Source organism: Lissotriton vulgaris, chromosome 7 (assembly GCF_964263255.1).
Source record: "Lissotriton vulgaris chromosome 7, aLisVul1.2, whole genome shotgun sequence".
Classification (NCBI taxonomy): domain Eukaryota; kingdom Metazoa; phylum Chordata; class Amphibia; order Caudata; family Salamandridae; genus Lissotriton; species Lissotriton vulgaris.
Genome location: NC_141695.1, coordinates 442,751,705 through 442,823,793, shown reverse-complemented (window position 1 = coordinate 442,823,793; position 72,089 = coordinate 442,751,705). Strand labels below are relative to the sequence as shown.

Here is a 72,089-nt window from a genome sequence, read left to right as displayed (position 1 = left end):
CTTCACCCCTTCCTCCCCCCCAGCCTGGGCTGAGACAGCTTCCCGGGCACACACACACACAGCCGCACCCGAGTACTTCAAAGGTCTTTAAGAGACCATTCGCTTGTTAATGAGGCTTTGTTGGTTTTTCACCCCTTCTTATAGTCCTTGCAGCTCCACTCTGCCTTTTGCCTGAAGACTCAGCCCCCCTCGAATTTGGTTTTAGCATATAAATTTGGCTTTTGTTGCGCCTCTGATAGCTGGACAGAATTACATGTATTTATTGTCAGCGAGGTGGTCTTCGCACACTTTAAAAAAGTATTGAAGCTACCGGCGTCACGTGTATGGAAATACAGCTGCATATTAATTTGAAGTGAGTGCCTAGAGTTATATAAAGCGCTCTGATACCCATAGGGTCTTGTGACAGTGTGTACTATAGAAAACGGCAAAGATAAATAAACGTGTAACTTGAAGAAATATTCAGAATGCTAAACTTTAAACACCATGAGGCCTGCTGAGCAATGAAATCCTAAAACTGGAGCTAACAGTCAGACAGGGGGTCAGTGCATGCAGAGTCTGAGCCATAGGCTTTGATGCCAAATCTGAGGCGTGCTGCACACAGAGTTTGAGGCCTGGGCACACTGTATGGAGGCTGCAGACATCCAGCTGCATGTAGGTCGAGTCTGAGAGATGAGGCCTGAGGCATGCTATCTACAAAGGCCTGCTGCACACAGCTATACCACACAAGTCTCCTGTATGCATACAGCATCACACGGCTGCAGACTCTGCTACACACATAACTAACCTGCACAGACAGCAAGGCCTGCAGGCAAATGGCAGCGCACTAACTGCTGGACAGTTTGAGGCCTTTTGCACACAGGCCGAGATCTGATGCGTGCAGTGCTCCGAGTCAGGCAGAGATCGAGGGCACACTAAACTCAGCAGTCACTAGTCTGCCTGCAAAGTTGTGTCACTCATTTAATTTACTTTTAGAGGGCTTGTGAGTGTAATTTCTGATATTTATGTTTTTCTTGCTTTCATTGCTTGGTTTTGCTCGTGAGAAAGTGTCACTCATAGTTGTTGAATGTCACTCATAATTACACTGAAATGATGACACTGTCACTCATAGCAATCTGAAACCTTGGCAGCTATGTAGCTCCACTATCTGGGTGAAATTAACAAGGTCAAATTCAAGTCTCTGTTGATAAACTGAAGTACAGTTAGGAAGACCAAAAATGCGTCTTACTGCCGCTGACTGTATCTTTTTCAGATCTTTATGGAGTTTCGTTTCTTTCGATGGAGAACCCTATGTAATGGCACGGAGAAATCTGGATCCAGATAGTTCCTATATGGATTCTATTACAGGCCCGGAGGCTTCAGATTATGCTTCTCAATCTTTACTGTAAACTCACAGCAGCCAATGAAAATACGTATTTTTCATTATAAAACAGTAAAGAAACTACATATCCCATCATGACATGTACTTAGGCACGCCCCCTTAGTCCATAAGAGCTCCTTGCGTGCAGCCATCTTCCTCTTTCTTTGCTGCTCACAGCAAGAGATAAGTGCACTTTGTTTCCTCCCTCTGCTGTTGGCATGGATGGTTGTGTGATATTATTAATTTATATGATGAAAGTATATTGAATGTATATAACGATTGTTATAACAATTATTTAGCGTTGCTACGCTTGTGACTTTCCCTCCTAGTGTGTGTTGGGCAGTGTGACAGGTTTTGATGCACTAGTGGGAGCGCGAGTGCTTACATCGCTCTTTCCTCCCCGTTTATTGGCATTCCTGTGGCTGGTGAAAGCTCGACTGAGTTTTTACAACATTCTGGTCATTGACCGGGGGCAGACCGGCACCGTTTCTCCTCACGGAGCCTTCGTTATTACCCGGAGCGTATTTCCCTTTGTCAGAGACAGCGCGTCTATCGCGCAAGCGCAGGGCTTTCCCTAATTGCCCGATGACGCTGTAGAGACCGGGTGGCTCTCGGCAGCAGCGCGCTCCCCAACGCGCTGAAACTTGGGCTACTTTCTAGTAGGTTTTCAGTTGCGTTTGGGCAGCGCGCTGCGGCGCGAATTTCCCACTGACAGTTGCTCGAGTGCTGAGCATATTCTAGCATCGGTGGTCGCTCTGCTCCTATAAATCGCCCCAAAAGGTGGTAAAATCGAGGCCTTTCGTTTGGAGTGAGCACACACTTGTGGTATCGTTAATTGTCCTGGGTCGCTGGCCCTACTGACTACAGCTTTGCTGAGGGTCTTTTTAAAGTTGATTATTGGTGTGCAAAGCGGGCTTACCCCCCCCCCCCCCCCCCACCCTCCTTGTGGCTTGTGAAGGTCTGTCAACACAGTTTGATATAGTTCCCTAGAGTAAATATATAAGCCACCTCTATAAAGATGTCAGAAGAAGAGCATTACTATGAGGAGTATGCTGAGGAGGAGACATATGACGGACAGCAGGAGGCTGTCTTGGAGGACAATATAGTAAATGCTTTGGACGCTTCCGTCCAGTCCTCTGTAACCAGGGCTATGGAGACTACAGTCCCTCAAACTGTCCAGCAAGCCCTAGCTGCAGCCCTACGCCCCATCAGGAAGCAACTGGAGGGCTTCGCTAAGAGGCACGGCTACGACAAGCCGCAAAAGAAGAAGGTAGAGGCCTCTACATCAAGTCAGCCAGCAGCTGACTCTGCTACATGGCCACATGCGCAAGCCTTATCCACGTTGCCCGCTGAAGGGGCAGTGGACCATTCTTACTCCGAAGGCAAGGCTAAATCAAAGCGCAAATCCTATCCAGACACTGATACCGACACAAACACCACTAACACGGACAGGGACACGGACACATCGGAGGAACTTCCTCCAAAGAAAGCGAAGACATCACAACCTGCTGGAGTGACACCTGTAAATACCCCGTTCACCTTCGACCCGTCGGATATCATGCATCCCAGGTCCTCGGAATGGGTGCCCCCAGCCGCGGTCACGGCTTATCTCCATGAAAACATTCGTAAGAGTTTCCCGAGGGAGGTGCGTAATCGCCTCAGGTCCGAGTGCCCTCGACCGGATCTCCCGGATAAGGTGGCGGAAACGCCGGAGATAGACGCTAGTCTTTTGACCTTCCTCATAAAATTTTCGAAAGATCCCAAACGTGGTCTAGATTAGGCATGGAGGGGTTGCCAAGACAAGATGTTGGATGCAGTAGGCCCTTTGGCAAAAATCCTAGAAATGGCTCTAGCGGCCAAGGAATCCTCTACACCTGTGGACCCAGACGTACTGGCAGGATGGACCCAGCGGGCCATATGCCTTCTTGGCAATGCGAATTGTGCCATATCCTCGGAACGGCGCAAATCTCTCCTGATTAAAATGAACGGAAATCTAACTGAGTTGGCAGACGCGGACGGAACCGGGACCCCTTGCAGCAGGTCAGCTCTTCGGGGATACATTTGTAAAGGACGTTTCGAAATACGTTGGAACTTTCACGGTGCTAGACAAGGCACAGTTAGGCATCAAAAGAGCCCCGAGCCAGGGTGTTTTTAACAGGGCCGGACGAGGCGGGGGTCGCTCGTCAGGCCGTGGAGGTCCCTAAGGCTCCCAGAGAGGCGACTATGGTCGTGGCAGGAGTGACTATGATTCAACCAGAGGAGGGACCTTCTATCCCTCGTGCAGGAGGTTCAACAGGAATAGATTCCAGTCGAACAACAATCGAGGAAACTTCAAAAGCCAGCAGAGCACAGGTGAGAGTTGCAGATCTTTCTCTTCTTCCTTTGGGGGGTCGGATGCGACACTGCCTTCGACAGTGGCAAGAGCTTACACAGGACGCCTGGGTGTTACAGACAGTTCAGGGCTTTCACTTGGAGTTTTATTCTCGTCCTGTTTAATCAGGTTACCCGACAAGTCTCAATTTTTCCCATCTAGATCTCAGTTTTATAGAAGAGGAGATCGAGGGTTTGCTGCAAAAGCACGCAATAGCACCGGCCGATCAGAGGCCTCACGGCTTTTGCAGCAATATATTCATTGTCCAGAAGAAAGGAGGCGGACACAGGTTGGTTCTAAATCTCAGGGAATTGAATCAGTTTATCACTTACAATCATTTCAAGATGGAGGGCATCCATCTCTTGACGGACTTACTGCAGGAAGGGGACTGGATGGTCTGATTGGACCTCAAAGACGCCTATCTCTCCGTCCCTATATTACCTCCACATCGCAGGTACCTCCAGTTCAGGTGGAAGGGCCGATGGTACGAATATTTGGCTCTGCTTTTCGGGCTCTCCTCAGCTCCTTGGTGTTTCACCAAGATAATGAAGCCAGTCGTGGCTTATCTCAGAGAGAGGGGGATTCATCTCATAATATACCTGGACGACATCCTGATCATGGCACAGGATCAGAGGATCCTTCAGCAGCACCTCGAACAGACGACGACGCTGCTTCAAAACTTGGGTTTTGTCATCAACTCAAAGAAATCTGTCATGGTCCCCTCCCAGGTAATAGTTTTCCTGGGGTTCACGATAGATTCAATGGCGGCACAGCTGTGCCTTCCAAAGGAGAAACTGAAGGATCTAAAGAAAGAGATCCGGAAGTTACTGAGCAATCAGAAGGTCACTCTCTGAGCAATTGCCAGAGTAGTGGGAATCTTGGCCTAATCGGTTCAAGCGATATTCCTGGGCCCTCTGCACTACAGGGCCCTGCAACAGCTAAAGATCAGGCACCTGCAGAAGGGACTGTCATACTCGGATGTCGTCCCTCTCTCGCAGGAGGTAAGGACCGAACTACAATGGTGGCTAGGCCATGTAGACGCCTGGAACGGCCGGGCAATATTCGGCTCGCAGCCGGAGATCATAATCGAATCTGACGCCAGCCGCTGGGGCTGGGGGGCACGCTGCGGAGACATTTCCACAGGCGGCAGGTGGTCTCCACAGGAGCTTGCGCTACATATAAATTGCTTAGAGCTACTAGCAGGGTCGTTCGCCGTGCGGACTTTGTCCTCGAGGCAGACCTCTTGTATCCTCCTTCGCATGGACAATGTGTCAGCGGTGAGGTACATCAACAAGTTGGGCGGCACGAGGTCGTCACTACTTGTACAGATAGCCAAAGATTTTTGGCACTATTGCCTGGCGATTCAAATATCCATAATAGCAGAATATCTTCCGGGCCAGGCCAATCAAGTGGCAGATTGGAATTCGAGATACCTCAGGGACTACAGCGACTGGAAGTTGCTCCCGGAGGTCTTTCAATGGCTACAGAACATTTGGGGTCCATTCCAGACTGATCTCTTCGCCTCCAGACTGACCTATCAAATACCCCAGTTCTTCAGTTGGAGGCCGGACCCTTTGGCAAAGGCGACCGATGCTTTTCTCCAGGACTGATTGAAGGGAATTCAGTATGCCTTTCCCCCCTTCATGTTGATACCCAGAGTAATGTCACAGGTGATCAGACAGAGGGCGGAGATAGTCATGGTGACGCCGTGGTGGACGTCCCAGTCGTGGTTTCCCAAGTTATTACAATGGAGTTGCGATCTCCCCAGACTTCTGCCGGAGTCGGACCTGCTGTTGCAGGGCCCTCATCAAGAGCAACACCCATTGATAATGGAAGGCAGACTGCAGCTGATGGCCTGGAGGCTTTCAGGGAGCAGTGGCAGTTGCCAGGTGTTTCGAGCAGGACTTCCGAATTTATCAGGCAGGCTTCGGCACCATCCACAAGGAAAGGGTACTCCTCAGCCTGGAAAAACTGGGAGGATTGGTGCGTGGAACGACACCTGGATCCCGTGGGGGCAGAACTTCCTCATGTGTTAAACTTCCTGTCGGATAAGGCAGCGGACGGTTTGGCTTATAGATCGGTAAATAACTTCCGGTCCGCCATATCAGCGGGGCATGCTCAAATAGACGGGAAACCGGTGGGCATGCACCCGGTAGTTTGCAAGTTGCTCAAAGGCATTAGAGTGTCTAATCCCCCAAAGCCCAAATACACAGGGTTATGGGATGTGTCTATAGTTCTGGCACTACTCGACAAATGGCCAGTCAATTCACTGTTAACCAGGAAGCAACTATCGGCCAAGCTAGCCATGTTACTTTGCCTCTCAGCATGTAGGCGGTCGTCGGACGTACGAGCTCTCAACGTAACAGGTAGAGTATTTACTCCGGAGGGAGTTTCCTTTACAATTACAGGACGCACAAAGACAATGTCACGTCATATTACTTACAATGCATTTCATGATAATGAAAAGTTGTGTGTAGTTCAATGTTTAAAGACGTATGAGGAATGCATGAAGGCCATTAGGCCTCAGGGCTGTTCACAATTGTTAATTGCTTTGCAAAAACCTTTTAAAGCTGTGGCAGCCATTGCCAGATGGCTTCGTTATATCATGAAAGAAGCTGGCATTGACATTACCATATTTGGTGCTCATTCTGTTAGAGGCGCTATGGCCTCAAAGTCATTCATGTTGGGTTCCAGCATCCAGGACATTATGCATAGTGCAGATTGGTCCTCAGAGTCCACTTTTAGGACATACTACTATAGGCCGGTGGGGGATATTACCTCTGTTGTTTTCAATAAGCGTTAAACTAGCATAATCTGAAGCCTCCGGTCCTGTAATAGAATCAAAAATTTGCTAACATTCGTGCCAAGAATTTTCAATTCTATTAAGGACACGGAGGCGAGGATTATCCCACCCGGCAAGGTTATGTGTATACCTGCTTGCCACCCAGTTGATTTCGGTGGTTCCGGTTTCATTTCCTTTATTTCAGGATCAGGCAAAAAAGGAGACTGATCGTAGAAGATTGACAGGAAATGCATCCTGAGACGTTTGTTATTTCTTCCACGTTGGAGGAGTTGTGAAGTTTTCAAGTTGTTTTGGACTTGTTCGCCTCAAAGAAAGAGGAAGATGGCTGCACGTAAGGAGCTCTTATGGACTAAGGGGGCGTGCCTAGGTACTTGTCATGATGGGATATGTAGTTTGTTTACTGTTTTATAATGAAAAATTTTCATTGGCTGCTGTGAGTTTACAGTAAAGATTGAGAAGCATAATCCTCGCCTCCGTGTCCTTAATAGAATTGAAAATTCTTGGCACGAATGTTAGCAAATTTTTGATTCCTTGGATGGTCTGTATAATTTAACATACAGTTACCCTAATTGATGCTGCAAAAAGCGTGCTCTGTTTTTCATGGCTTTAAGTTGATCCATCTTGTTGTTTTGCCAAGCACCCATATATTGAGAAGAGTCATTTTGGTCTATTTGGTCACCTCCAATAAAACATTCAAAGATTGTACGGGACTTGCAGAAAGGCACAATGTTATTTTTGTTGACATTTAGTTTTTAATCACTACCAATGTTATACTTGTGCAATTTTTGTAAGAAGCTTAACAGACCAATGGGAGTGTGATAAAAAAGAACCGCATCATCAGCATATTAATTGTCTGGTATGTGCACAGTAATCGGTTTTGGACAACAGTCCTCCACGTATTTATCTTTGGTATCAAATCCGCTATGTATAAATTAAAGAGTAACAGAGCCAGCACAGAGTCCTGTTTAAGGCCTTGATAGGTATATATTTTCCTGGCTATTGATGGACCATTACCTATCTTCCTCCCCACCCACGTGTTTGTATACAATAAGAGAATAGCTTATAAGAGTGTCTTTTGGATATCCCAAACAATTGCCCTTGTGGCCATTAAATGAATGGTCATAATTTTGTCCATCGTTTCGCAGCCCTGCCTAAAATCAGTCTATTGCAAAAGGAGAACTTCCATTTATTCTGCCTGTTCTTCAAGTTCTGTGGAGAGACAAAATATTTTTGGCAGTGTCCCTAAAAAGGTTTGTCTAACTTTTTTTAATGCATCTTGTTTTCCTTTAAAGAAAAACAGACTGCATTTTTTAAAAAACCGATTGCTTTATTTAAAAGCAATCACAGACATTGGTCTGCTTACCCCAGCAGGGCAAAATCCCTGTGATTGTGACTAATTAAGCAGGTCACAATTTGTGACCTAACTTATGAATATTGGTGAAGTAGGTCAGACTGTGACCCACTAGGATTCTGTAATTTGTGACCTATTACTACTTTGGCCAGTTTGGAAATTCAAGAACGGTTCGGTAAAAATTGATGCAAATTATATGAAAATTTTTACTGAATCCATTCTTTGGACGAGGCCCTTTTTAGGTCGAGGTAATATCCGGTCTGCCGAAGGCAGAACCGGAAGTACAGAGATTTAATGATTCTTAGTGTGGACCATTTGTCCCGCCTCTGTTTTTGCCTCTCTCCCATTGGCTGGCTTCCTAAACGGAGGCCAGCCAATGGAGGAGAGAGCTGTCCCTCCGAATAGGCTCCGTCCTTTTCGGATTTGGAGGTGTGTTCGGTGTTCTTCTTTCCACTTTTAGGCCACGCCCATTCTGAGAATACCGAACACGCCCCCAATCCGAAAAATTTGGAACGTTGTGTCCCCCATTATTTGTTTTGTCTCCCCATGAGGATCGTCTCGCTTTCTCCGTGATGCAAAGACCGGCAGGTAAGCCATTTTGTATTTTTTGTATTTTTTGCTTATATTCTCTCTTTTTGTGTTTGCTTTCTATGTTTCCCTGTGAGCTGTTTATCCCGTCGTGTATGGATCCCTTTTCCCGGTGTGCCCGTGTCCTGTGAGCTCTGTTTGCAGTTGTGGCTGTCCGGCTTTCTCCGTGGTGCAAGGACCAGCAGGTAAGCCATTTTGTATTTTTTTGCTTAGATTCTCTCTTTTTGTGTTTGCTTTCTGTGTTGCTTTCTCTCTTCCCCACACCACTCTCTTCCACATACCACTCTCTTCCCCACACCACTCTCTTCCCCCACACCACTCTCTTCCCCCACACCACTCTCTTCCCCCACACTACTCTCTTCACCCACACCACTCTCTTCCCCCACACCACTCTCTTCCCCCACACCACTCTCTTCCCCCACACCACTCTCTTCCCCCACACCACTCTCTTCCCCCACACCACTCTCTTCTCCCAACCACTCTCTTCCCCCAAACTACTCTCTTCCCCCACACCACTCTCTTCCCCCACACCACTCTCTTCCCCCACACCACTCTCTTCCCCCACACCACTCTCTCCCCATACCACTCTCTACCCCATACTACTCTCTTCCCCCACACCACTCACTTCCCCCACACCACTCACTTCCCCCACACCACTCTCTTCCCCCACACCACGCTCTTCCCCCACACCACTCTCTTCCCCCACACCACTCTTTTCCCCCACACCACTCTCTTCTCCCAACCACTCTCTTCCCCAAAACTACTCTCTTCCCCCACACCACTCCCTTCCCCCACACCACTCTCTTCCCCCACACCACTCTCTCCCCCATACCACTCTCTTCCCCCATACCACTCTCTTCCCCCACACCACTCTCTTCCCCCACACCACTCTCTTTCCCCACACCACTCTCTTCCACCAACCACTCTCTTCCCCCAAACTACTGTCTTCCCCCACACCACTCTCTTCCCCCACACCACTCTCTTACCCCACACCACTCTCTTCCCCCAAAACACTCTCTTCCCCCACACCTCTCACTACGTCACTCTCTCTCTCCCTAACTCTCTCACTAACACTCTCACTACATCTCTATCTCTCACTACCTCACTATCTCGCACTACCTCACTATCTCTCACTATACTACACTCTCTCACTAACTCTCTAACTCACTACTCAACTCTCTCTTTCTCACAGCAACACAATATCACTACAACAGTAACTATCTCGCACTCTAACACACTACTCAAAATTCACTCTCTCTCTATCTCACTACCTCTCTATCACTACATCACTCTATCTATTTCGATCTCACTCTCACTACCTCACTATATCACCACACACTCTCAAAAAATAACTACATCACTCTCTCACTACCTCACAACTTCACTCTCTATTTCTAAATTACTAATTCACTCTATCTCACTACCTCACTCTCAAATACACTAAGTCACGTACACTCTCTCTTTCACTACCTCACTATCTCACTACATCACTCTGTTTCTATCTTAATACCTCACAACATCACTAACACTCACTACTTCACTCTCTCTTTCAATACATCAATCTTTCTCTATCTCACTACCTCACAACATCAGTCTCCATCACTACCTCACTCTCTATCTACCTCACTCTCTCACTACATCACTCACTCTCTATTTCAATACCTCTCTATCTCGCTACCTCACTCTCTCTCTGCTAATGCAATATGTCTAATGCAATATGTAACACATATGCAAACACTTAAGCTATTGACAATAGAAATGAAAATAACATTTACTTAGGGATAAAAAAAAAAAAACATAAGCAATGCCAATAGCTCTACCTATAATATTGCCGAGACCATTGCATTGTAAATGCTTGTTTCTTAAATCCTAAAAATGCCTCATTTGTTTTCAGAACTTCCTAACCCGATCCTGAGGAAAGAATGAAGGTAAGAAAGGAAGAGGAAAGAGGGAGGAAAGACAGGAGGAAGGAAATGTGGAGAGTGAAGGGAGAGAGATGGAAGAAAGAACTGTGAATTGATGTGAAAATTAGGGCTAGAAGAGAGAAATAGAGAAAGAATAGAAGGGAAAGTCTGAAAGAAGACAAGCGGAGGACGAAGGGTTAAGCAGCAAAAGATGAAAAGATGAGGACAACATTGAAATGAATTTAAGGAAGATGGATAATGGAAGAAATGAAAATAATATAACAATCGGTTATCATAAGAGACATCTCCAACAAAAATAGAATCAATTGTACATATGTACTGTAGTGTGAATGGCAGAGAAAACTTCTATTGGTAATAAAATGTGGGGCCTATTTACAATGAAATGGTGCAGCGCTGCACCGCAAGCAATATGGCAGCTCGGAGCTGCCTCATTTCAAAAACACAGGGATGCGCCGTATTTACAAGAATGCAGCGCACCCTTGAGCTCTCCCTGGCGTCAGCCTTAAAACAGCTTATCCCCCTAACATCATCGGAGCATCACTTTTTTTGATGCTTGGTAGTGCTGTGTGCTGGCCCATATTTACAAGGCCACGCAAAGTCACTTAGTGTTGCTTTACGAGCCCATGTAAATATAGCCCTATTTCACATAGTACTCTGCATGGGTGTTTCCATGCAACACGCATGGCTTTTTGACACTGCCCCAGATATACCCCTTGCTCGCTGTGCCAATGGATTCCAGCTAGCCTGGCTGATGAGGAGTGATACCCCGAAACCAGTCCCAAGATGCTTGTTTGTGGTCCAGGGAGGGCCAGGCTTGGCAGTTCCGGCTGGGCTGTTTCTATGAAGAGCAGGGTCAAGACTGATTTTCATATGGCTGGGTCCAAACTGGGGTGGCGTAGTGATCAAACAAACAATGGATTAAACCCAGATCTCTTGACTGGGGGTGAATGTTTGATTTATTCAGCATTTCAGCCATCATTTGTTGCTGCAGCACTTTTTGCCTTAAGTGGGATGGGTATGCCCACACTTGTGTCCCTTGCTAGCTGTCCCACTAGATTCAATGTAGCCTGATTGATGAGAGGTGATACCCCAAAACTGGTACCAGGATGCTTGTTTCCGTCCTGGGGAGGACCCAGCTTGGCAGTTTGGGCTAGATTGTTCCCATGAGTAGCAGGGTCAAGACTGATTTGCATATGGCTGGGTCAAAACTGGGGTGGCGTAGTGAGCAAAAGAATGGTGGATTTAATCCAATCTCTTGACTGGGGGTGAATGTTTGATTTATACAGCATTCCGTCCATCATTTGTTGCAGCAGCACATGAAGCATAATTTGGGGGGCAGTGTACTGTACTAATTGATTTTGTGATTACAAAGCCTATGATCCGCAGAACCATAAGTATGCTAACAAAATCCAAAGACACAATGAATCACAAGCACACTGTGATTTCCAAATGTCCTTGGGAGTCGCGATGTAAAATATGCTACTCGTTATGACTCATTAGGGCAAGGGGCGCAAATTGGGCTCCACTTCATATTCCCAGCCTATCGTTTCACAGTGGAATATAACTGCCTACAACTGCAACTGTCCCAAATCACTGATTGAACAAAGGAAGCAGATTACCAAAGCACGCCAGCAAATTGATGAGAATCACAGCCTTGGAAAAAACAGCGTATATGTCAGAACTTGAAAAATGTTTATTCAGTACCCACAGTGCATAAATGATCGGAAAAATCCACAATGGTGAGCAGGTGAAAGCCACTTACATACCAATGTTTCACCTACGACTGTGGGCTTTTTCAAGATCTATTGACAGTATACAGAGTCTCAGAAGGTAAGAGGGACGGCTTCCCCTTTGTGAATGTGGGCACACAGCAGTCCAGTGGACCATTTGCCTGGAGCCAGGCAAATGAAGTTCCAGATATAAGCAGAATAACAGGAGAACATATTGGGCCTCATTTATGAAAACTGGTGCATCGGTGCGACAAAACAGCAATGCAGTAGTTTTCACTGCACCCTCCTTGCGACCCGATGAATGCGCCATATTTAATGTAAGGAGCTCCATGTCGCAAGGAAAGACAGATACGTCACGCATTGCTGGAGTTGTGTAGCAAGCATGATGCAACTCCAGTAATGCATGGGGTAGACCTGTGCCTGTGGCACTGTGTTACCTTTACACCTGCAATGAGAAAGCATAAGGTTTTGACGCATTGGCGTCCTAGAAGTGTTGCAGTGAAATCTCCTAGATTTCACAGCAACACTTCTACGAGGCTTTCTTGCGGGAGAACGCCCACCCTGCATACATCATATCTCACACAGGTATAATGTAGCAAGGGCTTTACAAGGTGACGCATCTGCCTAGATGCGTCACTTTGTAAATATGGTGCAACGTTGTACATTGTTTACGCCGCCGCTGTGTCAAACAGAAGTGTCACAAGGCCTTCATAAATAAGGCCCCTTCTGTTTACTCTTGTGTTTCATGCATTTCCTGATTTTCATTTAGGTGGAGCAGATGCTGCATGATCATCCTCCACCAGAGGTATTCTTTTATATTGTGTGGTGCCGTGGTTGACTAACGTTTGGACTCTTCATTGGGTCTTGGATGCAATGGTGGGAGTCAGAGGAGTTCTCTGATGGTCACTGCTATCCTGTCATACTTGCAAAGAACTTTGGAACATCATGTGGTGGCAGAAAAGATATCATTTGGTGAAGCCAGAAGTCTCAGGAATGACAAAAAGCAGAGCATTGTCTGCATCAAGAGGGGAACGGACCAGAACCTGAACAGGGAATCTGAAGTCTGCAGGAATTCACTCTGCACAGGAGGACTAATGAAGTCAGGCACATATTTATTTATATTTTTTATTAGGTTTTTGTATACCAAGTACTATGCCTTGGAGCATCAGAGAACTTTATACAAACCCTGCACAATGTATACAAAGTTCAATCGGTCCTATTTTACAACTAGCTTGCTCTTTCATTTGACTGCCCTGTGCTCACTTATCCTGATGCACACTTTAAGTGAAGCAATTCCCACATATCTTAATGAATACAGGCACGTGATCATATAAAGGACGTTCCCGCTGTTACAATTGGTGTGATGTCTGATATGGGGGATTTGCATTTTGTATTTGTATTTACATTGATAAAGTGCACAGCTACCCAACAGGGTCTCCCACACTAGGGATTGAGTGTGTGTTGCTCTGGGGGGGTTCTACCTTGCATTTTCCCTGTTAGCAATGGCCCAGTTTACACTACGACAGGTACTTCCTATCGTCAAAGAATAGGGTAGGGTGTGTGGGGAGGGGAGAGAGAGGGTTAAAAGCAGCATCCGCAGTCAGACTTGCAGTACATAAATTAAGATTTATTTATAATTGTTGGAAGATCCGATTTGCTATGATCAATGACCTGTTGGGCAAAGTCAAACAGGGAATGGTGCAAAAGGTTGCTCGCCGGTTTGCATCTGACTTCCTCTTTTTTTCAAGAAACCTACTTAATAGGCAATGGATTCCCCTTCCTGATACTTATGGGTTTCACACAACACATGCTTTTCATGTGTGGTTTGCAATGGCCTTGGCGGGGGGTGGCCATTATGCTAAAGGACATATCCCTTTCAAGGCTCAACAGACTGAGTATAAGAAACAGGACTGTTATGTGGCACTGGCAGGAACCCTTCAGGGACAACTGTTATCCCTGATTAGTATCTACACACTTTCCCCACTTTCTGCTGATTATTTTAGGTTTTTAAGTGACATGTTGCTACAACTCCATGTTGGACCCTGAGTACTGGGTGGACACCTTGCCAACTGGCACTGGATTGTCTACAGTGCCAGCTAGGAGAGGGACAGGTCCGACGCACCATGGTAGGTTTTTAGGGGCATTGGGCCTGCTTGATTCTTGGCTATTTCGACACCTAACCGAAAGATTCTTCGCGTTTTTCTCAGGGGCACATAAAGCTTTCTCACAACTGTAATACTTCCTCTTGACCAAATAGGAACGCTCGAGGGTTTGGGATATACATATCCTGGGGCTTGTGGTCCTTCAGATCACTCACCGTGGAGATAAGGTTCACAATGGATTATGGTGAAGGTGGGAGGGATTAGCATCTTGGCACTTGGATGGTAGACTTCCTCCTTAGGGCCATAGACAATTACAATGAGATGAGATGAATGTAAATTTGGTCGGTTCTAGGGGGCTGCTGTGGCAGGCACTCATTGCTACTCTAAGGGGTAGGATCATAAACAATGCACAGGCCAGAAGAAGAAATCAAAACGGGGGTCACGGACCTGGAGAGAAATATCTTGGATCTAGAACAGCGGTATCTTGCATCTCCTCACCCATCTCTATACCTTCACTTGATCCATTTGCAATTTTTCATTCTACAGACCCTTCTGAATGAGGTACAATTAAAATGTATCAATGGGGGATAAAGCAAGCAAAACACTGCATTGGCTAAGCAAAACCCACTAAGAGAGAGACCTTGTCACCCACATTACGGATGACAGCTGTAATGAGGTTTCTGGGGATGTCTCTATAGCCGGCAGATTTCCAATCTATGACACCGATTTGTATGCCCAATCTTGAGCTGGCCGACTGGATTTTCTTTGTGGCCGAAGTTCCTATGCACAAACTGAGCAGTGAAGAGCGAGCTCTTCTCAAGGTTGAAGTCACAGTGGCGGTACTGGGCAAGGCTTTGGCTCAGCTGCAATTAGGTAAAACCCCTGGGCCAAATAGCTTCCTAGTGGAATTTTTTAAGGCCTCATAGTTCCACATTGGGCCACTTTGAAAGAAGCTTTGGAGATGGGCTGTTGGATATTGTGGTCATGCAAATGCCAGACCATCCGTCAGACTGATGCAATTCCTACTGGCCTATATATTTTCTCAACATTGAGTTAAAGCTCTTTGCTAAAGCATTGACAAACCAATTGTTGAGAGTGGTAGGCTCCTTGGTCCACCCTGACCAATGAGGCTTCATGCCCCAGCAAGTCAGTAGGCACAACATTCAGAGAGTCCACAATACAGTGGCTCTGATGGATAGACTGCCTGGCAACAAGGTGCTGCTTCAGGTTGATTTTCATAAGGCTTTTGCCTCGGTGGTTTAGGAATACCTGTTCACCTTGCAGGTGAAGATGAACCTAGGACCTTGGTACATTGGCCACATGAGATTGTTATACACCTCAAAGCTCTGGATATGGGGAGCGGTGCCTGAGTCCTTACAAACAGAGAAGAGAACACAACAGGGATGCCCACTGTCAACCATACATTTTGCCCTCCCCATTGAACCGCTTGCCGAATGGTTTTGAATAGATGCCCAAGTAAGAAGGTTTGAATGGGCACCAAGGATGGAGGACAAGATCACTCTGTACATGGGCGGTATCCTTATATTTTTGGACAAACAATAGTGGTCGAGCTCACGAGCTCCACGTAATGTTCAGGTATTAGGTAGCTTCTCTGGACTTCAGGTCAATGTAGCAAAATTGTTGGTATACCCTATTGGTGCCTGCTACCCCCACATGTCCTGGTGAAGTGACCTGCAAATTGTCAAAGACTGGTTTTGCTACTAACAAAAGACTGACAAAAGGTATGGGACCAGAACCTGCAGCCACAGTTATGTAGATTAATAAAAGACTTTAGGTTCTGGGCTCCCATTATTCTTTTTGGGAAGGTCAGCAATTTTTAACATGACGGCGTTTCCCTGCTTGCTCTATCAACTCCAGAGCTTCCCATACCAGTAATGTTTCGTTCATGGGCATTGCAGGGGCGTTGAGACCCTATTGCTGCAAGCCACTATCTGCCAGGCTCTTTTTGACCATTTAAATTAGCCCCGTACCTCCATTCATTTTATTTGCTTATGGGGCTGGGCTACGGAGCTCTCAGTGGGTAGGACGAGCAGCTGAGATTGTTAACTGAGCTGCATGGGTCTCTTGCTCGCTGTGCCACTGGATAGAAGCTACTCTTAGAAAGTAGGCATGTTCTTGTATAACTATTCTGTGTGCCTCTGCCTGTTTGTGGATTGCCTGTATGGTTTTGGAGTGACAGGGGCTGGGCATGTGCATTCACTCTAGACAGCCACTGGGGGGATTTGGGTGAGGGGTTTAAGGTGTGCCTGGCCCTTCCGGGATGACTCATAGCTGAGCTGAATAGACCTTGGCTGCATTTAGAGAAGTGGGAGGAGTTTTCCTTGCACCTGAATAGGGCCTGTCTCCCTTGCACAATACTGTCTCCATCCCCTGTGGTCATACTTCACCAGTGAAGACAGAACTGGTTTGGACTGGGCTCAAGACCCTTGCACAAAGAAGAACAAAGACAAAATGGGGTATAAGTAGTGGATCTTAAACCCCAGGACTTTAGATCACTTCTGGACAAAAGAGGAACTGCTGCCAAGGAGAAGAGATGGAGAGCTGTGAGAAGGAGTACTTCCCCTTTGCTGTCTGCTGTGTGGGGTTGGGCTGCAGTTGCTGTTATGCCAAGGAAATGACAAAGAGTGGTACTTGCTGTGAACCTGCTTGAAGAAGACTCTCCAAGGGCCTGTGTGTGCCGGCCTCCTGTTCTGAAGTCTCAGGGACACAAAGACTTCACCCCCACACCTCCTGAACTCTATTGCTGAGAGTTTTGACCTGCCAGGAGGTGCCTGTTCCAGTTTTGGGCCTCTGGAGGTTGTTCCTGCTGTTGGCAGCTGGAAGCACCTTGAAAGAAACAAGCAAAGCAATCTCCGATTCCGTCATCGATGCCGCAGTGATGCCGAGACTTGCGCTAAGGCCAGGGGAACTACTTGTGAAGTAAACACACACTGCCTGGCCTGCACTGCAGCTCCAATGCCCTTCAATGCCTGCAGTTATTAGCATGCCCGACGCCAGCACTCGCACCGACTTCGTCACAATCAGCGCCTGCATCCTGTTATTGCCGCGCAGATAACCGCTGAGGGTGACTCCAAGAACTCCCCGACTTTGCATTGTCATTGGAAACGACGCCTCACCGCTGACGCAACAGACTTCCCCTGTCCTGGATTTGACATGTTGCCGCTTCGCAGACATGACGCCCGTCTCCCCCGTGGCAGCCAGGGAGCTGGCCTTGACCTAGACACGGACGCCTCACCTACACAACGCCATGCATCGTCATAGACTGTTTGTTTGGAGGTCAGTGTGACTCTGTGCCCAACACCGCTCACCTCGCGGTCAGCGCCGTACTTTGGATTTATTGCTGTCACAACATCCTAATAGCTACAGGTGGAACTATTTGTTTTCTACAAAGCTTTATTTTTTAAGTAACTGTTTAAGTTCTATTTTACTGCAGGTATGTTGGATCTTTGTCGTTTTGGTCTTGAGCTGAATCTGCTGTTAAGGTAGGCTGGTCCGGCGATGTGGAGTGCTTTGTGTGCGTGGGTGAGGAGCTTGAAGGTGATCCTCTTGTCGACGGGGAGCCAGTGTAGGTCTCTCAGGTGGGGGGTGATGTGGCTGCGGCGGGGGACGTTGACGATCAGTCGGGCGGAGGCGTTTTAGATGCATTGTAGTTGTCGTAGGTGTTTGGCTGGGATTCCTGCGTAGAGTGCGTTGCAGTAGTCCAGTCTGCTGCTGAGGAGGGCATGTGTCACCGTTCTTCTTGTTTCGGTCGGGATCCACTTGTAGATCCTGCCGAGCATGTGGAGGGTGTTGTAGCAGGAGGAGGAGACAACGCTGACCTGCTTAGCCATGGAGAGGGAGGAGTCAAGGATGAATCCTAGGTTGAGTGAATGGTCTGTGAGTGTTGGTGCTGTTCCCAGTGTGGTCGGCCACCAGGAGTCATCCCAGGCTGAGGGGGTGGGTTCGAGGATGAGTACCTCCATCTTGTCCGAGTTCAGCATCAGACGGCTGCTCCTCATCCAGTCGGCGACGGCCTACATTCCCTCGTGGAGGTTGGTTTTGGCGGTGTGAGGGTCCTTAGTGAGGGAGAGGATGAGCTGGGTGTCGTCAGGGTAGGAGATGATGTTGAGGTCGTGCTGGCGGGCACTTGTGCGAGGGGGGCCATGTAGATGTTGAACAGCATCGGGCTTAGGGATGAACCCTGGGGGACGCGGCAGATGATGTCGGTGGCTTCGGATCAGAAGGGTCGGAGGCGGACGCTCTAAATTAGGTGATCTTACACTCAGCCACACTGAAGTCATTTTTGGAATGTAGGGGAATACGATCTCCACCACAGCCAGTTCTATCAGTATTTGCAGACTAAGCACCCAAACTGTCAGGTTCTGAGGTTTTAGACCCGCTGACAGTTCTTGTCATCCCTGAAATGTTGAACTCACTACCTGCAATAGGAACTTTGGGAAAAACATAGAACAGTAGTGACGGCGAGATAAAAACACTAGACGGGAGCTCACCCTCCAACACTGAGCTGGCTGCACAGAGAATGAAGACAACAGTTTAGTATGGTTTAACAGCCAGCTGGAAATTATCATCAGAAGTAAGTGTAAAAACAACTCATGGGTCAGAACGTAAGAGGTAAATACGCAAATACAGAACAAGGTAGGTACTTTGGCGTTCCAGCTGGACACTGGGGGGAATGAAAGCAACACACAAGAGGAACCGTGGAAAGGTGTAAACTAATACAAATGCAGAAGGTTAATGCAACAAACGACTCCTGCCAGGCAAAGTCTGTGACCAATTGAGTTATTAAAATGGTTTTGCCGCCATTGACCTAGAAGTGACCCCCACCCACGGAGTGAGTTACAGGATGTTCTGTGGTTAGCGGTCTAGTGTTTTGAATCTTCACAGGCCACTGCCCTATCTCCCACTGTCTCAAGACCCCAAGTACCATATACTTAGTCATGTTCATCTTTTCACTCAAATCCAGACCCAAACACAGCCCTGAAATTCACCAGTTATGGTGTGTACAGCAAAACACACACCATGACTCACTCCCCACGCTCCCTATGCCCAATACATCCTTTAGCCAATGGGATATAAAACATGTTGTCTACAAAGAGCAAAACAATAGTAGAAATAAAACTAGCAACTCTGTAGTTATGGTTGGATCAGAGAATCCTTTAAAATTTGTTTTTGTATTATGCTAATCACTTACGATTTGACGAAACTGCACAAAACATTAAAGAAGAGAAAAACTATTTATCCAATTGCGATTTGTCATGGCAAGTTTCTTGTAGATACATCTTTTTGAGAAAAAGGAGAAAAAAGCAGTATCCATTTTGAACTCCAACAGGAACGTTTGCTCCCTGCTACAGAAAACACGCAAAACAGAATTACATCAAACTTGGCATGACTCTAGAACTTTACTCAGAAGAATTTGTTTGCTTAGTTTGGTGTTAATCTATTCAATAGTTTTTGAGAAGTTGGTGTTACAAAAATGTACTGGGTGGGATACATAACGTTAAAAGTTGAAGATATCTTGGCAGTTGAAAAGTTGCATAATCTACAACTTTGCACTGTTTGACAAATGTACATAACATTAACAGATGTTTTAAAATGTTTAGTTTACTCTTGGTAGTTTGTGCAGATCTGTAAAAGGGGGAGCAGTTAAAGGGTGAGGGTCAAAAAGTGTTTATTAGATAATTACATGGCACAATTTGACGAATCCAAATGAAATTTGCCAAACTTTTAGAATTTTTAGTCTTCTGAAGGTATGGCAAGTTATTTCAGATTCAGTAGGGAGGGAAGGCAAGTTAAAAGTGGGAACAAAAACATGTCATGGTTCTATTTAATAAATCTGCATGGAATTTGGCAGGCTGTTAGCAAGTTAAGCCCGGTGTAAAAATGTCAAGTTCCATGCGGAGGAAGGCAAGCCATGAATAAGTAGTGTGCACATGACATAAACTAGTGGTAAGCAATGGGTGGACTCTAACCCCATTGTACGCTTTTGGTATGGTCTACAAGAGGTCTTTGTAGGTGAGACCTAAAAACAGCATTCAATGAAAGATCCTGAGTTTATACAAATGGGGGCGAAGATCACAGGACACTCTCAAACTACATGGACTTCAGAGGCAACAAAAGACTCAGTCACACGCTTGAATTCACAAACATTTGAAATAGACCTTTCTCTCTTTCATTCAGCTCTCTTCATCACTGGTCTATTGCAGTGTCAATCACATTTGGTGCACCGAGGCATACTGCATGGGGAAAAGAAATTATTCAGCCCACTTCAGCCATTGGTTGCCTTCTGTGTGAGTCATGGCATTCTACCCCAGCTCAACTTCATTACCCACACTGAAAAATAGTCACCTTCATTGCCAGATTCTTCTGGTCCTATGTGTGCTATTAATTTTATTTAAAAAAAGAATATTTGTTCACTTTTCTAACTTTTTTTTTTTGAGGGCCCGCTGATCCCGACACTGCTACTGAGTACTTACTGCAGCCTAGAGTGCCCCACATCCAGGGTGTGCACTGCTAGCATTTGCCATCTTGGACATTTATTTTGTAAAACATTTTAAGGTGGCAGCCTGTGTGGGCCTATGAGTACACACACAGAGGCGGCCATCTTTAAATGTTTTTGTATCCAATTTTTACACAAAAATCTACAAACTAAACAGGCATTTGCAAGCCAATACTTCTGCAGCCAACGCCTGACCTATTGGCATTGCCAATGCTTGCTCTTTTTTGGTAAGCTCCCAGAGAATGTTAACTAGACACACCGAACTTGAAAGAAGATGGACATTATTAGGACATACTTTTGCAACCTCGGTAGGTACTCAGAGAGAGGATCCCTGCTTGATGCCATTAACTCAAAAACGAAATAAAAAAATGGTTCTGGTTTACTGTGCCCTGTGCTCTTCTTACACACGCCACTATGTATCCCGAAATGCCATCTTAAAACCCCTGTCTCTGCAGAACTTGTCAACATCCTCAACTGCCCCAAAGCCACCACATATGACATCAATGATTTACCCTCTTTGACTGAAGTTGCTGGAATTATCAGCCTCCTTTGACACTGTCGTCCATCCCATTCTCATCCACAGTTAAGTGGCTCGAATAGTAACATCCTTCCTCAGTTTTCCTCCTACCTATCCAATCAACACCAGTTTGTGGACATGGGCATCCCTGGTGCCATAAAATGCCTATCCACTGCTGAGTACTGCAAGGGTTCTTCTTGTCTCTAGTCATCTTCAACCTGTATACGGAGTCCATGGGATTTTACCCTCTAGTAACAACATCTAAATTCACTAATAAACATGTGCCAAACAACTCTATTTGAATGTTTCCTCCTTTCCAGACACCTAACATCTCAGGCACTGCCTGCACCACATCCAGATCTGGATGTCCACGACCTGCCTAAAGTTCAACTAAACCAATACAGAATTCCTGCCATTCCCCAAGAACAATAAGCAACAACTAGTCCAATCCTGACACAACAAAATTAAACTGTATGGTCTAACCACAACTTCCATCCAATGCCACGTCACTCAGATTCATTTTTGGCACCAACCTAGCCATCAAGAAACACATCACGAATAAAACCAAAATGTCCTGATCGCTGCTCTCTCTCCTGGAGAAAGTGAAACTGTTCCTCACTGAAAGCAACTTCAGATCTGCCGTTCAAGTTCTTTCGCTCTTGCATCTGGATAATAGCAAAGCCCGGCTCCATGGCCTTCCACATTCTACACGGGCCTCCTTTAAGTGCATCCTAAATGCTACTGACACCTAATAATGGGCCTGAAGAAATATGACCACATCACCATCACTCTGAAAGAACTCCACACACTCTAGTTGCTGGCCCACACCATCTTCAAAATGGTCATGTTGTCTACAAACCCAATATGTTTGGCACCCCCACCTAGAGTGGGCCACCGCCATGGGGGGACAAGTTTCTCAGCTCTGATCCCCCAACTGTGGAATAAGTTGCAAGAAAGTCTGCGTAGGGAAGCCTCTCTCCTTCCATTCAGGAAAAAACTAAAGACTTTGTTGTTCACACAGGCTTGGGGCCAAATGTGCTCTGACCAGGTAGGCGAGCTGACAGGTAACTGCTGGTAGGGTTCTGCAATTCTCTCATCAGCGCTAAGAGACCGTTGGTGATTATGCGCTATAAAATTCCACTTAACATACCATAACATAGAATGGCTCTCGACATACTCATAGTCTGGAACTGAACAGTGGAAACAAATAAGTGCAAAAAAGAAAAAGCAAGGCAACAGACTTTCTCCATCTATAAATTCGGAATGTCATCCCCAAAACCATCAGGACCGCCACAATCCTGCTCCAATTTAGGACACAGTCAAAGACCCCCCTCAGGTCGCGATGGAGTAATACTCCACATCTGCTCTCAGTAACCAAACACACAATCACTCAACTGTATCTTTCCTTTTGACCCGGCAACACGCTACGCTGCCCAAGTTTGTACTTCAGAAATACCCCATACATACAATGATACGGATTTGCTGTAAACTGACCAAGTATCAAATAACACAAAACTGTACATAAAAGTGTACTCAGATTACAAGTTTCTCGATCTTCCAAAATCTTAGCCTACGGACAGTATTTTTTTGTGAGAAATGTGGCCCCCTAAGACATCACAAATTCAGGGAAATGTACACTAATAAATTGATGCATTTCCTTTTACCTCCTTCCCTAGCCTAAGCATATAGGGCACGGTACAGTTACTTTCTCATCTTATACCTTCTTCTCCCTATAAGTATTTGCTTTGTTAAAGCTCGTTTAATTTGTCCCAGCAATCGTGCTGGTTTTAGGAAACACCACATGCGCTTCTGAAGGCCAGAGATAATGCCGCAGCGGCGGAACCAGCGAGCTGCAGCAGCGTTTCCAGCAGGACCAGATTGGAGGTTGCGCCTTTCCTGTGCCTCGGCCAGGGCAGAGGGGCGGGCTCCGGAGGAGGGGCTTCTGGGCGCAGATCTGCTGCAGCACTGCGGGGAAGAAGGCTTTAAACTGAAGACAGTGGCAGCGATCAGTATGTAATTCTACATATTTACTTGATTTGCTGTACTCGCTGCTGTAGCTGACCATAACAAACATCATGTTCAATATATTATATGATGGATTGTTCTGCAGTCATGCAAACAATGAAATGAATGCAGCATTGCCACAACCAAGCTAAGTTTTTTAAACACCTTTATTTTTAGATGTGGAATATGGTTTTCTTTTTACACCCATACTTACGAGGGGACGCAGGGAAACTACGCTCTTTGTACATTCATTAACAGTTCGGACCTGTGTTTTTAGGCAGCTCTCGTCTGTCAAATCAGTTTCACTGAGGTTAGGGTGACGAGTTGTATTTCCTTATTGATTTGACATGTTTCATCAGGGAAGGCAGACCCCCGAGTGATAACCGAACAATACCGGGAAAGATTAAATATCACAATGTCCACAGGTGGATGTATGACGTTACAACGCATGCATTTACCACGCATGCCTTTACAACGCGGTTTTTACATCGCAATCCATTACAACGCATAGCGCTTTGGGGTGCTGGATAGTGAAAAGTTTAATTTACTATTCCAACACCAGTCCCCGTGGACACTAGGGAAGGTGTTGGATAGTAAATTAAACTTATTCCCTATCCTAGAGCGCCCCCCAGCGCAATGCGTTGTAATGGTTTGCGCTGTAATGACCGCGTTGTAAAGGCACTGCGTGGTAAAAGTTGCGTTGTAAAGATGGTTCACCCCACAGGTATACTGGTAATAGAATACGTGCTCATAAGTGTCCGCTGCAATATTGCTCCCACTGTACGCAGCGCTGTACATAACTGTGGTAAAAGAATCTATCTAAAATTATTGACTGTGGAAAGGATGAAAGGCTGAGTCAGGCTTGGCCGAAGTTGCACGTGCAAACCAGATGGCTGCACGCAGATAAAAGCAGAAAGCCCTTTGCTCGCTGTTATGAGTGTTGCTGTGGGACAGCTCAGTATTTTATTCAGTGCTACACCGCTGAGCAGGCTGGGAATCTCATGTCTGTACCTCTACCAATAGTGCCAATAGCGGCACGCTCCCCAGCCATCCCACAGCAATAAATGTAATAAATAGACACAACACATTTTTGGTGGAGAAAATTGCTGCAGGTATATTTGCATAAAAATATGCCAACATGGTGGGTTAACTTACGGGCGATTCCAGGGCAGGCAGCCCCTCGCCGCCTGCCCACCTGATGAACCATAAAACCCGATGGCCCTAACCAGCCGGTGTTGTCATTTTTGGGGGAGGAGATAGCTCCTCCCTCTGGCGGACCACCAGTCCACCCCTTACTCACGCCCCTCCCTGCTACGGGGGGTGGAGAGTTGCAGGCAACCCCCGGTTGCTCAGGTCCACAACCGCCCGTATGACTAACGGGGCGCCGTCGCTCCTCCAGGATCCCACGCGAGGACCTCCCATGAGATTATTGGCTTTAGTACCCTTACTGTGGTCCTGTAGAGGGTACCCTTATGTACCTTACAGCCTTTGGATCGCCCTGTAACTCCACCACAGCCCTGGGTGTGGCCCCCGCCACCCCAAGGCCCCCCACCATATAGCCCTATTCACTTACACCCTGCTGTTTCCAAGGCTTCCCCCAGATCCAGCAAAAATAAGTCCATACCCACTTTGGACAGGTGTATCCCATCTGCATTGAAACACCCTGTGTTCTTAGCATGTAGCAACCCATGCCAGATAAACCCGAAACTCCTTTGCTCAATGAACTTACGCATTGCGCTGTTCTCCCTCCTGCGCAAGGTCTCCATGGCTTCCCCCGAACGCGCGCCCTGCCGTACCTGCCTAGGCGTAATTTCTGACCACCATAATTCACAGGTCCCCAGCTTTTTGCGCAACTCACACATAGTAGCCCTCATCTCGTGAAGCAGATCCCTTCTCCACAGGGGAACAAGATCATTCCCTCCTAGGTGTACTACTAATACATCGGGCGGAGAGTCCCCCACCCCCAGTCTCTGTAGGACTTTCTCATTCAAGCTATTCCAACGCATGTCTGGTGTCCCAAGCCAAATTATCCTGTGGTCGTGAGCCTGTCTATTTTCTGCTATCCGCCCACTGAGATACCCTCTGGACTACAGAATGGCCCATCACCCGGGAGACCGTCTTTCCTGGCAAATGAAGATGTAGAAGTTTGAAACACGATTTTTAAACATAACACGACAACCAATTTTTTACACTTGTACACAATAACATCAAACAGATGCACCGACATCATATGTCGCAACCCTTGTTTACGCAACTACATCTCTTCCCTGATCCGTATTTGCTCGGTGTCCCTCATGATCGTATGTACTTTTTATAACATGGACTCCTAACGTCCCACCTGTTTGATGCGTTCCTCTGGCAAGCCTGCCCGGAAAGCCGTGGTTGCTGCTCCTATTCTGAAAGAGTGGCTACAGAAACATTTTCCCTGGATCTTGTTGCCTGACAGCTCTAAACACACCTCCATTATGCGTTGTACCTGATACTTGGTCAAGGGTGTACTGTCTGCGTGAATGAGCAGGTAGCCTTCTGTTGCGGGGCGCAGAGCCAGGTAAGACGAGACTAGGCGCACTGGACAATACTTTGCAATCTCTAGTTTGTTCAGCACGATCACCCTCCCTACCCCTGTCTGGTCCATTTTAGATCTACATAGCCTTACGGTGAGGGCCTCGCCTGTCAACACTGCATCCTGTTTGTTCAATGCCACCCCAGATGTGTCCTATGATCTCGCTACCAGTTCCCCTATTCTAAATGCCCCGAAGAAGGCATGGCTAAAAGTTGCTTTGAAGAGGGCCGCCTCAAAAGCAGAGTGTGTCGCCCTGTCCACCCAAATACAGCATCTCCTGTAGTGTCTCGAAATCTATGGCTGACCTGTTGTCAGGTGCTCGTGGCTCACTCCTGGCCCAGCCTTTGAGCACCGACCGGATCAATAACGACTTAGTGGTATCTACCTGCCCCCTTAATCTAGCATGGTGGCTGATCTCTGACAAGTGTCCCGCAATCCATGTTTGACTCTTCCCCTGGTCCTTTGCCCACAAAATGAAGTCCTGAGTCCTGCTTTCCAGGGATGGCCTCCCTTCTTCCACGTCTCCCGAAATGTGTGCCACTGAAAGCGAGAAAGAGAATCAGCTGCTGCTGTGTTCTGCACCCCTTGGATATGACGCGACCTACACTCGATGTTGTTAACTAGGCACACCCTCACCAGCTTCCTCAGTAGGCACAAGACAAGCGGGCAGGACGCAGACTGCAAATTGATGGCCTTCACTACCACCAGGTTGTCGGACCAGAAAAGGACCCTTTGCGCCGACAAAACTGAGGGTCAAAGGTGAAAAGCCACCACTATTGGGAACAATTCCAGGACCGTAATCTTCTTCCTATGCCATACATTGGGCCATCTCTGCGCGCACAAGTCTGTGTCCAAGATGACCCCGAAGCCCTCTCTGCCAGTCGCGTCCGTGAACACGGCAAGTTCAGGAGTCCCCGCCCAAGGCGCCCTCCATAAAATAGAGCCATTGAAGCTTTGCAATTAGCTCGCCCACATGCTCAGGTCTTCCTTCATCCCCTTGCTAAGCCTAACTAGGTGAAGCTTCCTGTTGACCTTCGCCATTGCCCTGGCAATCCTACGTGCAAAGACCCTCCCCGCTGGTGTTATTCTGGCGGCGAAGTTGAGCTTGCCCAAGAGGTTCTGCAAGAAACCCAGTGTGACCTTCTCCTGACCTATGGCTTCACGGATGTGTTGTGCAAGGTCCTGAACCTTGTCCGCTGGGTGACTGGATTCCCCTGCTAAGGTGTCAAGTTTGATCCCTAAAAAAGTTAACACTTGCGCCGGACCTTCTGTCCCAGGCGCTAGATGGACCCCCACGTGACTGGCCAGCAGCTCGAAATCCCTAAGGGCATTGCTGCATTCCTGTGACCCATCTCTCCCAATGAATAAGAAACCGTCCAGGTAGTGTGACACCCCTGCGACCCCATAGCTTGTCTGAAGAGCCCACTGAAGGAAGCTACTGAATGCCTCAAAGTAAGCACATGACACTGCGCAACCCATGGGCATGCACCGGTCATAAAAGTAACTGCCTTCTAGCCTGAAACCTAGCAGGTGTTGGCTGCTTGGATGTACTGGTAGTAAGCGAAACGCCGATTCGATGTCTGCTTTGGCTAACCAGGCACCCTGCCCGCCCTCCTGACTAAGTCCAAAGCCACGTCCAGTGTACAATACGTGACTGAACAAGCGCCTTCCTCCAGCCCATGGTTGACCGAGCCCCCTTCCGGGTAAGAGAGGTTATGGATTAAGCAGAAAGCCCCAGACTCCTTCTTGGGCACTACCCCCAGAGTAGAAACCACAAAATTGTCTAAGGGCGGTCGCATGAAAGGGCCCGCCACTCTCCCCAGTGCCCTCTCTTTCTCTACTTTGGCCCTAACAACCTCTGGCTGTTCCTTGGCTGACCTGAGGTTATAGGTCTCCCTGGCCCCTTCGGGTCCCACATAAGGGATTTTGAAACCCTCGCTAAATCCTGCCAGTAGCATCTGACTGTCCTGTGTGAGCGGGTACTGTCTGAGGAGAGGCAAAAGGTTTGACAAACTGACTGGTGAAGGGCCCTTAACTGCACCTCCACATTTGCGGGACTGGCCTGCGGTAGGAACTGAGAGGGTTGTGTGTTGGATAGCTTGTGGGGACCGCAACCTTGCTAACTCAGGTGGGGAAAGGGGGGGTGGAAGGACCCAGGTTGCCCCATCTAACTTCCATTTTCCTGTTTTCCTTTGGTGGGGACCCCTTGCTGAGAGTGGCAAGACACCGCTGGGTGGGGCCCTCCACATTTGTTGCAAGCGTGCAAAAATGTACATGTTTTACCCCATGAGCAAGACCTCGTGTTGAACAAACGACAGGCCCCTGGGGGCAACCTTCTGAATCCCCCTCTATTGCTCCTTCTCCCCATGTTCCCTCCCCAAAAGGACTGCTTGTCACCACGTGTCTCAGTGTGGAAAGAACTACTGTTTGCTTCCTTGTTCCCTTGACTCTTAGGCTGTGCCCTTGCGCTTTGCAGCCTACGTGATCCCATGTGATCTAGCCATAGCTGTACTTCCTTCTGGTCCCAAGGCATTTCAGGACACAAGGACATCCTCTTCCTAAACTCCCTGTCATAGTTCACCCAGCCCTGTCCACCCCACTTCATCGTCTCATTGTGAATTAGCGGGCCGTATTGCAAGAGCCCCTGACCCTGCTCGGGATGTTTCTCCAGGATGACTGCGGACAGAATAGCAAACGTGTCTAGCCAGTTCTCAATGGTCTTTTCTAGCCACGGCTGGTACTTAACCTTTTTGCTATCCTCCTTCACCCCAGCTTTTCTGGCATCCACCCCATCCTGACCCAACAAGAGCAGAGAGAAGATATCTATCAGCTCTCGCCTCCAGATAACATCCTTGGCCGCTAAATGTACCTGAGAGGCCAAGGAGCAGTGACCTGACAGCAGAGGTGCCGCTGCGACTGGCTGTAACGGCGCGGGGGCGCTATCTGCTGGACAGGGAGAACCTCATTCGACGGGCAGATGGCCGGCAGTGATGGCGTTATAGGTACGGCTAGACTACTGCTTGCAGGGATGCTAACAAGCGCACTGGCGGATGGGGAGGAAATGTCTAGCGCAGTGGCCGTTGCGTCTGCCGCCTCCCGAAGGCTAGGCGCCGGTGAAGAAATCAAAAAAAGGTTCCTAGGGGTCCCACTGATACTTGGTCCTTTTAAACCAACAAAGAAGAAATTGGCACAGAAGCTAAAATATAAAAGAACATCTTTATTAAACTCAAATGAGTGAGACTACGTCACACAGAAGCCTTAGCAACTGAATGAGGCAGTCTGAGGAGTACAAAAAATAGAGGCCTTATATATACTTAGGGTTACATAGTAAGCATAGGACCAAGGGGCAGTCCTGGCTCATTTAAGCATGCAAAATAACTAATATGGGTATACAAGATCTACTTGCTCAACAAAGTGGTAGGAGAGTTACTTCTCCATACAGCAGCAAAAATAGCCTGACAGTTATACTAGAGAAGCAGGTGCATTCTACTGGCTAGGCCCTTCTGGGCATGTGCGAAGGTGGACGATGCTGAATATAGTTTGTCTCTAGGCAGATTTCAAGAGCAGTTAACAGAAAGGTAGGACAGAGCACATGGCGAGCACATGGCAAACAAAATCGCTGCCAGAAATACAAAATGGCTTTCACAAAGCAGATAAGATAACTTCTAAATACAGGATGGCTTCTGCTAATGCTAACCCATTGCTGTCAATTTACAACAGACGCCCGTTTTAGCATTAGCTGAAGACATTCCTATGATCCAGTAGGAACATAGAAAATATTTACACATTAATTTTTATAATTTTATCAATTTCCTCATTTATTGCTAGGTGGGCATTTTCCATTCCAAACATTTTATTAAGCGGGTATATGTAAGCTATAAGCAGGAATACAAAGAGAACGGAGCATTGGGTCATAATTAGGGCTCCCGGTTTTCCGTTTAAACGGATATTTACATATAAATACAGACAGGAAACTATTTTTCCTTTGTCTGTATTTATATTTAGAAGCGGTAAATACTAGCAAACTTAGCGTGCTGCCGTGCTCCAGCTGAGTTGACTTGCCACGCCCCTCACATGCAGGGCCTTACAGTTTGTGTTTTGCTGGAGATATCTTCCAATTAGTGTCTTTTTTGACTTGCTGCTGTGCCCCTGAGCCAATCGTGGTTCGATCCAGGCGTCACTGTGTGGGCGTGTCATCATTTATTCGGCCACAGCCTCATACCTTTAGCCCTTTATTCTGGGGGGCACCCCTACTTCCTCCTCCTTTTAACTTCACAGGGACCACCCTGAGTGCAGAAGGAGCCTCCCTGTCGCCATTTTTGTTGCTGCCCCACCCTTTCTCCCGCCATCTCCGGGGCTCCGCCACTCGAGTGAGCTCAGCGCCAGCCCATTGCCATTTCAAGGTAAAGGTAAGATTATGCATCCAACGTATGTACTATCGGGGACAGATAAATGGTGGTCCTTACATAATTGGTGCAGAAAGCGCTCCAATACCTCCGTGCCGATTTCGCGCTATAGTATTTAAATATACAACGTGCGGCGGAAGAACAATCCGGCCACAAACTTTGTAAACACTCCGGCCACTGCCTCTTTAAAGCCAAGTGAAGCTTAATGGCAGCTTCACAGTCAGGGCCGGAATGTATGCCGAGTTTGTGGGAGGGTTGTTCTTTAAGTGCAGTACCCAGTGTACTGTCACTTAATATTACCGTGAAAACCAAAAATGTTTGTGTCCTTACATAATTGGTGGGAAAATGTAGCGCGCTACAATTCCTCTGTGCCGAGTTTGCGCTATATTATTTAAATCAGCAACATGTGGCTGCAAGAACAATCAGGTCACAAACACTCCAGCCACTGCGTCTTTAAAACCAAGCGAAGCTTAATGGCAGCTTCACAGTTAGGGCCGGAGTGTTGGCTGAGTTTGTGGCCAGGTTGTTGTTTCAGTGCAAGTACATTGTGTAAACTGTGTACATGCCCGTGCCTATCAAAAATGAATCTGTCCTTGTGTTACGTATTTGGTGCATATGCTTGTTTATTTAATCGTGCCGGGCTTATCTCCGATCTCAAGCAACCTGAACGCATTCTTTGTTTCTTGAGTAGAGCTGGTGTATTTTCTGAAAAGGAGTTACAAATATTTTAATTGATAAAGATATGTTGAGAATCTTGGTTTGTATCGGCTTCAACGTGGATGCGCTAGTTAATGCTTTCAGTGGTGTGTTAATCGTACCAGAGGTCAGTCTACATTAATTTCGGCCCCACATTAAAAGTTTTTATTATTTTGGATGAAGGTGGTCAGTTATACTGACGGATTTATGTGGTCTCAATTAGGATTCTGAGTTGTGTGAATACTGATTTGAAAAGTCCTAATGCACGAGTTGACTGCGAGTGGATCACCAACTACAGTGTTTATACTACGGCCCTCAGTAGTGATTCAGAATGCAGAGATTTCACAACATTATCAATCCAGACAAGTAAACTCCATACATGTTTTGCATAGCTGTGCTGGGTTGAGAAGTGTGGTACGTGAGCAGACAAAATTCACAATACTCATGAGGATAGGAAATGACGCTAATAGAGGTTTGAAGGGCTGAGCTTCCTTTCACTCATGCCCTTTTAAATACTTTGTGACAAATTCTTTACGAGAATTACAAAATCTACATTGGCACATTTAGCAGAGTTAGGCTGAATTATGTGCATAAAATAAATAAGCAACAATTTAAATAAATGTGGAAAAATACTAGCTGTAGCTTCGTCTTTTGCTTGAGGCAAAAATAAATATGGATAAATACAGATAAAATGCTACAAAAATAAATATGGATAAATACAGAAGGAAATGGCCAAAAAATAAATACCATAAAACCGGGAGCCCTAGTCATAATTAGCATACGGATAGCAGGAGAGAGTAATGACCCCTATCACAAACAGAATTATCATTTTTCTAGTCCTAAGCAAAAGCAAATCCTAAATTCATCTAGTAAACATTTTCAGGGCTCCTATGCATTTCATTGACTATTACATACTCAGGTGAGACAGTGGCGATCCTTATCAATGCTCTCAGGTGAAATGGGAACACCCTTTATCAGAGTGCAGACACAACACTACTTTAAAAAGATGCCAGCAGAACAGTAAGAACTGTCACACAAATTCACTTCTGGTGGACCATTTTGGATGCTAGGGGCGGAGCCACTAGAGGCTATTCCTCTTCCATGGCAATTCAGTCAAATGGGAACATATCCAACACACACTTTATACAATTGCACTGGAATCACTTGTGCAACTATGCCAAAGTCCATTCTTTGGTAGGCTTCTATCGTCCATCAAATCTGCTTCCATTGTCTTCTTCCGCGTTGGGCCTCTCGATCCAGGCCTTCCATGAAAATATTGCTTCTCAGAATCTGTTGGAGTGCCCTCCTGGCAAATACTTACAGTTCACTCGAAAGTCTCAATGCAGTGCACCAGTGTCTTTCCTCTGGGGCAGGCACTACAGATATTGTGCTCTTCGTTGGTTGTGGGCACAGATCATCTCGTGCAGACCTGGGTACTGCTTAAACAGAAAAAGCAATAACATTTCATGTTCAGCTACATTCTCAGGCTCCAACACTCGTTAATCAGTGTCAGAGGACGCTCGGGCTGCTCTTTCATTTTTTTTTTCCTTTCATCATTTGTACCACAATGTAGTGCCTTTTGCCAATCTTGGATCCTCCTGTGCACTGCCCTTCCATTGGAGCAAAGAAAAGGGGGGTGGCCAAAACTCAGGCCAAGGGGCTCAAGGGACCGCGCTGTCAGAGGTTACCAGCACATGACAGGTAGAAAAATGAAGCCTCGAACCATCCCTGCCATCAACAACAGGGATCCTTCTCTTTCGCTCTTTTGCACAGAAACTCTGGTTCTGTGGCAAACAGGGAACCAGCTCCACCTTCTTGTCTGATGTCCAACGCCTTCTGATGGAGCAGGCACGATGCTTTGGAGATGCCACTGATGGCGCGCTGGCGATCGCTGTCCAGCCTTGCTACTTTCTGGGTCCTGGGACTGGAGGTCCAAGACGTCTGCCCTTCATCTGTAGCTGTCACTGATGGGAATTAGGACTCATCTTAATCATCGTTCTTCAGGTTATTATGACTCTTCCTTTTATTCTGGAAGATCCTGCAGAACTTGGTGATATAAGAACCGGACACAGCTGTTAGTTTCCTTCAATATAGTACAAAACAGTTCATTGTATTTAACAAAGGGACTGCAGGTAGATGGCCTGTAATCTTCAAAGGAGTGGCCAGAAGCCATGGGACAACTCTGGTCTAAAAAGCACTGTCACTCTCAAAGGCAAAGGCAGTACTTCTAGTCTCTTCAATTGGGTACTCTTCATTATCCTCACTAACTTCAATGTGAGAGCATTATCCTCTGCCATTTAAGGGTAGATAGCTACATGGGAAGTCTATCTGCTGAAAACTCTTTAAAAAAAGGAAATGTTCTACACTTTTGCTCATAAATTTTACATTACTTGTACAGACACTTCTAAAATGATTCTTCTTAATAAAAAGCACATACATTGTACGTTTTAGGACCATGCTCTCATATTATAGGAGCAGCAGAAAAAATCTAAAACTGCTAATTTCACGGGGGCTCATCTATAAAACAACATTTTCTTCAGAACATTTTTGCTAAGTATCACATGGGCATCTTCCCTACATTCTACTTTTCATGATCCAGACTATGCCACATCAGCTCTAATAAGGACTGTCAGTTTATTTACACAGACTAGCTAATAAAAAACTAGCAATGCCCTTGCAAAACTACAATAATGGTGTTATCACCTAAGACTTGTAGAACAAAACTACCCACATCTAATTCCCCTTAAAGGTCAAAATAAGGGAACAGCAATCTAGACTACTGATCCTGTCATAATTTCATCAAACAGGATGGGCAGTAATAAAACATATACTTTTGTATTCATTTTATTAATGCTAACGATGTTTAAAACAGTATTACTAAATAGCCAATTAAATGTCTCATTGCTATTTCACAGGCTTAAAAAAATTTATGAAAAGGAGAGAGCAACATACATATTACCAAGCCTTAATTTGTAGAGGGGCTAGCCTTCTTCCCCCATTTTGATTGTAGGAAACCTAAAACAGGTTTCAATTCTGTCAACACTATCAACCCCTATTTGTAGCAACTGGCCATAAACAAAGGTATAGGAGGTACATAGCACTTTTGAAAGGGCTACAACACATGAATAACCAAACCCCTCAGCTTTTAAGCATTAGTGCTGTATTAAAATGGCAAAGCTTATCTGTTAATCAAAGTTCACATATACCATTAAATCATTTTCAATCACATGAGTGCATAAAGTACTTGTTTTTTGCCCCCCCCCCCCCAAAAAAGGTAAAACTTCTCTTTTTTTCACCTGTCCTCTTTCAAAAAATTTCAGAGGTCCAAATGTCAAAGGAAACTTTGCTCAGGGAGCCATGCTATGCTTCTAAATATAAAGCTGACATTTAACTCTTCCCAGCTGTCCTATTCTGTGTGCAAAGTATTCCATGCAGCTTTCCCTATTCAAAGTCACTCTAGAGACAGAAAGCTGGAAAGCACTTATCCCCCTGTTTGTAGTTAAAATAATAACTTCTGCTTGTTTTTATATTTATTTGCAATTGTAAGCAGTGTGCAATATACTTGTCTCATAATATAGAAGTCAGCTATTTGTATTATACCTAAATGTATGCATTCACTGAAGCCTAAGGCACTTTAAAAGCTACTGTAAATTGAAAAAATGCTGTTTAAATAGTGCATTTTACCCAATTTCGACTTTGATATTTGGGGTACTTAAAATTGAATATCCTATAATTTTTTTGCATAATATTCATTATCAGAATGTTCATTACATAGCCCAGGAGTTAGAAATTGAAAATAATCATATATAGCTTTATAAAAATGAGTTTTTTATGCCTGCGCAGAGTGAAATTCCATATGCAAATATCCTCATTATGCGGTACAACACAACTTAAATTAAATTGTAATGCTAGGAGGTCACAGTATGAGTATTAGGCTTTATAAATATTAAAAAACGAATTTAAAAGCACTCATTTTAAAAATAGTTTTTCATAATTAATTCATATATATATATATTTTAATAAAACCAATCATTTTGCTAATTCCACATAGGAAAAGCAAGCTGCATCCTTTGCCTATCATATTTGGACGCATTCATTCACAAGCCTAAGCACAGAAGCCTAACTTGAAACATGAAAAGTTATGCGCCACTTTTTTTTTAAAAAAAAGGACAGTCATTATTTAGCATCAGAACCAAGAATGTGCTTATGTAAAAGACTTTAAAAAAGGAAATCCTGTTAAATGTTTTCCTGTTATCCAAAATAATGAACCTGATTTTTGTAACTTTTAAAAACAGTAGTCTGAAATGCAGGGTGAACATTCATGTCTCTCCGTGGCCTACAATCAAAACAACAGCTGCTGCTTAAGCTTTTTTTAGTACTGAAATGGAAGCACGAGGACTGTCTATTTAAAACTGAGGCCTTTCAATACATGTTCTATAATATGCGTTTTAGTTCCGCAAAAATTTACTTCAGATGACGTGTTTGCCTGTTAATATCTAATACAATGTACCTAAGGAAAATGCTTTATAATTATTTATTTATTACAAAACACACAATTTCGTTTTCGAGGCCTTTTTATTCCTATTGAATGTGAATTCTAATTTTATCTTTTAAGCATTGACAGTTTGTACATGTGCATAATTGCTTACTCTTATCAATTTAATAATAACATAGTTATTTAGCATATCATATGGTTCATTTCTGGATTTTTATTTAATTTTTATTCAATATTAATTAAATGACATTTCGCATAACAGACTGAAAACAACAAGAAAAACCACAAACACGCTCATTGAGCTCATTCCAGACATACACAGAAAGGGTCAAACACTCAGGACACATAATACAGCGTGCTTAATAGCCTTTATTTCATAAATAGCGCAACCGCTATTTACTTACAGAAGTATCACTAATGTGAAACCACAAACCACATAGACATTTAAACACACATTTAACCCACAGATCAAAACTTAAGACAGAAACAAAGGACAGCCCACAGACTGTACCTAAACCAAACCATTTGTAAATACTAGTTGTAAGTCATATTTACAAGAAGCGCTTCTCAATAGTATTCCAAAAGACGGCAAAAACAGCCACACAAACTGTTTTATTTCCAAGAAGCCAAAATACACTCAATTCACTAGCTTTGGCTGGCAGAACACCAAAAAATCGCTCCGCATATCTCCATTCATAAAATTGCGCAGAAAAAAGGATCCTTGTTTGTATTTTTGTCATATTTTAATTCCCATGGGGTAAGTCACCAAGGAAGAAATATGTTTTTATACATAAACCTATCTAGCTATTCCCTCAAGGGAGCCTGCTAATTCACTTTACATCTCACTATGGTACCTCCAAAAAGCAACACATTCTTTGAAGTGTGCTTGAAACAAGCATGCCAAAAATATTGCAGAATATGCAAATATTATAATCAAAGTAGTGCTTAAGGTACTCTTCGTACGTTGCGCAGTTCAAACAAAATCAAACAGAGAAAAATCTCCTAATTACCTGCCTACATAAATTGCACTTTACATATTACATACATATCAATCAAAAGTTGGCCAGCGCAAATCTAAGCCACAGTAAGTGTTACTAAACTACCTTACCAAACAAAGGCATCAAAACCAACAGCAAGTGCCGCAGAACGGCTCTTACCAAACAAATGGTTGTCCAAATTCTAATTGCCAAGTTCTGAATGACCTAACAGTCTTTTTTAGAATACTCACACCAAAAAGGTTCTCAGTCAGGGGTGACATCATGTGGAGGATAAAAATCAGGAAGATCAGAAATATACTGGGCTGCAGAGACAGAGAATCCCCAGAATCTCCGTGCACAGAGTACCTCCTTAGTAGAATCCTGTCCTGTCCTCCTCAGTAGATTTCTGTCTCCTGACAAGATCACTCCCTCAGATAGCCACTTCTCTGATGAGGTCCAAGTTGGAGCGCCAACTGAAGAAATCAAAAAAGGTTTCTAGGGGTCCCACTCATACTTGGTCCTTTTAAACCAACAAAGAAGAAATTGGCACAGAAGCTGAAATATAAAAGAACATCTTTATTAAACTCAAATGAGTGAGACTACGTCACACAGAAGCCTTAGCAACTGAATGAGGCAGTCTGAGGAGTACAGAAAACAGAGGACTTATACATGTTTAGTGTTACATAGTAAGCATATGACCAAGGGGCAGTCCTGGCTCATGTAACCATGCAAAATGACTAATATGGGTATACAAGATCTACTTGCTCAACAAAGTGGGAGGATAGTTACTTCTCCATACAGCAGCAAAAATAGCCTGACAGGTGGAAGATGCTGAATATAGTTTGTCTCTAGGCAGATTTCAAGAGCAGTTAACAGAAAGGTAGGGCAGAGCACATGGCGACCACATGGCAAACAAAATGGCTGCCAGAAATACAAAATGGCTTTCACAAAGCGGATAAGATAACTTCTAAATACAGGATGGCTTCTGCTAATGCTAACCCATTGCTGCCAATTTACAACACGGGCAGGATGGCGGGGGTCGCTGAGAGGGGAACCTCCCCAGCTCCCTCCACCGGCTTACTTTGCGCTGGCGTGGCCGCAGCCACCAAAGATCCCCCGTGGTTGCAGGGACAGGCACCCCCTGGATGGGTTGCTGAACATTCGCCTGGCTCACCCACACTGTTGCAGCCGCCCGTGCCCCTCCCTCTCCTGAAGGAGTGCTGCTGCCCAATTGGGGGGGGGGGGAGGAAGAGCTCGCCTGCCCCTCTCTCAGCTCTGCCATGAAGTTCTTGAGCGTGTCCGTGAGCTTACCCAGATCTTCCCGCGTAGCGTACATAGATGCGGCCGAGTGATTGTCTTGCGGGGTCGCTGGCCCCAAGGGCTGAGGGGTGACCAGCTGTGGCACCACCTCCTTCTGAACATGCAGTGCCCTGGATTTGGCTGGCAGCGGGTCTGCCGGGAATTCCTTCGACGTGGGCTTGCGGACCTGCTTTGATGCTCTCGATGGTCCGGCCTCAGAGTTGAGGTCAATCTCCGGAGGGGGCAGCTCGCAGACGCCGCCAGAATCCTCCGATTCGACGGCCTTCAAGATCCTCGTGGCCCAGGACAGGCCCTTCCCCTTGGCCATCTGTATAAACGCTGCCCACTGTGCCTCCTGCTTGGCGTCCGGCAACAAATCGTCCACATGCGACGTCTGCACGAAAAGGGGTGGAGAGCCCTGGCTGTCCATATCGGATCGTCGGGTCATGCGTCCCTCAATTTACAGAGATAAAGTTAGTGTCAGCTAGCACTTAACCACACCCTTAGTTTGGCCAGGCCTCTTGCCGTCCGCTGCTGAGCCCCATCCCCACTTCCAGTACCCACTTACTCAGAGAAGATGTAGATATGCTTATGTGCGTTCCAGGACTGAACACGGCGAGAATTCTGCGTGTGAGATGAAAAGAAAAGTTAGCATAGCCCCCCTTGCGTCTTGAGACCTTCCTTGCTGGTCACCAATCACCCCGCGACCCCTTCCCTGTCCGTGTCTGAAAAACACCCTCCCCAGAAGCCCCACCTGCCCGTACCTTATCCTGTTCAACGTCAGCTCCTTTCCTATTGCTGCTTGAAATACTTAGGCTACTGAAAATCTGTAATTAAAAAATGAAAGTTAGCCTCTCGATTCTGAACCAGGTTGTCCCAGACCCTAGCACACTGACCCCAGTGTGCTATGACCCTTATACCTGTTGATGCCTTAGGTGGCCCCCTGGTGAGTAGGGCGGTTTTCCAGTGCGGTTACTGCATTTAGACATAAAACATCCATCAAAAGCCCTGCCCCCCCTAATATACAAATATGGATTCTCTGCAATTGGACAGGGTCCATAAATGCCCCCACGCTGCCAATCACATGCCATGAAAAGAGGTGTTGCCCGCTGCCCCTGCCCGTCCCCCCCCCGAACCTCCCCCCCACTTCTGCAATGCCTGGTCAAGAAACTTGAACACCCCGCCCCCTCCCCCTGTTGGCCCGCCCGACCTTTCCCCTGTGTAGCTAAGAAGGGGGGGGTGCAATGAGGCCGAGGGAAGACAAATGGGAGGGGCTAGGGCTGTGGTCATGGAAGCGCAAACGTGCACCTGAAAAACGGGGGCAGCACAAGCGCGGCCGCGAAGGAAGAGCAGCAGGGAAAGGGAGCACACCCCCACCCTGCTGAGGGGGTATGGCGGGGGCCACACGCCAAGCCTCGAACGCTGGCAGAAGCAATGAAACCCCTCCTACCGCCCTCACAGTAATCGAGCCGGACCTGGGATGAGGGGCAGCCTGCACACCACTGACGCTGGGAGGAGAGGGAGGGTGCCTACCGCGTGGGATTCCCCCACCGGGAACCGGAACTCGAGGCAATAGACCCCCTCCCCGGTCCTTCTTGCGCCGACCAGAAGGGGTGACGACACAGCCCAGGGCACCGCCATGGGGAACGGGCCCCAACAACAGGAGCCGCCGCCTGCCCCACCCCGGACACGGGGTGGAGAGGACGCAGACGAGCCGCGCTGGATGCGGGTGGGAGAGGAAGCACACCCCTGACGCCGGAGGTTGCCCGCACGCCAATGCTAGGAGCGCCGCTGGGAGATGAAGACCACTCCCACCGTCCGCACCTCTTCTCCGGGCCGGACCCAGAGCGAGGATCCACCGCCACGGCCTGGGCGCCAACAGATTTCGGCCTAAACAGGTGCCACAGCCCGCCCTACCTCGGAACTGTTGAGGATCGCTGCCACACGCAATGACCAGGTGAGGTTCCCTGCCCCTCCTGGACCCCCCCCCCGAGAATGCCGCAGCACGCGGCAGAACCCTTTCACCCAGGCAGGCCATAGCGGCCTGGGCAGCGTCTCACCCGGCACCACACTGCCCCTACTGCCCTCCACCCTTCCAAAAGACAAGAATACACCGAGGAAAGGAAGGGGGACTGAGAAGGGCTACCCGACCCCCGAGGAAAGAATCCCCCCCCGTAACCCCCGCCCTAACCGATAAATACATGACACGGGGGTCAAGATGATTTAAGCTGAGGGCAAATGAGCTATCCGGCCCCTGGGAAAAGGGGGGGCCGGGGAAAGCACTCACCTCGTTCTTTATAAAAACAGCGTCAGGGCAGCCAGGCAGGAGGGGCACCGTCGACCAGAGGCAGGAGAAGAAGGCGCTCAGAGGGCGGAAGAGGTATAAGTACCTCTCCCCCTCACCCCCCCCCCCTTCCTCCCGGAAGTGACATCAGTCCCCCAAACACTGCACTGCTGGCGAATATGCCATCCTGTGGCACTAAGGGTGGCCACTCTCTTAGGAGGGCCCCCTTCGTGGGCCTGGGGCAGCCTAGCTGAAACGTGTAAGTTCAAGCCATTCCATGCTTAGTGCTGTTAGTTAAAATGCCTGACTGAAAGTCATCTTAATCAGGGCACAAGTCTTATAAAAAGAAGTGACAGGACTGACTAAGTAAGACAATATGCGATTGACCTCATGACTACCCGACGTAGTGCTATAAAAGAAATAAAATAGTGCTATTTAAAATATTTGTGTAAATACTGAGACAGACTAACCCATCTGACAGTCTTACAGTTTCTGCATTTATATGCAGGAACAGAACAGAGGCAAAAGCATGTCTCTCTTAAGTACCTGGAAGGGAAGGCAAGCTGTGTGCCTTTCTTTCCCTCTGTGGCATTTACATTTAAATGTAAAGATCCAGGCGGCCCCCAGTCAGCACATACAATCAAAAGGAGGACGGATGGCCCCTTAACTTCAGCCCAGCTGGAGGTGAAAAAAGGCTCCCTCGCAGCCTGCACGTTGCTGCTGAGAATGAAAAGCAGACAATGTGCAGGAGCTGCTGAACATGTCCCGGTGTCTGAAAATTACACCGGGACACTTCAGCATATTTCTGCGGGGCCCAACTTATTGGCAGGGGGGACGGTTTCCACCCAGTGAAAAGAGTGGGGGGACGCTGTCTACCTCCGACTCGAGCCCTGATCTTAATGATATGAGAATGTGTTATGATGTACTTAAGTTGTCTCAGCTAGGCTCGGACTGCATTCCTTTATGATGCACCTTGGTTCCATGGGGATGTCATGTTGCTTGGGGACAGTTTGGCAGTTGGTCCAGCTGTGTCTGGGAAGCTGCGGTCTGGGGTTTGTTCTCCGTGGAATAAATCTTCATCAACATAAAAGTTGCTTCTGTGTCATGGTTTATCATAACAATTTTGGCGACGATTATGCCAGAAATGCGTGTGCGGCAGAGCAACTCTAAAATCTGTTACTGCCAATTGAAAAAACGCTTCATTATTGCCACTTCATACGTGGTGGTCATATATGTTTTTTAACAGAAAAAGAGCTGATTTGAGCATGTTGGGTGTTGTTCACAACACATCTACTTACTAGTTATTTTGGAAACCAACTGACAATTATATAGCGTTATATCATTAACGCTTTATATTATATAATAAGAATAGTCTGTTAGATTTTATTATGTAGCTCTGTTATATTATTTATTTATTCAATCAATAATATGATCGTTTTCATCATAGAAATTCACAGCCATAAAAACAGTAAAATATTTCATTACATCGTAAAAAGAAAAAAAATATTCAAAAAACAGGCTGTCGCATACCTCTGACAGTATTAAAATTTTCAAAAGATTCCACATTTTTCAAAGATAATTAAAAGAAACAGATTCAACATTCCAGAGAAACTATGTAATGAGAGATCCATTATTCTATACGCCGGTAATCCATTGGATGCCCCATAACCAGGTGGCTTACATGTTCATTTTGATTTCACATAGTCATGATTAATCACTTTTAACCTCTTCCACCAAGCATGGAGCAAGTATCTCGAAATTGTGAATACTAGCCACCTTGTGGTATCTGACCTAAAAATGCGTAAGGCATCGGCGGGGCGTGAAAAAGAAAGCAGATGGCAGGCAGGGAGAAACCAATTTTTCGGAAAATCAGCGTAAAAGGGACAAAAAAAGACAAAATGTTCAAGGGTCTCAGGCAGAGAATGACAGTTCGGGCACATGGATGTTACAGAGGCATTGCCCCAGGTGCTCTTCCTGGAATTTTGGGAGAGAACCCAGTACCTGAATTGAATGTACAGAGTTCTTGCCTGGGGAGGTTCGATATCATACATAAACATTTCAAAACCAAACAATCCTTTTTGCCTTGATAAAACTAGAAGTTAAAGTGCCATGTGCATTACCATCAATACATTGTGTATCCACGTACTCCCAGAACCTTTTTTTGAGGAGAAGAACCATTTCTTTCATGATAGACCCCGGGTCCTCCCACATGGGCCCCAACCCTAGTTTAAAGAACCATTCTTTGATCTTGTTAAACATGTTTGTTTTTGAAGTATCAGTAGCTCTTCCAAGGCCTCCTTCGACGGTACCTGTGTGCTGCTGGTCCATATCCTTACCCAGAACAAAAGGGCATTAGGAATGGCAAAGTTGTTAATGGATTTAAGACCAAGGTCAAGTCTTAGCAGCAGAAGAGGAGTATTCACGGGAAGACTGAGAATCGCCCTAATAAATTTGTTCTCAGCAAGGACCTAGTCCTTAAGGTTCCCCAGCCCCCATAACTCTGCCTCATATAGGGCCGCTCCTAGTCCTTTTGCCCTATGTAGTTCCAAAATTGGGGAGAGTAATTCAAATGTCAAGCCCCTAGCCCTGCCGGTATTGCACAATCGGCATGCTGGAGAGTCAGAATACTCTTTTCGATTTGGGGTGTCCAGACTAGCCTGTCACTGATTCATACTCCCAGGTAGTCGAATGCCTTAACCCGCTCCACAGTTCGCGAGCCCAACATCAATTATCAACCCTTATTGGATTCATAGGGGTTGAATGTCATGTATTTTGTCTTAGAGCAGTTCATTTCTAATCCTCTATCCTTTTAAGCTTTAGCAAATTTATCCAGAAGTTCTGGATCCCCTTAGGCGTCCTAGAAATAATCAGTGTGCTGTCTGCGAAGAGCAGGGAGGGCACAGGGCTACCCACTGATTTTGGGGGATCGCCTCCACAATCGTACTGCTCTTCTATTAACCTGTTTATGTAAATAGTAAATAGTGTTGGGGCGAGAACACAACCCTGTCGTACTCCCTTACAAACGGAAATATCGTTTGATAAACTGCCATTCAGGTTCCACCTAACTTTAGCGTAGTTATCATAGTGCAGACGAATCAAGATTTTAAGTAGGTATGTTGGGAATCCTAGGTCTCTAAGGGCTGTCCAGAGTTGGGTCCGCTCTATTGAATCGAAAGCCGTTTTTAGATCCACGAACACAACATACAAGTGACCTCCTCTGATAGTAACTTCCTTCCATATGAGCACAAGAAATCAAAAAACTTGATCTGAGGTGCTTGTAGCAGCCCTAAATCCTGCCTGCAGATTCGATAAAATGTTATTCTCCTCAATCCAATCTTGAATCCGGGTGAAAATAATGTTACTGAAAATTTTTGGGGAGACTTCTTTGAGGCTGATGGACCTGTAATTTGCGGGAGACCCCTTCTCCCACTTTTTGAAAAAAATTGTAGCTCTGTTATAATATACTTGCTAAACTAGCTGTTCCCCATTTTTATTTTTTATTTTAGTTTCTATTACATTGTAGTTATTAATGTATAGGTACAATGCTTTATATTTATGAAATACTGTAAATTTATATGCTCCCTTTCATTTTTTTTTGTTTGGTCTATTGCTTTATCATAAATTCAATAAAATATTTTGATCAGAAAACTATACATCAAAAGTTACTTACATTTGGTGGACTTTTACGGTTCCAAAGGTTCCACTATAGGCAATCCCCTCTTCTTGCTTACAGTTTGTCACAGTCAATATGTCTCTGAGAGCATATTTGAGTATCAAACAAAACTGATGTCAGTGCGCTTGGGTGGTGCCTTTGTACAGCTCTGTGCCTCTTCCTTTCAGAAGTGGTGCAAAGCCGCCGCAGACTAAAATGAGTGTTACTGAAGGTAAGTAACATGTTTGTTGTATTTTAAGTGTCTGCCAAATCAGAGAACATTGAGGCCTTGAAACTCACCCTGGTGATATAAGCTTTCATTATGACTCGACTAACAGAGTTTCCTTCTTCTGCCTTTTATAGATGGTGTAGGTACCATGGATGAAGTTAAAGCGTGCGAGGATGTGGTGGCAGAAAGAGGAGAGGTGTTTGTTGAACCCCTTGTGGAAAATGCCAACAGGGAAGATGCATACAACTGCAAGAAATATAATGGGATTCAGCTAGTGGTGGAGGATGACAAGCCCTACACAGTGGCAGGCATGCACCAGACAAGGACACTTTACAAACAGTTGGATACGATGCCAGAAGTGCGCCGGTGTTTCCAGTGTGAAATATGCAGCCGCAGCTTTTCTGATCCCTCCAACCTGCGACGACACAAAAACATCCACACAGGCCAGCGCCCTTACGGTTGTGAGATCTGTGGCAGTACCTTCCGGCAGAAGTCGCAGTTGGACCGTCACCGTTTTATACACACGGGTGAGCGCCCCTTCCAGTGTGCCTTCTGCCCTAAGGGCTTTCGGGACTCCACTGAACTGAAAGCGCATTATAGAAAACACACAGGAGAGAGACCCTACAGTTGTGAGTTGTGTCCCCGAAGTTTCTCGCGGATATCTTACCTTAAGAGACATGAGGAGACACACAGGGAGCTGGAGGAGGCAGCAACCCTTGATGCGACAAAAGAAAAGGATAGCTCAAGCAGTGTCATGGAAAGCGTCTCCAGTCCAGGGAAGTTCAAGTGCTCCTTTTGCAACCTCACCTTTTGTAAAAAGAGCCTGTTGGAAGCGCATCGCCCTAAGCACTATAAGATGAGTCCAACAGGACAGAAGCGATATGAGTGCGTAGAATGTAAGAAGTGTTTCAACAACTCATCTAACCTCCACAAGCATGCTATTATACATAAAGGGCTTAAACCCTTTGCCTGCACGCTCTGTGACCAGCGCTTCCGGCAAGCCACTCACCTAGAGCGACACTACATGGTCCACACCAAGGAGCGGCCATTTAATTGCACAATTTGCCCAAAGGGCTTTCGGGACTCTAGTGACTTGCAGAAGCACCACCGTGTGCACACAGGCAAGAAGCCATACCATTGTCCCATATGTATGAAGAGTTTTAAACACCACCACAATGCCACAGCACACCGCCAGAAACACCTGGCAGGAGGCATAACCCGCCTTCGGCTTCCGTTTCTCTCAAGGTCTCATAGGTATTTATCATCTTCCACAAAGCAAGGCAAGTTAGAAGCAATGGTGAAATGTTTAATGTGCAGCCTAGAGCTACACACACATTGCCAAGTGCTGAACCATCATTGCACATTAGTCCACAAGGCACCCCAGAAGGTGAGGAAGTGCAGCTTCTGCTCAAAGCTTTTTGCCACTCTTCCAGGGCTTGGCCGCCACTACCTGACCCATCCTGACCACAAAGTCTACACTTGTCAAATATGCAGCAAGAATTTCCGCCAACTCGCACAACTGGAACGGCATAAGCAGACTCATATGGAACTCTGCCTCAAGTGTCTGTCCTGTGAGAAGACATTCCATCATTCAAGCGATTTGATCAAACACCAGCAGGAACATATCCGATCCAAAATCATGAAGTGTGAACTGTGTGGTAAAACTTTCAGCCGGATGCCACTATTAAATAACCACCTCTTGACACACAAGTCTAATTCTGATGATGATGTAGTAAAGCTGGGAGATATAATAAAAGTGGAGGTTAGTCCATCTTAGGACTTGCCATTCTACATGACAAGGCAAGTGAAATTACTAGAAACATGACAGTGTGTTTGGCTTATTTTAACCCATATTTTATTTCAACTATATATTTAGGTTGCCAGAGGCTGTTCCACCCATATCACCCATTGAGATGAGGCACCCATCACTGGAGCAATATTACACCACCCCAGGGTTATGTCTCTGTTATTGATGCATCCAGATGCCTGTGACCCTGGTCTATATGTGTCTGTTAATCTTCCATGGTTTGGAGAGCTGCTGACACACAATTTTATAGTGCTCATTGCTGAAATGGCTGAAAGTTAAAGGAAACAGCGTGTCTTGCTTCCTTTTTAGGATGAGCATTCGAGTCCTCTTGTATATACTTTAGTATATACTTATACATTAGTATATACTTATATGTGTATGTACTTTGTGGGCTCCGGAGATCAGCCCTAGGACTTGTCTGCTTCCGCTTAGGGACTTTTTTTCCTGTTCATATGCCTCTATTTAACTATGTTAATAAAAAGGGACCAGTAGAGGTCAGTAAAATACCAGAATTGCTTCTGCTGAGGGACTTTCTTTTTTTAAACTTTTTCAGGCAACTGCCTCTATTTAACTTTCTTGATAGAATACGACCAGCAGAGGTCTGTAAAATACCAGAATCTCTTTGCATTCTCTAGATTCCAGTCCATAGATATTGTCTTCCCCAAGCACTCGTAGATGATAATATTTTTTCCAAATCTTGTATTTACAGTGATATGACCACCGAAGGCTCTGATTTTAAATTAGAAATAGAGCTTTGGACTATAGCATTTCCTGCTGAAAGGTAATATTTCTCTCCATGTATTCCCATACCTGGGCCTGTCAAGCAGTTTAGTGCTTACTTTCCACCACGTTAAAGAACAGTAGATGTTTCAGCACCAAAGCTAATGTGCTGCATACCTAAATACATATAAGGTCCCAACGGCGAGACCGATTGCAGTGCAAATGCTTGTTGCGGAGAGCTAATATTGTCAAATAATCTGCCACGGACAATCTGTTTTTTTGTATGCATCTGGTCTTAATGATTCTCGAGTAAGATGTCCTACGCTCCTCTACTGTTTCTTCTTTCAACATCTTTGCATTTGTATTCCTAACATAGAGCACTACAGACCAAAGCATAAGCATGCCGAGAAAGAGATATACAGATGTTTAACATTTGGTGGGTCTCATTTTTCAAACGTATTGTCTTTTGCACACAGTATTTGGCAATATACAGAACATATATAAAATCACACTTATGTATACATGCAGCGCAGTTCTGGTATTGGATTTATCAGGACTCTCACTACTGTACTGTAATGCACTTTCAAATATCTTCAAGTGTGGTAAATCTTCTTACACCTGTTGATCCTCCTGAATTGATTCATGTGGATGAGTGTTCCTTTCGGTCATTCCGAGACACCACTAAGCTAGACCTTTATCCCTTGTACTTCTGCATGCAGTCACTTCATAGCAATAAAGTGTTTCACCAGGATCAATCTCAAAACCTGTCCCTAGTTTGGTTCCCCTTGAAGAGGGGGAGATAACCTGGAAGACATAATCTGGGGCTCAACCCAAAAAGCATTGAAATGGAGTTGCTTAGTATATCAGCAATATATTCCCAATACACTCAGATTTTCAGGCATTCCACCAAGCATGTGAAAGAAAGTGGCCTGAGGCTTCCTGTGCTTGGGACGATCAGCACCAATATAATATCTAATCCTACTGTTGTGTACTTTGAGCAAAAAATTGATTGTTTAGTGAATCCATTAAAGCATTTTTGTCAACATGTGAAGCTGTAGGGGTATTTTCACTCACACTGCCCCTTCCACACCCCAACCCTTGCCTTGTGCAAAGATTAAAGATCTGTGAGGAGAGGATGAACAACTAAATGAAGATATTCTACCTACTAATTTACTCTTAATCAACCAAACTGGCCCAATTGCTCACCACCCAACAGGGAGCAAAGAGGCCCCCACCCGTCACGCGTCACGGTGACCGTGTGCTAACTACAGCCGAGGGCCATCCGAATCCCGCCTAGTCGTTAATTCTCCCGCACAGCGTGAGAATTAACATCGCGCGCAAGGGGTTAAGGAATGGTGAGATGGAGTTCTACATCTGTTATCACTGGCTGATTTCCCTGCAGACGCCTACGGAAGGATCAACATCTTACACTAGGGTCAACGTGCTCTTTGGGTGTAACTTCGAATATTTATTTAGGACCCTAAAAGGGTTAAGTGTTGTCAATATTTGAGTACGGTAACATGACATTGATGGTTATGACATATTGAGCAGATTTTTGCCCTTGTAATTTTAATGTTTGTTTCATCCTACTTGGTTTTATGAGGAAGGCTCAGCAGAGAAAAAGGTAGATCAAAGCGGTGTGCTGGTGAAATTGTGGTGTAGGATCTGCTAAACTGGGAAACTGTACTTCAAGGTTTAGCTCTCTGCTGAAAAGCACCAGTAACTCAAACTAGTAAACCTCTGGTATGCATTCCGAGAACTGAATTTTGCAGGTACCCCAGCAAGTCTCCTGTAAACTGCTGAAAAGATATAACAAAATACAACAAAAGACTTCCTTCATCCAGTTAAAAGTATTTAGTAATAGGTTTTTCGGATGCAGGAGCACTCTTTTCAACTACTTGCATATCAGGCCTCATTGAAAATTTGAAAGAAACTGTGCAATTATCATTGAGATGTATGTCTATAAAGAGAAGACCATTACCATGAATCCCTTACAATAGATCTCCTGCAGCATTTGTGATCATCAATGTGTCTTTTTCAGTCAGAGCAAACATGCTGCTGTAAATAAATCTGCAACACAAATGCATTTTAGTTAACTGCAACTCATAATCTCAACCACACTGTAACCTTGAACCTCACTCAAAGATAACCAAACCTCTTTAACTGTAACCCTCTCTGTAGCCCTAAAATTAATTATAATCCCCATGCTAACCTATAACACAACCGTTTGACGGGGTAGGAGTGTTTCCCTGTGACTCAACCACATTTCTAAGATTCTTCTGGGTGATTTCTTTCCTGCTGCTTCCTTGGGCTGCCAAACTCTTTTCTGCCGATTTGATAATTTTTCCGCATAACGGATACATTAAATTTGACTTTACTGGGGTTTTGATACCCAGACCAGCACCTCATTGATTTGGATGCTTATCTGAACGCTACACTCCACAATTCTATGTAGACTACTGTAGTGTTTTGCTCTTTAATTACAAGTCTGGCGCGAGGCTCATCGCGCGAGTTTGTAAATGTTCCGAATTAGAATGGCTATGTTTTGCCATTCTCTTTGTGTCAGTTTACTTTGGTCTTCGGTGCTCGCCAGTTGCTGCGTGGCACTTATCCACAATAAAACATCATCATACCTTTAACCTTCTTTGTTGGTGATCAACTTACTACAGAATTTGTGGCGACGATCGTACCTTTGCAGGTGGACAAGTGGCAGAAAGAATTTTGGAAATCGGGATCCTCGTCAAAGACGTTGGAGTGAGGCTGTTTATTCTTTGTTTAACATTCATGGTAGACAATCTATTAAGGTACTGTTTAAGAAGCAAATTTAAAGGTGATAACCTTTAGCAGCACGAGTGGCGAAGTTTCTTTACTTAATTGGATTGACTGTGGCAGTTAATACGTGTTTGGAGCGCAGGTGAAACGCAAGCCAGTGTCACTGTCATTGTAGATGAAATAGAATTTGAAATGCCACTGAAACGCAGTGGAGTGCAGCGTAGCGTGACGCCATTTTGAATTATAGTAGGAACCTATTAGGTGTCACTGGAACGCAGCTCAATGTGACACCATTTTGGAAGTTGCCTGACGTGATTTTATCTTCAGAAATGTATCGTTAAAATAACATCGGAGTTGCTTGTCTGTATAAAAACAAAAAGTATGCATTTAAGGCAGCATTTACATTGATACGCAGCGTTACATGAAGTTATTTAAAGCTCATTCTGCACACGTTACTACTGGTACTAAGAGCATTTATTAACATTACGTGAAATAATTAAAGGCGTGCACAGTGACACGCACACTAAAAAAATATTTCATAATTTACATTGAAGAAGTAAAGGCGTGCACAGTGACACGCACACTTTACGTTGGGAATAACATTGAAGAAGTTAAAGCGTGCCCAGTGACACTCACACTGTTTGTTAGGAATAACACTTACGAAGAAGAATATTCACATAGTGATGCGCACAATAAATTAAATTATCTTTACATCAAACGTGTACAGTGGTACGCACACGTTTTTTTTTAGGGAAACAATATTTGCGCAAAGAAGATTCTCACAGTGATGCGCACACTATATTGGAATAAAATTAGTTCTATATGTTTGTATCACATTATAACAATTGTAGAGAGTGACTTCATGCAGTAATATGTACACTTTTTCAAATTTCTAGAATGTTTAAAAACAATAGTCATGCGCAAGTACATTGTGATTTAAAGTACTTATCTTTTTGGTGAAATTGTTAAAAAAAAAAGTGTACACAATACTTTAGAGACCAACTGTATGTAATTTTCTTTATTTTCTTTTTTCATATATTTTTTTTTCTGGTTTGGTTCATGAACATGCAGTCTGTGTCACCTCCTCCACCTTTTCTTGAAACTCCGGGTACTCCAACAATTCAATTGAGGAACTGGTATGATGCCTTTATTACTTATATTGGTGCTATTGGAGCATCAAGGTTCAGGGCAGAGAGAAGAAAATATTTATCACTGAATTTGTTGGGTTTTGAAGGGAGGTCAATATTTAAGCACTTACCTGATCTAATTAGAAATGCAAATGAGGAAGAGCTTGATGAATATGCTGAAGCTGTAAAAAAACTTGAGATTCGTTTTGATATTCAACCTAGCATTGTTGTAATAAGACTCACATTTTTCAAAAGAGAACAAAAAGCTGGTGAAGATGTTGAAACTTACATCTCCATTTTACGTAAATTGAGTGATGACTGTCAATTTGAAGCGTTCACTGAACAATTAATTAGAGATCAATACATTTGCAAATATTCAGATAAAAATATTCAACGAAAGTTGTTGTCAATGAGTAATCCTACTCTAGAAGAAACTATACGTACAGCAAAAAGTATTGAAATATCTAAAATTGCAGTAAAAGAATTAGATGAGAAGGTTGTTTTAAATGAGAATGCTGCTGTTGTTCGTGCAAAAGATAGCAAGAACAGTTTCACAAATCGTTCTGATAACAAGAGTTTTGGAGATAATAGAGGTTTCACAAATCGCTTGGATTAAAAGAGTTTTGGAGCTAACAGAGGTTTTAAACAAAATAATATATGTTATCGATGTGATAATTTACCACATTTCAAGTCTGGTCGTCCTTGTCCTGCCAGAAATGTTGTTTGTAGAGTGTGTGGGAGTTTAGGACATTTTGCGAAAATCTGTCAGTCTGGGAAACGTTTTTCATCTGATGAGAAACAATCTTCCTCTTCCATATCAAGAGTGTCTGTTGTGGAGAACAGCGAGTGTGATCTCAATAAAATTCAGGATGATCTGAAAGACATGGTTGTAAGTGTTGGAGATTTGGTTAACAGTACAGAGGAGGAGTGTGTTGATCCTTACATTGATATCAATATTGGTGGTAATACAGTTAACTTATTGGTTGATTCAGGTGCACAAATCTGTTATATCCTGTGTTTCCTGTGTTTCCTTATCCTATGTTTACTTAGTTATTCTATGTGTTCTTCATTAGACTGCTTTGTCCTAATGTCTAGGTTGCTAGGTTATTATAGAATGTTAAGCTTGTAATCTTCAGTTGAAGACTGAAACTTGATGGAGGAACACTCTGACAGATCTGGTGCTGTACTTGTATTACAAGATTAAACTTATTTATAAGTTTACTCCTCTCTACTGTGTTTCTTGGATGCAACATAATTTGGCGACTAGATGGTCAAGTCAGCACTTCTCTGAACCCACGCTGAAATTACTTCAAGAAGATCTGGTCAGACTTCAGTGTTCATGATCCTGAATGGTCTTTCTTTGAATACTATTGTTAGACCTTGAACTCTACAATTTACCTCTACTGAACTACTTTGAACTTTGAATATCAACTACTACATCTACTTTCAAGATAAGTCTCATTTATTTATTTCTTTAAGACTTACTAATTCTATTGGGAGTTTCGCTGCATGTACCTTTGTTGTGCTGGTATATCTCGATGCAGGCTCATAGACTTTCCTTCTACTTTTCAAACAATTGACGTTTGAACCATTTTTAAAGGAAAAATGTAACGGTCACAATTGTATGCATATTTCTTCGTTTATTTTACTCCTTGCCGATATTTTGACTATGTCTATTTTGATTGAACTGTGTTTCACTCTTCTTTACTCAAATTCTTCGATTTTACTTCAAATATTTTTTTATTATTATCGAAGTTTTAAAATCCCGATTGACTGCGCTATTCAAATTCAACAAGTGACAGTTACCTCCTTCTTTCGAATCTAAGCCTCGAGAATCCTTCTGTGCGCTTCAGTGACGCTCCTTGGAATCTCCTGCCATCTTCACTCTGATCTCCAAGCGCCAGAAATCATCGCTACGTCACACGCCGACGTGCAAGTCATCACGCGATGTTATTGTTCTTGGTTTCTTAGCAACACAGGCAGCGCGTCTTGACGATCTCCACTTTTGACTACGCACTTGGATATCTATCAACAGAGAGTGTGTATGAACATCGCGTCTTATTCTTTTCATGAAGACACAATTAGCGCTCACTCACACCTATGGATTTCGCTGCTTTAAGGGAGGTATTTATTTTTAAACTTTTGAACTAAGTGTTTTCTTTGCTAATCTACACGCCTTTGCTAATCTATACGTGTATCATTCACGCTGATACACACAGCTTTCTACAGAGTTTCAGAGTTTTGTGCATCATTCAAGCTGATACACACAGCCTTTGACAGAATTTCAGAGTTTTGTGCATCATTCACGCTGATACACACAGCTTTCTACAAAATTTCAGACTTTTGTGTATCATTCACGCTGATATACATAGCTTTATAGTGTTTTGGTATTATATTTATTGGTCTGTCGCCTACGCTGATACACACAGCTTTTCACAGTCTGAATAATTTTCTGTTTCATCTACGCTGATTCACACAGCTCGTCTTCGTCCTCAAATTACATTTTTTTGTTTGATTTTAAAAAAAAAGGAAAAGCCCTGTTATTTTCCATATTGTAGTATCTTCTAGAATTTATTATGGCTCAGCAAACTGCAGTTCTTCCATCTCCATTTCTTCCTGAACCAGGCACTCCAAAAATTAAGTGGACTCAGTGGTTTAAACTGTTTAATAGTTACATTATTGCCATTGATGCTGTAAAATGTTCTCCTGTTAGGAAAAATGCAATGTTATATAGTGCTTTGGGTGCTGAAGGTCAGAGAATTTTTGATCATCAACCTCCTGTAGTTAGACCACCTTCAGATGATTGGAATGAATATACTGAAGCTATTGCACGTTTGGAAAAGTATTTTAAAGATGAACCGAGTATAATTGTCGAGAGACACAATTTTTATACTCGTAAGCAGAGAGAATATGAAAAAATTGATACGTTTTTAGCTGAATTGAGGGTTTTAGCTGCAACTTGTGAATTTGAGGGTCCTATTGACCAGTATCTTAGGGATCAAATTGTGGTAAATTGCTTTAATAACAAAGTTCAAGAGAGAATTCTATGTTGTCTGAATCCCTCTCTTTTAGAAACTTTAGAACTAGCAAGAGGCATTGAAAGGTCGGTTTCTGCTTCTAAAGAATTGAGTAATACTAAACCTACTCATATTGATTTAGTAAATAAAGTTTCCTCTCAAAGTGTAAGCCAACGTGATAAATCTTCTAAAATTGAATGGAAGAAAACTGACAAATCTCCTGCTTGCTTTAGATGTGGTTCAAAGTCACATCTGGCTAATTCCACATCGTGTCCTGCTTTAAAAAACAATGTACTAATTGTAAAAAAAATTGGATACTTTGCTGCTGTGTGCAAATTCAAAATAAAAACAATGTTTTTAGAAGTCACGAATTCTGAGGAGGTGCCTAATGTAAGTGAAGAAAAGATTGTTAGGAATATTCTATTGTCTGTAGATTTGGTAGATGATCAAGAAGATTCTTCTGACCCTGTCTGTGATTTAAAAATTGGTGAGGTTGTTGTGAAAGTTACAGTGGATTCAGGGTCTCCCATCACCATTATTACTGATGTTCTTTTCTTAGAAAAGTGGAAGGGAGTTCATCTTTTACCTCCTGATATACGCACTGTTGCGTTTAATGGGAAGGTTATTGATTTAATAGGTTATTTATTGATAATCTCACTTTTGAAGATCACACTGTGCAGGCTAAAATGTATGTAGTTAAGAATGGCTATAACGTTCTTGGATGGAGAGATCAAGGGAAATCCCCTTTAGTTTTGAGACCAGGTACCAACAATCCTATTTCTTTGGATCGCTCTAGTGCAGTTAGTGCTCTGGTTACTGAAGAATTGTTATTAGAGAAAATTATGGGGAAGTACAAAGCTGTGTTTTCTGACACTCTTGGCTCAGTTAAGGGTTTTGAACACAGAATCATTTTGAAACCTGACGCTGTGCCGGTGATCCACAAGGTCAGGCATGTCCCTCTTAGCATTAGGGAGAAGCTCAAAATTCATCTGCATCAGCTGTGTAAGGATGGTGTTATTGAGCACATTAATTCTTCATTATGGGTTTCGCCAATTGTGGTCGCATTCAAAAAGAACTGTGATGAGCTTAGGCTATGTGTAGACCTTGGAGCTTTGAATAAGAATATACAAGTGGATTGTTTTCCCCTGCCACGTATCCAAGACATGTTAGCTCAATTAAGAGGTACTAAAGTTTTTTCTACCATAGATTTGACGGCAGCATATCATCAGATCGAGTTATGTGAAGAATCTAGGGACCTAACAGTCTTCAACACTCTTTTGGTCCTTACCGATACTTGAGGTTACCTTTTGGCCTAGCCTCGGTGGCCTCTGTCTTTCAGAAACTGATGTTTCAACTGTTTGGAGAGGTTCGTGATGTTTTAGCATATCAAGATGATATCTTGATATCTACTAACACTGTTGAGGAACATCTTATCAAGTTGGATCAGGTGCTAGGTATCTTGAATGATCATGGGATGACTGTTAAAAAAACAAAAATGTAAGTTTCTGCTAGATGAGGTTGAGTATCTTGGTCATACTATTTCTCATAAGGGCATTACTCCCAAACGTGACCTGTTGCAAGGAATTCGAGATTGTGCTCAACCCAGTAATAAGGACCAGTTAAGGTCATTTTTAGGGTTAAGCGAGTTTTACTCAAGATTTGTCCAGAATTTTGCACATTTAAGTGAGCCGTTAAGGAGGCTCACCAGGAACAACGTCAAATTTCTGTGGGGTGAGGAACACAAATTGGCATTTCAATCTTTAAAAGATTTGATAATAGGAGCTCCTGCTCTTAAAACTTTTGATGAGAATTCTGTGTCATATATTACTGTGGATGCCAGTAATGCTGGGTTAGGAGCTGTTCTGAGCCAAGTTAATGCCGGTGATGAAAATATAATAAGCTTTGCTTCCCGTCAACTTACGGTTTCTCAAAGAAACTATAGTACAATTCAAAAGGAAGCTCTAGCTTGTGTGTGGGGAGTTAAGCATTTTTCTACTTATGTTTGGGGTCGTGAATTTGTCTTGGTTTCAGACCATAAACCAGGGGTCTCCAAACCGGTCCTGGAGGGCCAGATCCATGCCAGATTTTTAAAATAACTACATGTATCTCAATGAGGATATCCAAAAAATCTGGCATGGATCCGGCCCTCCAGGACCGGTTTGGAGACCCCTGCCATAAACCGTTGATTTATATTTGGAATGACAAGGGTTTGATGAATGCTAGTCCAAGATTGGTTCGACTTTTCTCGAAACTTTATGATTTTAATTTTGTGATGAGACATATTCCAGGAGGAAAAAACTTCACGGCTGATTTTTTGTCTAGATGCCCTTCAAGCTGTTCAGACTTCGTACCTATTCTTGATGACAAGGAGGTGGTAGTTAATTTGTTGGATGGTCTGGAGTTAGCTAGGGATGCTGTGTCTGAATCTGATTGGATTAAGGCTTCTTTACAGGACAATACTCTGTGCATTTTAAAAAGATATATTGCTGAAGGTTGGCCAAGAGAAAATCAAGTTGACAAGGATCTTCTTCCGTTTTCCAGAGTTAGAGAGGAATCGAGCATGGAGGGTGATTTTCTTTTGAGAGGTTATTCTCTTATTCCTCCTGTGTCCATCAGAAGCAAGATTGTTAATATTGCTCACAAAGGTCACGGTGGGATTACTAGTACCAAGAAGAGATTGAGACTTCATTATTGGTGGCCAGGGATGGATCTTTGTGTGGATTCCTTTTTGAATGATTGTGTTGAATGTTCACATGCTGAGAAATCTTTGCGCACTGTGAATAAACCTTTGTGTCCTGTTGTTTTTCCTGACAGTCCATGGGAGTATTTAGGCATGGATTTTTTAGGACCGATTAGAGGCTTAAATCTAGGTTTTAGATTTATTCTCACTATTGTTGATTATCATTCTAAATGGGTTTTCTTCAAGTTTTTAAAGTAACCTAACACAGTGAATGTAATTAAATGTCTGAAACAACTTTTTCAATCTGAGGGAATACCTACTTATCTGGTGTCAGATAATGGTGTACAATTCGTGTCGCATGACATGAAGAATTTTTTGAAGAATTTAGCTGTTAAGCACCTTACCACTGCTTTGTATAGCCCTCAAGGTAATGATTTAGTAGAACGTGTGAACCGTGTCTTGAAGGATACTGTTCAGTTAGCTATTTCTTCTGGGCTTAATGTTCAAGAAGTGGTGAGTGACAGAATTTGGTCTTACAACAACACCCCGCATTCGACCACTGGTGTTACTCCGTTCTATTTGTTAAGAGGGAGACAATCTTTTAATGAGTTATCTCCTGGTTGGGTGGTCAGTAAAACTTACCATGAAGGAGGTGCATCTGGTTTAGATCAAATTTAAAAAAATGTTGAATCTGCTCAAATGAAGTCTAAAATCAGATATGATCAAGAGAAACATGAAAAAGAAATCTGTTTGAATATTGGTGACAAGGTTAAAATTAGAAGACCATGTAAAGCGAAGGGGTCAAAGTTTTATCGTGAAACAACTGTTGTTCAATTCAGCAAACATGCTGTTAAGGTACTTGGAGGAAAGTGGTGGAGCAAAAGAAGGGTTGCTAAGGTTAAAAATTCTAGTTCAGATCTTGTTGAGGTGGAAGCGGAATTGGATGTTTTGTCTCCATACATGTCTGATTTCCAGAGTTCGCAAGAAGATGGTTGTTGTGGGAGTTCTGTTGAGTCTCCTGAGGAGAGCATGGGGTTTGACAAGAATGCCTTCTCATCTTCTGATGCGTCTGTTTCTTGTTCTAGATCCAGTTGTAGAGTTAAGTCTAAACCTAAATATTTAGAAGATTATGCCACTTGACTTTTCTCTACTTTTCTCTACATTTCAAAGTATGCTTTCCTTATTGTTTAAAATGTTCTTGTTCTTTAGAAAGTTTTTATTTTTTATTTTCTTTTCTTTTCTTTTCTTTTGTGGGAAGGGAGGTTTGTTATATCCTGTGTTTCCTTTGTTTCCTTATCCTATGTTTTCTTAGTTATTCTATGTGTTCTTCATTAGACTGCTTTGTCCTAGTGTCTAGGTTGCTAGGTTATTATAGAATGTTAAGCTTGTAATCTTCAGTTGAAGACTGAAACTTGATGGAGAACACTCTGACAGATCTGGTGCTGTACTTGTTTTACAAGATTAAACTTATTTATAAGTTTACTCCTCTCTACTGTGTTTCTTGGATGCAACAGAATCACTATGATCACACAAGAGTTATTCACTGAAATTTGGGGTTCTCGTTCATTATTTCCTCCAGACAGGTCTCCTGTTTCCTACGAAGGGAGGAAAATTGATTTGGTTGGGTTTTTTTGTTGACACTTTGGAATTTAGAGGAAGGAATATACAGGGCAAAATATACATTGCAATTAAGGGATTGCTAATTTTGGGATGGTATCACCAAGGCTTATTTAAGATGGTGTTACGACCTGGTACCAAGGATCAAGTTTCTGTTGTCAGTTCAGTTGATGAGTTTATAGTCAATTTGTATGAACATTATCCATTAGTATTCAGTAATGGTTTAGGTAAAATCAAAGGGTTCACTCATGTCATCAAAGTGAAAGAAGGTGCCATACCTTAAACACCGGTTAAAAAATGTACCATTTAGTGTGAGGGACCAGTTAGAGAAAGAGCTAATTGGTTTGTGTGAGAAAGGAATATTCGAACCAATAGAATCTTCATTATGGTTGTCTCCATTGGTGGTCGCAAAGAAAAAAAATGGTGATCTTCGCATGTGTGTTGATTTGTGCAGCCTGAATAAGAATATTTGGGTGGATTCTCATCCACTTCCAAAGATTGTTGACATGTTGAGTTTAATTCGGCGTTCGAAAACTTTTTCAAAATTGGATTTAGCGTCAGCATACCACCAGGTGGTTCTTGATCCTTCTTCGAGACATCTAACTGCATTTGTTTCACCTTTCGGTTCTTATCAGTATTGCTGTATGCCTTTCTAAGCTCTTACAATATGATTTTGATATCACATGCATTCCAGGAAATAAAAACGTGAGAGCTGATTATTTTTCAAGGTTTCCCGTTGAGGAATTTGATGTTGAACTGGAAGATGAGGATGAATGTTTTATTGCCAGTTTGGTTTTGGATGATATGTATGCCATTAGTGAAAAAGAATGGAGGATTGAATTGGAAAAAGATAATCTACTTTCATGCGTAATCAAACACGTCAAGAATGGTTGGCCTAGAGAGAAGAATGTTTCTCTTGCACTTCAAACGTACGTGAAGGTATCGTTGGAAATCTCTCTTGAAGATGGGTTTTTAGTGCGTAACGACAGGGTAATTCCCCCTGACACATTGAGATTACGTTTGATTAAAGGGGCACATGAAGGACATTTGGGAAGGACTTTGACCAAGAGAAGATTGCGTGAATACTTTTGGTGGCCACAGATGGACAAGGATGTAGATACATTTGTGGGTGATTGTGTGGTTTGTTCTGGAGCAGAGAAAAGTTTTGTTGTAAGGACACCACCTTTGCAACCTATAGAGATGGCAATTGCCCCTTGGATGAAAATTGGCATTGATTTAGTTGGTCCATTCAATGTACTTCCATCTTCATCAAGATTTGCAATAGTTGTCATAGATTATTTTTCGAAATGGCCTGAGGTGCGTTTTATTGGAGAACCAGATTCTACAAATGTGATTGATTTTCTAAAAGACATTGTTTTAGGTGAGGAATTTCCATCTACTATTGTAAGCGACAGTGGTGTACAGTTCGTTAGTCATGAGTTTCAGGAATTCTTGAAAGAGGGTGGTATTAGTCATCTAAAGAGTTCCCTCTATCATCCACAAACAAATGGTTTGGTAGAGAGGATGAATAGAGTTCTTAATAATTGTGTTCAGTGGGCTTTGGCGGAGAGATGTAATGTACAGAATGCTGTTAGATCCATGTTATGGTTCTACCGTATTACTCCGCATTCCTCCACAAAGTTTTCTCCATACAAACTTTTACGTGGCAGGAAGCCTTGTTCAAAAGTTGGCCCTGGATGGATGTCTAAATGGGTAAAAATGAATTCTATTTCTGATATTGACAAAGTTGCTAGAAGTAATGTTTTATCAGCACAATCCAAAGAGAAGAAATATTTTGATTTCAGGAAACGAGTTATTAGCAACTCATTTTCTATTGGTGATGTTGTACGTGTTAAGTTTCCCATGCATAAGAAGAAAGGAAGTTAAACATTTTCTGAACCTATGGTTATTGAGAAGGTTCAAGGAAATGCAGTAATAATGACTAACAAACAGTGGTGGAATGTTTCTAGAATTGTAAAAAATTGATTGAGATCATGTGAGACATCTGTTTTTAATAATGATGTTTCAACTGATTCTGGACCTGATGTTTCAACTGATTCCGGACATTTTGACAGTTCTGGTTTTGCTTTACGCTGAAGCATTAGACAAAGATTTATTCCTGCAAAATATCGTTGAGTTGTTTCATTTTGTTTAACGCTGAAGCAATGTATGTAATATGATTTGTTTCTGTGAAATATTGTTGAATTGTTTCACTTTGTTTCACACAGAAGCAATGCATGATTATTGTTCTTATGAAATATTGTTAAAAATGTTTTTACTTATGTTCATTCTGCAGAAGCTATAGACTAAGTATTACCTTTATGTGACTTTGTTTAACTTGTTTTTTAATTTTTTTATTTTGTTTATAAGAAGGAGGATAATGTAGTGTTTTGCTCTTTAATTACAAGTCTGGCGCGAGGCTCATCGCGCGAGTTTGTAAATGTTCCGAATTAGAATGGCTATGTTTTGCCATTCTCTTTGTGTCAGTTTACTTTGGTCTTCGGTGCTCGCCAGTTGCTGCGTGGCACTTGTCCACAATAAAACATCATCATACCTTTACCTTCTGTGTTGATGATCAACTTACTACAACTACCCAGCGTTGGCAGCTGTGACCGGGTGTTGCAACTACCCCTTGTCCTGAAGAAGACGTGCAAATGGAGGTTTTAAGTTACCCTCTATGCAATAAGTCGGGTCGAAAAGTCAATACGTACCCCTTCTGGGCCTGTACTACATTAGATTATACCGTCCAAAAACCTGAGGATGCATTTATGTACTTGCTGTTAAAATGGATATGAATAAATGATTACCAAAAATTGCTTTGTAGACAGGCCGAACCGCACTGATATATGTTTAATTTACAGCCGGTGTTGATTCTGAATTGTTGAAACCACTGTCTTTAAAATTGTATTTATTTGATGTCTTTCTCTCTCATTTACTCCATACACAAGCACTTTTTCTTTGCACCCTTTTCCTCAAGCAACCTCCTACTTTGATTTAATGTCATATATGATAATGTGTTTACTGTTTTTGCAATACGATAATATATATATAAAAAACAAAGTTCTTCACTAGAAATATAGTGGTTGTTTCTTCTTTCTCTTCGATGCGTACTCAAGAATATTAATTTTTCTCATGTATTAATTACTGTGTGCTGAATATTCAAGTGACTTAGTATATTTAATTAGAGAAGATTTTTCCCTGGCTTGTCTGGAAAAATGTTCGGAAGCATTTTTTTTTTCTTCTTAATCTGTAATATAGCAATTAACTATTGCCCTAATACAGACACAAATTGTACCTTTACTAGGAAGAATATAACCCATTTACGACAATGATAACCAAATAATGTGTGCTAATGGCTTTCCTAAATCCTGCTTCATGATGACTTTTTCACTGTGGGACATTCTTCACAATGGTCTTGGATTTGTTTCATAATGCAAGTCTGCTTCATGGCCCTACATAAAGCCTTTACAATCGGCTGTGATGTGCGAGTCACTCGCTATGAGTTAATAAAGAAATCTAAAGGGTTTTGACAATTTAATGTGTTTTTTATTAAAGCTTGGTTACCCCATTCTCCACTACTCCAGCTGAGGCTAGAGACAATGACTGCTGAAAAAGGCTTCTGTCTTCATGCCTTTAATATTTGTCATGAATAAATGAAAATTAATTGATGAAAATAATTTATTAGGTGCAAACTCATGCCCAAAGGCGTCTTGACGGTGCAAGACACAGGAAGATGAGAGTTCTGGTCTCCTCCCACTGAACAACGAGCCTCCTTTCACTCTTTTGTCATAGGTGTGACATAGCCACTAACATGTCTCCAACGTTCTCAAACTGAAAATAAACAATTTCGAGAGAGAACCTGCATTTACGGTATTCAGTAATTTGTTAGTTTAATCTCTTACTCGTGTGTGTGTGTGTGTGTGTGTGTGTAAATAAAACAGTACATTTTTCATCTGTGATCGGCATATGGTTTCCTCAGTTTTCTGTGACAACCACGCTATTCTTTCCCCTTAATGAAATCGCACTGAAGCTTGTAAAGTATTTTGATGTGGATACGCACCTGCCTCGGATTTCCAGAAAATGACAGTAAGGATACCAAACACTTAACCCCTTCAATGCTAACTCTGCATTGGGCACCCACACAAATTAGGTATTATTTTATTCGGGAGACCGAGGGGAATGCTTGGTGGTAGGACATTTGTGCTGGTATGGTTATCCCACACAGAAATGTGGGAAAATGTGAGTTTTTAACCTAAATTTGAGGTTTGTAGGGGATTCTGGGTAAGAAAACGTTGCGGGATCCACTCAAGTCATACCCCCCTGGAATCCCCTGTCTAGGTTGCAGAAATGTCTGGGTTAGGTAGGTTTTCCTACATGGCCGCCGATCCCGGGACCAAAAACGCAGGTGACCCCCTTGCAAAACCAGGTTGTTTTGTGATAGGTAATTTTGATGTCTCCATAATACATTTTGGGCCCTTTCCTGCCGCGAGTACTTGGCCCACCCACACAAGTAAGGTACAATTTTTATCGTGAGACATGGGGAACACTGGGTGGTAGGAAATTTGTGTCAGCCCTGTGATCCCATAACTTTTCCACACAGAAATGTGTGAAAAATTTGATTTTTTTCAGCTACATTTGAGGTTGGCAGGGGAATTGGAGTAGGAAAATGTTAGGGGAACCACACAAGTCATACCTCCCTGGACTCCTCCGGCTGTCTAGTTTTCAGAATTGTCTGAGTTAGGCAGGTTTCCCTAGATGGTCCCTGAGCCCGGGACCAAAAACGCAAGTGACCCCCCTTGCAAAACCTGGATGGTTTGTGATAGATAATTTTGGTGTCTCCACAATATTCTTTGGGCCCTTCCCTGCCGCGGGTACTTGGCCCACCCACACAAGTGAGGTACCATTTTTATATGTAGACCTGAAGGAATGTTAGGGGGTAGGACATTTGTGGCAGCCTGGTGATCCTACAGCTTTTCCACACAAAAATGAGTGAAAATAGAGATTTCTACAGTTACAATTGAGATTTTCAGGGGATTCTGGGTAGAAAAATGTTGGGGGATCCACACAAGCCATACCTCTCTGGACTCCCTGGCTAGTTTTTAGAAATGTCTGGGCTAGGTAGGTTTCCCTAGATGGCCGCCGAGTCCGGAAGCAAATACGCAGGTGACTCCCTTGCAAAACCCAGTTGGTTTGTGATACTTATGGCACAGTAATGAAAGGAAAATGTGACTTAAATCAAATTTTGAAGTTTGCAGGACATTGTGGGTAAGATAACTTGTTGAGATCCACAAGAGAGACATGAACTGTGTACTCCCCTGGGTGTTTAGTTTATGAAAATATCTAGAGTTGGTAGATTTTAAGACAGAAATTATAATTATTACTGCATGTAGGGAATTAGCGGAATAAAGAAGAGCGCAGGATGTTGTTTTTGTCTTATCACTATTTTATTTCATAGTGAATCCAAAAGGTACAAGTTAGTCTTTTGTTGTCATTCACTGCTTGACCAGCGTGGGGACAGTCTCTTCTCTCCACCGGTTCCTCTGCGTGAGTCTCAGACAAAAGAAAGGCCGGAGTAAGTGTTCTACCTGACACTTCGTATGCAGCAGGGTTGGGTAGTGTTGGGGTATGTACACCTTACTAAAAGCCATCACCATTGTTTGAAAGGGAGGAACTATTTATCAGGGATATACAAGTATTCCCTGCCCCTTATTTTCTGGTAGTTGCTTTTATCAGGCGTTAAACCCCACCTCCCTCCAAATGCCCACAGGCGGCTCCCAACCTGTGTGAGCCGGCTGGCTTCTGTGTGGAGTCTCTGTCTCTCCTCTGCGGTCCTCGGGAGTGTTTCGGGCAATTTCCTCCCATCCTCTGAAGCAGGGCCTATTCTCTGGGACTCCGTCTCGTTGGTCCTCAATAACTGGTCCCAGGACGTAACAGCGTGATCAACCTCTCCCTCTCGAACCGTTGGCGTCTCTGTGAAGGCTGGCGTAGTCCCAACAATCGTGCAGCATTCTCTGTCCAGTCCCTGCTTTGAACTCCCTGCCTCTTCCTTCTCGATCATCATTGGAGAAAACCCCGGAATGACGTCCTCTTCATAGGCGGGGAATGTTTCTAGGAAATAGCACAAACTAAAGGGGCCGCTGTCACAGTTCTCCAGTATAGTGGAAGCCGTATAAGGATGAGACGGCTGCAGGAAGAGAGAAGGTTCGACATGTGAGGGGAAGGGATCGTCTTCCAAATCTTTGGAGCTGTCAACCAGGAGGGGGCCCTGTGACACTGCACAACCATCTATTCCTCAAGCACACACACATACTGGTTGGATTTGGCACAGGGGTGAGTGATTGTTCAGTTTATAAAATGTTATTAACAAGAGGTTTCACAAAAAGAAAATGCACTGTTAATAACTGAAAGGACAAAAAACTGAACCAGTGACTCAGAGCTCGTGAGCTGTAAAGCAGCGTCAATGCTCCAACCGCTTTATAGGCCATTCACACACCTTTTGTACATGATCCACACAAGGCCATTCAAACTGCCAGCCCCAGACCCAACACATTACAGCAGTCACAAAAAGTGACAATGTACATCTTCCCAGAGAAAGACAGTAAAGACAAATATTGTTGCACAGCCATCTATTCCTCAAGCACCCTCACATACAGCTTGGATGTGCACTAGGGGGAGTGATGGTTCAATATATAAAATGTTATTAACAAGAGATTTTACAAAAAATAAATGCACTGTTAATAATTGAAAGGACATGAAACTGGACCAGTGACCCACAGATCATGAGCTGTAAAGCACAACAAGGCACCAACCTCTTTACAGACCATTGATACACCTTTCATACATGTGACACACAGAAAACCATTCACACCATCAGTTGCAGACCCAGCCAATAACAACACTCAAACCAACAGACAGCGCCATTCAAGGGCCCATCACTTTCACACGCCCGCATGCCTGACACAGCAACCACACCGGCTGACGCATAGTGTGAACTGGCGTTTGGCTACCAGTGTGTGTAGTGACCAGCAGCAAGTCTCTACTCACACACCGCCAGCCAAGCACCAGTCCACACTCCCCACCAGTAAAGCGCCAGTCCACACTCACTGCCAGCTAAGCGCCAGTCCACGTACGCCGCCAGCCAAGCCCCAGTTCATACACACCACCTGCCAAACACCAGTCCACACTCAACACCAGCTGAGCCCCAGTCCACACACACCGCCGGCCAAATGTCAGTCTACGCACACACCGCCAGCCAAGCGCCAGTCCACACACACCAACAACGAAGCTCAAGTCCACACACACCACCAGCCAAGTGCCAGTCCACTCATACGGCCAATCAAGCGCCAGTCCACACACACCTCCATCACATTTAGGTGTTTTTTATACAAAAAACAAAACATAACCAAGTAGATAAAAACTGCAAACACAAAAGCTGAAACTAATTACATCACACTAATGCCAACCTTGAAACTGAACAAGAAATATAAAACAATACAGAATAGGCAGTTATCTGTACCACTCATGGATGCTCCCAAAAATTATTTTGCATATGGTACATTCTAAAACCAGCAGGAACACAAAGCACATAGTTAGAACAACACTCAGGGCAGTACATACGAATCTCCTTCCGGTTACTTCTTCACCAACAGAATACATCTCCTACTGGGAAAGTCTTTTGTGGACGTGGGAGGAATGTGATCAGGAAAGTGAAGATCTTTCAATCTACCCACATCCTCCACTACTCCAACTCTAGGAACACTTGCCTGCTCCACTACAACAAGGCTGCCGGGAGGATTTTTAATACCTTTGCTCTTTAGAATTTTATTACTTCCCCCTGTGTCCTTTCCCTCCCCCCCTGCACTGAGCTTTAATAGTGCATACATTGAGACCTTAGCACCGATCAAGGCAAAAACAAATCCATTTGCTGGCGAAAATAACCGGGAGACATTACACTTGCCTGCCCTGGGGGTGCGGTCGATCCTATGACCGTCATCACTCGGGACTAAGGTAGAACGAGAGTCAGGCAGCGGCCATCTTACTGAGGGCTCGCGCTGCACGTCGCGCTACTGAGCGCATAAAATCAGGGAAGGCTCGTTAGTACCTGAGACTGCTTACACTCAACTCCTGAGACTTGAGCCGGGAGGATTTTTAATACCTTTGCTCTTTAGAATTGTATTACTTCCCCGTGTGTCCTTTCCCTCCCCCCTGCACTGAGCTTTAATAGTGCATACATTGACACCTTAGCACCGATCAAGGCAAAAACAAATCCATTTGCTGGCGAAAATAACTAGGAGACATTACACTTGCCTGCCCTGGGGGTGCGGTCGATCCTATGACCGTCATCACTCGGAACTAAGGTAGAACGAGAGTCAGGCAGCGGCCATCTTACTGAGGGCTCGCGCTGCACGTCGCGCTGCACGTCGCGCTACCGAGCGCATAAAATCAGGGAAGGCTCGTGAGTACCTGAGACTGCTTACACTCAACTCCTGAGGCTTGAGCGGGAGGATTTTTAATACCTTTGCTCTTTAGAATTTTATTACTTCCCCGTGTGTCCTTTCCCTTCCCCCTGCACTGAGCTTTAATAGTGCATACATTGACACCTTAGCACCGATCAAGGCAAAAACAAATCCATTTGCTGGCGAAAATAACCGGAAGACATTACACTTGCCTGCCCTGGGGGTGCTGTCGATCCTGTGACTGTCATCACTCGGGACTAAGGTAGAACGAGAGTCAGGCAGCGGCCTTCTTACTGAGGGCTCGCGCTGCACGTCGCGCTACCGAGCGCATAAAAGCATACGTAGATGGCTCCGCGCAGCGAACGCGCATTGCGGGCGCGCCGGTCGTGCGCCGCAGTCAAGCCAGAGTCCTGCCCATCTGCGCCCGTCCGCGATTGACCGGGGCGCGGGGCAGGACATCCTGGCCATGCTGATACAGATCTGGTGACTGACATGATGGAGGATCAGCTGAGAATCCACTATCCTAGTGCAACCCTATTAGAACTGGGTAAGATAGCTAACAAACCCTGTAAGCATTCCATTGACCCTAATAGGATCCCGTCACATTGTAATATATGTAACTACTCATTCAGCACTGTTCCGACCCGTAATGCCCCCCTGCCCAAATTAAAAATGCTGTTGCTAAACTGTAGATCCATGGTAAAACATAAAACAGAAATACGAGATCTACTGCAGAAACGAGACTATGATGTGCTGTTTCTCACTGAAACATGGTTAGAGGAATCCTCATCCCCCGATATCTTAGAGACAATACCTTTGAGTTACAGCCTACTAAGAATCGACAGACCCAAACAACGCGGTGGTGGACTTGCACTGATTTGCAAAAAGGAATTAGAATGTACGCTCACTAATAAAGTCATCATTAATAGTGAATGTGGGACTTTTTCTATAAAACTGACTCCGCTGATGACCGTTACTGGGCTCCTTATATATCGCCCCCCTGGCAATGCAACCCCTTTTTGCAATCAACTTATAGAAACAGCTACTCAACGAGCCATAAAACACAACAACTTTATGATTTTAGGTGACTTGAATCTTCACTTTGAAGACAATAATGCTAAAGAGGCTCAAATACTTAAGACAGCATTACACGCGTTGGGAATAACATTGCTATCAACCTCCCCCACGCATCAACAAGGCCACCTTCTCGACCCTGTTTTTGCCACCTGGGAAGGAATTGAAATGTCCCCCCCGGTCCCAATAATCTGGTCTGACCACCATATAATTACTTTCAACATCCCTACTAACAAGACTAAGATGATTCCCAACAAACCATTGTATACAAAACGTCGAAATTGGAAAAACTACACCCCTGAACGCTTGACCAGCGAATTAAAGAAACACCCTCCGCCCATAGGACAATCCTTACAAGACACTTGGAATAATTACGAATTATGGCTGAGTAAGGCATTAGATATAATTGCCCCGTGGACTTCCAAGCCCCCAGTCAGGAGAACCAAGTCTGAACCTTGGTACTCGGAAAAACTAAAAATCGCTAAAACTCACTGTAAAGCGACAGAACGCAAGTGGAGAAAAAACTACTCTCCTGAACTTAAGGAAATCTATAAACTGGAATTAAAATCATACCAGAAAATGATGAGAGAGGAAAAAAGCACCTTCTATCAGACAAGAATTGAAGAGGCAACCAACCCCATGAAAGAACTATTCAGCATCTACAAGAAACTTACAGATACTACAAGTCTAGATATGCAGGACACATATTCAAATGACATATGCGAACAAATAGCTGATTTCTTTGTCGAAAAAGTTGAGAAAATACACGCTACTTTTCCTAAACCCTCTATATCAGGAAAGGAATCACCCCCCATACAAAAGACCACCCTCACCTGTTTTACCACACCCGACAAAGAAAATCTGATCAGCATTATTAACAGTATCCACTCAGGTTCCCCTAATGATGTGTGTCCCCTAGTAAAAAGTAAAGACATCTTGAACAATGTTCTTATTGATCAAATAAGACACATGATCACCCTGTCCTTCCAAGAGTGCTATGTTCCAGAGGCTTGGAAGACAGCACAAGTCATTCCTCTCAAAAAAAAACCTAATATTCCGGTTACCCAATATCAAAATCTCCCTCTTGCCACAATGCGCTAAAATTATAGAAAAAATAGTCAACAAACAACTAATGACTTTTTTAGAAGAAGAAAATGTACTTCATCCCACACAATCAGGTTTTAGACCTGGCTATTCCACGGAATCAGCTGTTCTATATTCCACGGAATGTATTCGCAAGATGATGGACGAAGGTGAGACAGCAGCGTTGGTCATGCTAGACTTAAGCGCAGCTTTTGACACTGTGCTACATGCCACGCTGCTGTCCCGACTTTCGGATATTGGAGTGAAGGATCATGCACTGGCTTGGTTCAAATCTTTTCTCACCAAAAGATCATTCCAGATACATTGCCCACCCTTTATGTCATCTCGCGAAGTGAGCTATGGGGTTCCACAGGGCTCTAGTTTGAGCCCCACCTTGTTCAACATCTATATGGAGCCCCTGGCTCGAGTCGTAGAGAACTTTGGGGTGGGCATTGTTAGCTACGCTGACGACACCCAGCTCATGTTTAAGCTCACTCCAGATAGCGAGAGATTTGCCACCAATTTCTCTAGCTGCATGGCTGCTGTCGCCACTTGGATGGATAACAACTGCCTCCGTTTAAATGGAGATAAAACGGAGGTGTTGGTGGTAGGGAACAAAACTTCAATATGGTCCCAGGCTTGGTGGCCTACTATTCTGGGCGATTTCCCCCACCCAGTAGAAAAAGTCAAAAATCTAGGGATTATGATTGACTCGGATCTTTCGGGAAAATCCCAAGTCAACAAAATAATAGGTAAATGCATGGGCACGCTAAAAATCCTGCGAAAAATCATCGATCTCATCCCTACTGAAGCAAGAAAAACTATTGTGCATGCACTTATAACACCCCACTTGGACTACGGAAACGTTCTCCTATTAGGCCTGAACCAAAAGCAATTGCACCAGCTTCAATGCATTCAAAATGCTGCCGCCCGCATTGTATTGGGTCTACCAAGAAGAACATCTTCCAAAGCGGCCTTGTCCAAACTGCACTGGCTCCCAGTTAGGGAAATAATTAGATTTAAAAGTCTTTGCTATGCCCATAAGATTGCCCACAACAAAGGACCTACCTATCTAAGAAATCTTCTCACTATCCATCGTCCAACCAGAGACCTTAGATCCTCCGGTATGTTACAATTCAAACTTCCCCGTATCCATAGAGCGAAAATGGGTGGTCGCTCCTTTTGCTTCCTTGGAGTAAAACACTGGAATGCCCTCCCTGTTCATTTGAGAATGGAACCTTCAGAAACTCTTTTTAGAGCCAAATTAAAAACTCACCTCTTTCCCCAATAATACTTTTCTGCACCTTTTCTTTCCGTTTTTTTCCGTTGGGAGTTTTGTCGGCAGTCAGCGCGGGGATACACAGTTGTGCAGCCATGCGCTTTATAAATGCTCTATTATTATTACTATTATTATTATCACAGACTCCTGAAACTTAACAAAAGTCATTATTGACTCAGGAGAACAATCCTTAAATACAACAAAAGCATTAAAGGTTGCCAAGTGAAAAAGATGGATAGCCAATTTCTTACACCAAAATATACGACTCACATGCCAGGGACAGCTACACTCACCTGCACCTACTCTGCAGACACACAGCAAAAACCAACAATACCCCACTAGAAAAAAAATAACAAATACTCACAAGACAACAAAATACACATCGAGCACACATGCAAAAAGATTTTCACTCAATAAAACAGGAAAAGGAAACTCATTTAGAGTTAATAGTACAAAAGCTGTTTTCTTACTAAACACATGCAACTACACAAACTGCAGACCCACCAGTGGAGAAACCGCAACCTGGAACATCAGTCAAAAGAGCAAAAGCCTTGAACTAGAATAAAAAGGAGAAATAAAACAATACAATTGCAATTCACAAGAAATAAAACAATTGACATTATAACATGCTATGTCACTACCCAAATAACCAATCTGCCAGATGGGCCTTCAAATAGGGCTACCAGTATTAACAAAAATTGAGGGGCGATTCTTGCCCAGAGAATCAAAATCAGCCCAATCTGTCCTTGGGTGGGCAGAAAATGGCTGATACAAATTCCCTCATTTAGAAACTACCCTTGGCCAACGGGCCCCTTCCATTTACAAAAATAACTTGTTCTAATGGGTTTTCAACCCTCCCCCAGGGGGGGAACATGGGCTTCAAACGGGGCCGGCCTGCCCTCTGGGCAAGGAGCAGAATAGGCCACAAGTATAAAAAATAATTGGGGGGCGATCCTTGCCCAATGGATCTCTCCCATGCACTTTTAATTAATAACCCTAGGACTAATGGGGTTTTCTGACTCCCGCTCCACCTCGGATGCAGAAAGGTCACAAAACAAGATTGATCTGTCCCGGGGGGTGGGGGGGGGGAGGGTTACTTCCATTTACCATTAAAAAAAGTCTGTGGTTCTATTGGGTTTTTGACTCCCCGGAGGGGGGCAGATGGGCCTTGAAAAGGTGCAGATCCACCCCCGGGTGGGGCAGAAAACGGACACAAGTATAATACAAAAGATTAGGGGGTGATCCTTACCCAAGGGATTTCCCCATGCATTAAAACAATCCCTGGGTTTTCTGGGGTTTTCTGCCCCCCAAAGGCAAAAAAACAGGCCAATCTGTCCCTGGGGGAGAGTGTGGGGGGGGGGGGGGGGGGCAGAAAACAGCAGGCAGATATTTGCCCCTTTGGAAGCGGCCATTGCCCAAGGGGTCGCTTCCATGCAAATGAAATAGATCCATGGTGCCTAGTGAGATTTTCTTCCCCCCATTGGCAGAAAACCCAAACAAAACTGGCTGATCTATCCTCAGGGGGGCAGAACAGAAACATAGCAGAGAGAAAATCGCCCTCTTTGGAAGCGATCCTTGCCCAAGGGGTCACTTCCATCTGCAAAGAAAAAGAATTCCTGGTGCCTAGTAGGGTTTTCTGCCCCCCACCCTCACCCCGGAGGACAAAAAGGCCATAAAAACGGGCTGATCTGTCCACAGACAGAAAAAGGTACAAATATATTTCCCCCATTGGAAGCAATCCTTAGCCAAGGGGTCCCTTCCATTTAAATTAAAACAAATGTCTGGTGCCTAGTGGGGGCATACCCGCAGCACAATCGCGACCCCATGCAGGATCGTGCAGCAGGAATGCCTTGCAAAGAGACATCAGGGGAGAGGAAAAACTCTTTCCTCTCCCTCAATGCACAGAGAACCACTCTCCCGCCCCCCAGGGCCAGAGACACCTACCTCTAGTCTACGACACCTAGAAGCAAATGGTTTCCAGTGAGTCCGTCTGCTCCTGATCTGATGACATCGGTGCGCACTGTGCATGCTGACGACATAGGATTGCCGAGGGGGTGGTTGCGGGCGGCAGTGGAAACTCTTCCGCTGCCATCCCTGTTTGGGGGTGTGTCCCGGGGCCACATCCACGCGAGATTCGTTGAAAGAACAGGGGGCAGGGTGGGAGAAGACTCACCAACCGAGTCCCTTTATGTCTTCTCAGCCCGAGGGATCTCAGCGTTACAGACGGAGTCTGCAGGAAGAGGACACGGCATATTATGAACAGGGCCCCTTTAATTGGAAGCAGGAACCAGGAGAAGAACAACATCAGGATGACGTTGATGGGAGCTGGCCATTAAAGAGATGCTCAGAGGAGGAAGAGGAGGATCCCGGAAATGTTGGCGCAAGCTGGAGAGTCGAGGAACCAAAGGAGCCGAGGAGTCAGAGACGGAGAGACCAAACCTCGGTGCAATCACTGTATGCAAAAGTGGTACCAACGAGAGAGTCAGGAGACCTCCAGGAAGGTGCTGCACCGGGCCATACTCCAGGAGGAGTGTGGCTTCAACAGGTACAAGAGCGCGTTGCGGGGTGAGTAGTGAGGAAGCCTGCTGTGT

General features: G+C 44.3%; 1 protein-coding gene across 1 annotated transcript; it reads left to right on the top strand.

Annotated features, from left to right (window-relative positions):
* Nucleotides 1-23,143: 23,143 nt before the first annotated feature.
* On the top strand, nt 23,144-48,385 carry LOC147701816 (uncharacterized). The gene is made up of 2 exons (XM_086930457.1): nt 23,144-23,270; nt 44,001-48,385. The coding sequence occupies exon 2, from the start codon at nt 44,015-44,017 to the stop codon at nt 45,641-45,643; it is 1,629 nt and encodes a 542-aa protein (XP_086786583.1). The 5' UTR covers nt 23,144-23,270; nt 44,001-44,014; the 3' UTR covers nt 45,644-48,385.
* Nucleotides 48,386-72,089: the final 23,704 nt, after the last annotated feature.

Bases quoted from the DNA above. Each gene is read 5' to 3' on its own strand.
- LOC147701816 (XM_086930457.1), top strand. From the start codon at position 44,015: ATGGATGAAGTTAAAGCGTGCGAGGATGTGGTGGCAGAAAGAGGAGAG.